Source organism: Zeugodacus cucurbitae, chromosome 5, assembly GCF_028554725.1.
Source record: "Zeugodacus cucurbitae isolate PBARC_wt_2022May chromosome 5, idZeuCucr1.2, whole genome shotgun sequence".
In the NCBI taxonomy this organism is placed as follows: Eukaryota; Metazoa; Arthropoda; class Insecta; order Diptera; family Tephritidae; genus Zeugodacus; species Zeugodacus cucurbitae.
The window spans coordinates 20,836,673-20,900,738 of NC_071670.1; the positions used below are offsets into that span (position 1 = coordinate 20,836,673).

At 33.5% G+C, this 64,066-nt stretch overlaps 3 protein-coding genes across 8 annotated transcripts; 2 read left to right on the forward strand and 1 right to left on the reverse strand.

Annotated features, from left to right (window-relative positions):
- The first annotated feature begins 10,630 nt into the window (after positions 1-10,630).
- On the forward strand, positions 10,631-40,478 carry Socs7_1 (Suppressor of cytokine signaling 7). Of its 6 annotated transcripts, none has more exons than XM_054230515.1 (10): positions 10,631-10,734; positions 10,810-10,859; positions 19,164-19,463; positions 19,541-20,297; positions 31,225-32,304; positions 35,512-35,606; positions 35,673-35,841; positions 36,241-36,331; positions 36,395-36,502; positions 36,570-36,883. In XM_054230515.1, exons 3-10 carry the CDS (start codon positions 19,173-19,175, stop codon positions 36,712-36,714), a joined length of 2,736 nt encoding a protein of 911 aa, XP_054086490.1. In that variant the 5' UTR covers positions 10,631-10,734; positions 10,810-10,859; positions 19,164-19,172; the 3' UTR covers positions 36,715-36,883. The 6 variants fall into 6 exon arrangements, with proteins under 6 accessions (XP_054086490.1, XP_054086492.1, XP_054086491.1 ...); XM_054230513.1 differs by adding an exon at positions 37,009-40,478 and having other exon boundaries at positions 10,641-10,859; positions 36,570-36,702; XM_054230514.1 differs by lacking the exons at positions 10,631-10,734; positions 10,810-10,859 and adding an exon at positions 17,350-17,971.
- Positions 39,951-43,741, reverse strand: LOC105215038 (HEAT repeat-containing protein 6). The gene has a single exon (XM_011188780.3). It carries the CDS (start codon positions 43,587-43,589, stop codon positions 40,464-40,466), a length of 3,126 nt encoding a protein of 1,041 aa, XP_011187082.1. The 5' UTR covers positions 43,590-43,741; the 3' UTR covers positions 39,951-40,463.
- Positions 43,742-53,670: 9,929 nt separating this feature from the next.
- On the forward strand, positions 53,671-60,319 carry LOC105215039 (casein kinase I). Its single transcript, XM_011188781.3, has 4 exons — positions 53,671-53,865; positions 57,826-57,936; positions 58,710-59,484; positions 59,960-60,319. The coding sequence occupies exons 2-4, from the start codon at positions 57,858-57,860 to the stop codon at positions 60,135-60,137; spliced, it is 1,032 nt and encodes a 343-aa protein (XP_011187083.1). The 5' UTR covers positions 53,671-53,865; positions 57,826-57,857; the 3' UTR covers positions 60,138-60,319.
- The last annotated feature ends 3,747 nt before the right edge of the window (positions 60,320-64,066 follow it).

Genomic DNA, 64,066 nt, shown 5'->3' on the forward strand with positions numbered 1-64,066 from the left:
GAAGAAGTTATACTTCTTAGTGATATTCCAAGAAATGCATATCATTTTGTATGAAAGAAAACTAGCGAGTGACACTTTCTTAAATTCACATTTTATAAATTTATTATGCACATTTTATAAACCAAAGTCCAAATCAATTATCATTTCTGGGTTCTGACCAGAGAGCAGCTTCGGGTATGTTCGAGTGTGTTCAATCACACTAGCTTAAATTCGGTACGAGTGTGTCGTAACACTCTTCAAACACGTGTTCGACCGAGTTTAGAACCCGAAGCGAAAATAACGCAAACGAACAATCAAGACGGTCCTATCTTCGAGTGCAAGCAGCAAACTCGGATTTTATGTATATTATATTTTCGGGTGTGTCGTGCACGTGTTGATTGTGATCGACACACTCGAGTGGCACTCGAAGACCAAAAAATAATAGATAAACATACGTACAACCATATGTATGTATGTTGGCGTCGGGATGAAGCGTTCTGTCTTAGCTTTTTTGGTTTGGTTTTTTGAATATTAGACGTACATAGTACATATTATAAAAGAATAATTCAATTTAAGAATAGAATTCACTCAAAACTTATTTTATTTATTAATTCATAAATCATAAATAAAAAACATTTCATTGCACTTAAATATTTTAATTTTTTTTAAATCACAAATTTCAGGTGTAGACCAGATAAGTTGTTTGTGCCATTGGAAATGTTCTCACAACCCGAATTTTCTATCATTGTCATTATGAATTATAAAAAGTAAACAAAACAAACAAAACCAATAATCGTTGACAATCACTACGCAATAATAGCATGACTGCCAATTACATACATACATATTCTGAAATTTTGTGCACACTCGTGTGTGACTCGATCACATTCAATACGATCGGGTTAGAGTGCCAGCTCGTTCACACACGAGTGTCAACTCGGCACTCTGTTAAAACAAGCATATGTGATTTTTTAAGAGCTTGATAACTTTTTTAAAAAAAAAAACGCATAAAATTTGCAAAATCTCATCGGTTCTTTATTTGAAACGTTAGATTGGTTCATGACATTTACTTTTTGAAGATAATTTCATTTAAATGTTGACCGCGGCTGCGTCTTAGGTGGTCCATTCGGAAAGTCCAATTTTGGGCAACTTTTTCGAGCATTTCGGCCGGAATAGCCCGAATTTCTTCGGAAATGTTGTCTTCCAAAGCTGGAATAGTTGCTGGCTTATTTCTGTAGACTTTAGACTTGACGTAGCCCCACAAAAAATAGTCTAAAGGCGTTAAATCGCATGATCTTGGTGGCCAACTTACGGGTCCATTTCTTGAGATGAATTGTTCTCCGAAGTTTTCCCTCAAAATGGCCATAGAATCGCGAGCTGTGTGGCATGTAGCGCCATCTTGTTGAAACCACATGTCAACCAAGTTCAGTTCTTCCATTTTTGGCAACAAAAAGTTTGTTAGCATCGAACGATAGCGACCGCCATTCACCGTAACGTTGCGTCCAACAGCATCTTTGAAAAAATACGGTCCAATGATTCCACCAGCGTACAAACCACACCAAACAGTGCATTTTTCGGGATGCATGGGCAGTTCTTGAACGGCTTCTGGTTGCTCTTCACCCCAAATGCGGCAATTTTGCTTATTTACGTAGCCATTCAACCAGAAATGAGCCTCATCGCTGAACAAAATTTGTCGATAAACACATTTCGAACCGAACACTGATTTTGGTAATAAAATTCAATGATTTGCAAGCGTTGCTCGTTAGTAAGTCTATTCATGATGAAATGTCAAAGCATACTGAGCATCTTTCTCTTTGACACCATGTCTGAAATCCCACGTGATCTGTCAAATACTAATGCATGAAAATCCTAACCTCAAAAAAATCACCCGTTATATGCTTGTGTTTCGAGTGTCGCGAAAGGCTCGTTCGTTTTGAAGATGTCTCCAAGCGATCAATACGTGTATTCATAAAGAAAAGTTTGATCAAACAAAATCAGAGTGGACATTCGAGTGTGCACGAAAATGATATATCCGTTGAAGCTCTCTGGTTCTGACGGATTGATATCTATAATATTTACAATTGGATTATGATAACTAAAATATGATATGAAATGTCTTACATCTATTTTATCTATATTTCTCGCGAATACCGTATCAATAGTCGTACCTCCTTTGGTCGTAGGATCATTTCTTCCATTGATCATTTGAAATACAATCATACATATGCGTACACATTTTTCTGAAGTCGTATAAGAAGTATAACTTCAAAAAAATTTAATTTTATTGAAATAAAAAATAAAAAATTTACTGCCCCGAGTGAGGCTCAAACCCACAACCTTAAGATTAAGATTATTATGTAGTACATACACACAGACGTTTACAATTAGCTTTTTTGGGTTTTGAGTTCCTGTTGAGTGACAACTTTCACGACCCCGAACACGCGAGCAAAACAAAATTGTACGGTGGTACAAAACAATAAAACCAAAACAAAGAGCTGAATTCAAGGCTAGTGCTTAATTATTTTTTAAAATTCTGAGTGAAAAATGTATTAACTTGAAAAAGAAGTCCGCAATGGCGGAATTAAACAACAATAGTACAAAAAAGTCGTCTATAAAAATTTTTTTTCAATTTCCCAACCAACAAAAAAGTTGGCAAAATGGCGAACTTTTTGTAACAAAACATATAATTTTAATTATAAATATGCATGATTATATTGGATCATTTTATAAATGAAGATTTTAAGAATTACGTTCATTGTGATATTTTATCTGCACATTATTCAATTTGGTTCACTATGTTTCACATTTCCGTTTTCCATTTGACATTTCTTCTGTTGCCTATTCCCATTCGTGGGTCGTGAACGCTTCAGCCTGTCGTAATCTTGTCTTCTATCATTCTTGAATATCGCGTTTTCGCAGGCAAAGAGGTCCATGTCCCCAACTCATATTATTATGGATTGTTTTATGTCTTGATTCTTACTAAAATCAATTGTAGCACATTAATATTTGGCATCATATATTAGTAGAATATTTGAATACATTTAATTATTTATATTTGCTAATAGTAAGTCAATACTATCCAATACTTACACGCATTTACAAATGTAAGTTTGTGTGTTTGTTCAATGACATATAAACATGTACATATGTATGTTTATGCATACAGAGCAATGTGTTGCGCAACAATTATCGCAGCCTTTTCCGAACTCGTATAAGAAGTATAACTTCAAAAACAGAGTGATTAGTAAAAATCAACTAATTTTGCCGTACACATCATTCCGAGGATTTTGAGTCCTTGGTTCAAAATTTCTCACTCAATTCAACTCACTGAACAAAAGTCAGCGTTCAATAAAATGAGCATGAAACAATTTCTGTGCAGTTTGTTGTTGTAGCTTGTCTTGTTCTTCTTCACACATTTCATCTGTGCAGAAAAAGTGCCGCTTGCTGCGCGCATGAGTAAAATCATACGCGTTGAGTGGAGTGAAACAAAAAATCGCACTCACCCGAGTGAATTTAAAATCAATAACGAAAATGTGAGCGCATGCAAGTTTGATCGGCTGATCCGAACAGTGTGATTATTCGGCTGTTGAGCGCGTACGAATTCCCCATATAATATTCTTAATACGACAAGGTTGTACCCATATATGCACAGTAGCAAAATTCGTATTCATGGAAATACAAATTTTCAAACCAATTTTTAAATAAAAAACTAGATTTGGATGAAAAATGAAAAACTGAAAGTATAGTATTAACACACGCAAAATTCGTATTCGTACACCCCTATAATCAACAGCGTCAATTATAATTAGTATTTGGTGGAATACCCTTTTTATACTCTCGCAACAAAGTTGCTAAGAGAGTATAATAGTTTTGTTAATCTAACGGTTGTTTGTAACACCTAAAACAAATCGAGTTAGGTAACTTGAGTAAATATTGAGATATCTTGATGATACTTAGTACACATATTCCTTTGCACCATAAGAAGATTGCTTTAGCCACACAATGCCCACAAAATGACGAAAACCGAAAACCAATAAAGTGCCATAACTAAAGCTATAAAAGCATTTGGCACAAAGGATCGCACTAGGAAGGGGCGATGGATGTAAGTTTTTCGGGAAAGTGAGCGTGGCACCGCCTTCTATTAAGAATTTTGTATCTCATAAACTACTAAGGAAATTCTCTAGAATCGTTTCTTTCAGGTACTAAAAGAAAAACACCAGTAACCTTAAATTTCATTATATAGAAGGTACAGAAAAAGTTTTGCGGAAGATTTACGGTCCCTTAAACATTGGCAACGGCGAATACCGCAGAAGATGGAATGATGAGCTGTATGTGTTGTTCGACGACATAGACATAGTCCAGCGAATAAAAAGACAGCGGCTACGCTGGCTGGGTCATGTTGTTCGAATGGATGAAAGTGCCCCAGCTCTGAAAGTTTTCGATGGAAGGACCAGGTGGAGAAGGACCTGTCTTCACTTGGTATTACCAATTGGCGCCAAACCGCCAAAAGGAGAGATGCGTGGCGCACTGTTGTGGACTCGGCTATAACCGCGTAAGCGGTTTCTACGCCAGTCTCAAATCGGTACACAAAGTTTTAAATGGGTGTGGCTCCGCCCACTTACCCCTCATTTGCACTGATGGGTCCAGCCAGAACTTTTTTGAACTTTAAATCACTATTTTATATACTAGTACACACGTTGATGTTTCAATACTTCATGATATCCTAGATGATATATTTTAGTATGATTTTGTTCATATATATATTTATTAAAATTGATAAATAGTTTTTAAATTATAGTGTTCAACCGAAAAGTCATATTGAGTACTAATGGGTCTGGCACAAATTCTGGTATTGTAGCTGACAACTTTTTTCCACTTTAAAATTATGTAAGCGGCTAATAAGCTTGAGGCTGTCCTTCGTTGGAACCCTTCGAAGCAATAAAGCATGTATCCCACCTGAAATGAAGAAAAACAAGAATAGGGCAGTTCTTTCATCTGAGTTTGGATTTCATCAAGACAATGTAGTCATTTGTTGCTTTAAGTGCATAGAGGAAAATTAATTCTATTTTCAATCTTTTACTTGGTTTTCGTGAATACTTTATTTGAGTTTTTAAAATGTTATTTGAAATAAAAAAAATTAAAGTTTCTCCAAAATGATGTTAGGTTTGCAAAAAAATGGGTCCAGCCAGGCCCATTGGTACTCTATATGACAATCCAAGTATCCGTCAAAATTAGGGTTAAGGGTCAAAAACCATATCTCCGAAACTGCTCGACCAATTTCAATGAAATTCGGTTTGTAATATTTTCCTGACATTCCAATGACATGTTGTGAAAATAGGTCAAATCGGTTCACATCCACGCCTATTTCCTATATAGCAGAACTTTGTAGTCCATCTGAATCGTTTACTATAGAATGTATGCAGTAAGCACTAGTGAAGACCTTTTGAAGAAATTCAGATGGAATATTATTCTTCTAATAATATGTCTCCGTGCTAAATGAAATCGGGTCGAAACCTACCCTAATACCCATATACCTAATATTAGGGTTTCCAACTTTCAATGGACTTTATACCGCATATATGACGTATATATGGGTCAAATTTTGTGTTATATTAATAAAATTATATATTTCAATGGTTGAGGGGGAGATTGGCAGTTGCAAGGATGTAACATTTCGTTTTTTGTCAGTTGCTTTTTTTCTCAAATATAAATTTTTTCGTTTTTCAGTTTTTAAGTTTTTTAACATGATATATTTCTTTTTTTTTCAGTTGCTTTTTTTTATTCAATCGATGTTGTGACTGATACTTTTTTCGTTTTTCAATTTTGTTTTCATATTTATTAAAAGGAAGCCTACTCAGATGTTTTGAACAATAAATTTGTGTTTTATATGGAATGTCAATTGCGTTTTTTATTCCACAGTTTATTCACGTTCTCGTTACGAAAAATGTATAAAATGTATCCTATGTCCTGCCCCCGGTGCTAAGCTACCTCCAAACCAAATTTTGGGAAAGTGGTCGAGGCCACGCCCCCTACTAGGTATTTTGTACATATCCCGTAAACTACTGAAGCTATGTCAACGAAACTTTCAGGAACCGATTTTTTTCAAGCATTTCCTTATATAGTCTAAAAATCGGATTATAACCACGCCCACCTCCCTTACAATTGTTACGTTGGAAACTACTAAAAATGCTTTAATTCAGTAAGGAAAACAAACAGAAACCTTAAATTTCATTATAAAGAAGGTACAGAAGAGCTGTACTCAAAATGGTATACAAAATTTTAAATGGGCGTGGTTCCGCCCACTTATGGGTCAAAAACCAATTTCAATAAAATTCGGTTTGTAATATTTCCCTTGCATCCCAACTATTTATTGTGGAAATAGGCCAAATCGGTTCACAACCATGCCTACTTCCTATATGCCAGAACTTTGAAGACGATTTAAACCGTTTACTTTACAATATATAAAGTAAACACTAGTGAAGATACATTGAACATTGAACAAATACTATGTTAATAGTGTGGCAGCCCCATTCTAAAAATCGCCAAAATCGGACCATAGGTTTTTAAGGCCCCATATATCGAACACGAGGACCTCGGTGCTTCTAACCTAAAGTTAAATAAATAAATTGCGAGAATATAAAATGTTCGGTTACACCCGAACTTAGCCCTTCCTTACTTGTTATTCTTTTAATTTGTTTTCAAAATACAGTAGTTTTCCGAAATAACGAATATTCGTTTTAACGAAAACCGCTTATAACGAACAAGCAAATTTGTTACATTGAGTACCGTAATTAACGAATATCGAGAATTTGTAAGTACTCAGTTTAACGAACAACATGAAGAAGATATATGAAGAAAGAAGAAAAAATCAAATAACATCGAACCAGAATTAAAAATAAAACTGGAAAAAGTTCAAAATAAATTTGCAAATTGAAAAAATGTTGAATTTTATAAAAAAGCTTAAAATTATTGATCAGCACCAGCATTGATGAGTGTCAGAATTGGTCCATTTTGGAAGAATTTATTGGATTTGAATTGATTTGTTATTTTTCATCAATTAATAAAACAATTTATTAAACTGCAATTTACGGATATATAACCAATTTTTATTGATAAAAATACCTCTAAGTGAGTACATAATACTCTCGAAAAGTAATTTCTCAGAAAGTGAATATTCGCGGAAAAGTTAATCACCTTTAAGATTACACAGGCACCTCGAAAAAGTAAATTTTTTAATTTACTTTTCAGAGAGTGTGATAAAAAATTCGAAACGTAGCAAACAGCGTTTTTTACGATGTTGCAAAAACACTTACTCTCTTGATATCGCGTCTTTTTAGTGAATAAACTTTCCTACTTGATCCATTGGTTTAAATTGTCGTACATAGATGGTCAGAAAATATATTGCAAAAGAAAAAAACAAAAGAATATTCAAGATTTTTTCTCTTCATAGTAAAAATGAATGAATTTTTTAAGTTTAAAAATTCGTTTAATATTATAAAAACAGATAATTTATGTATATATTTGGAAAAGTAAATTATTCGAAAAAGTAAATTACCCAAAATACAAATCGATTTACTTTTCGAGAGTATACTGTACTCGAATTAACGAAAAATATTTATTAAATTGTTAATGTAAAATAAATATGTAGAAAGGCACGATTCCGATTACTTTGGCGGTCGGGGTTTGACAACTCCGAGAAGGAAGAGGAGGCTCTCCAGAGCAGGAATATATATAAATATTATTGATTGGACTTATAGTTTTTAAAATATTCATGTTTAAAAGTCCAATTTTTTCTATAATTAACACATGGAATTTCACACACTGTAACACTACTTTTTCACATTTTTCACTTCACATATTGAAAATTACACTATTAACATTCAATTTAATTCAAAATATAGATTTATTTAAGATTTTTTAAGCAAAAATTACTTATTTTAAAAATCACTTAGCACACTAATAGCTGAAAAGGTTTCTGTGTTTACAATTATGTGGAAAACGAGCGTTGCCACATGTTAGAAACCATAGATGATAGATTTTTGAATGACTGTGTTTTATTTATTAGCATATCATAGTTTTTTGTCATAGAACTCTCTTCTGCATCAAGGATGTATATAAAAAATCTTTCGAGGGATGTCCGAAGTTTTTTTTTCGTGTAGAACTCCTTTCTGCAGGAGCAATTTATGGATGAATTTATATATGGTATCTACAATGTGGCAACGCCTTTTCCGCATAATTGTAAACACATAAATTTGAGAGTGAAAAGTGATTTTTGAAACATATAATTCTGACTTTAAAATTATATAATAAAAGCAAAATGTACATTTAATGCAACGCCTACAGTTTTATTTAATATATTTGAGGTGAAAAAAGTGCGTAAAATGTATTAAATTGTGTGAAATAGCTAGTTGAAAATTTTGATTTTTTTATCTTTAAAGCGGGATATCTCGAAAACTAGGCGTCTGCGGTACCTATTACCCTATATATTTTTGAATCGGGAGGACGTCCTCTTTCCAACGGTGTAATCAGATCGCGGCGCCATTGTAATCGGAATTGTGCCTATAGAAACAATATAGGGAAGGGGTCGGTTTTAGTATACTATCCCAGGCTTTCGGTAATAAAATGGGTATCGTTGGAAAGAGGAGGTTCTCCAGATTAAGAATATATATATATATATATATAGCTGTAGCTGACTTATAGTTTTCGAGATATTCGCACTTAAAGATGAAAAAAGTACAACTTTTTTCTCGAATTTTCACAATATATACAGAATATTTTATTAATACTATGCACTTATTTTACACATACACTTCATCACATTGTTTCTGCATATTTATTTTATAAAAATTATGACGAAAATAGCTGTAAATAAATATTAAAATTTTAAACAAATCTTCGTCTAAAAAATTGTAAAATGGTTGCAGGTTGACAAGTAATGAGTGTTGGTATATCAAATATTTTGCAAAAATTAAAAGAATAAAAATAAACAGAAAAAAGAAGGATTATACACCAAATATATAAACCATAATGGTGTTATGACTAATGCAAAATCTCGGTATTACCTTTTCTTTGATAACCCCCGGTGATGGCCCGACCAGGGTTATTTTTTTGAAGCGCGGCCGAAGGCCGCCAATGCGGAAAGTAGTTCTTTGCGAAATAACTTTTCATTTCCCCCTCTTTGATAACTCCCGGTGTTGGCTCGACCAGGGTTGTTTTTTTGAAGCGCGGCCAAAGGCCGCCAATGCGGAAAGTATTTCAAACGAAAGACCTTTGCATTTCCCTTCCTTATAGTACATAGAGTGGATATCATAAACTTTCCTTATATTATCTTTATATAATCTTTTTATAGGGCATTTGTTTTCTGCATTTGGGGTATTTATTTAATTTTGTTCTTCTCATTCGTTTGCAAAATATCTGATATGGCAACACTTATTACTTGTCAAGCTGCAACCCTTTTTGTTATTGTTGAAATTAAGAGATTTGTGTAAAATGTTAAATAATTATTTACAACTATTTTCGTGATAAATTTTATAAAATAAATATGCAGAAACAATGTGGTGAAGTGTAAGTGTAAAATAAATGCATAATATTAATAAAATATTCAATATATATTGTGAAAATTCAAGATACAAGTAGAACTTTTTTCAAATTTAAGTGCGAATATCTCGAAAACTGTAAGTCAACTGCAGCTATATGTATATATATTCTTAATCTGGAGAACCTCCTCTTTCCAACGATACCTATTTTATTACCGAAAGCCTGGGATAGTATACTAAAGCTTCCCCTAGTGAAGTGTAAATGTGTAATAAGTGCAAAATATAAATTAAAAATACGATATATATCGAGAAAACAGGCGTAAAAATTCACCAATTTCTAAACATTAATCTCCTTCGGCTTTAATTATATATATTGTTAATCTGGCGGATCTCCTCTATCAACGAGGGTTTTTCTTCGGTTGGCTTGTTTTGCTCGCATGCTTCTGACGATAGTGACACTCACAGCACCAAAAAGCGAACAGTAAACCAATTTTCAATATCAATCCAATTATCCCGATAAATATTGAACGTGTAGCAGGCGCCATAGCCTATTCGTGTGTTCTTTCATTCTTAATACGTATATCCAAAGGCGAGTTATATAGCTTTAAGCGGCCCAGTCACGACAAATTTGTTTGACAAATCTGTTTGAAGACGGTTGAGCACTCACGACAAACCGATTTGACAAACTTTATTTCCATTGTGTGCTTGGCGGAGTGAACATGTCTGACTATAACGCGGATGATGTAATTGCGCTGCTAGTAATACACCAGTGAGAATGGATGAAAGAGTGGTTATGTGAGAGATATAACCAGATTCCAAAACGTATATGGATCTCCTTACTGCAGTCACTCCTGTAATAAAAAGGAAGACACCAAATGTTTGCAAACCACGCCACTCACGACAAACGAATCCACAAATCGGTTGTTTTTGAAATTTGTCGCAAACCTTCAATCCGTTTGACAACATGCCCACTTACGTCAAAAACCACCTCGAACTCAAACAGATTTGTCAACCAAATTTGTCGTTAGTGGGCCGTTTTAATGGTGCATAGCCTTAGCAGAAATGTGACGAAATGATATCGGGAGAAGGTTGAGATGAAGGAATAGTATCGATTGTATACACATATCGTTTTTTCTCTAGTGTAAACTTAAAGCGTACAAATATGTCTTGTTTACTGGTGTTGATATTTTTACCATGATTGAAATACTTTTATTTACCGGTTTGTGTTGCTGGAAATCTGCGCAAAACGTATAGGGTGTTGATAGTAGCGAAAACTGTTAATTTTTTTTTGCAGTGAAGCTGTAAGCTCTGTGTACTCCGGCGAAAAATTTAATATAAATGCATGTATGTATAATGTATTGATGTACAACAAAGATTTTTATTTAGGTATGAATATTAGTTTGTACCATTGATTAGTTTTCAGATGTCATTACTTTTTTTTAATATTTATCACAGTAATATTTAGTAGCTTTAATCTTTGATCTCAGAATCTACATTTAAACGTAATTTCAGACCAGAGTCCTGATTGGACAGTTTATATAAACTAATATGTCTATGAATATATGTACATGTATATATCTAAATTAACCGCATTTTATTTGGATTTAATTCGTACACAAAATTTGGTTGAGCTTAAGTATATTATTCAGCGATTTCGGGATCCGGGACGGCTTTAGTATAATATCCCCCGATTTCAGTGTTGAAATGGATACGGTTGGAAAGAGAAGGATCTCTAGACTACGTATATATATAGTTATTATAATGCGTTTATTATACACTAATTTATTGTTTCCACATATTTATTTTATATCAATTAGTTTAATATATTCTTTAAATAAGCATTTTAATTTTTACACAATTTAGTTTATATGTACAATAACCATGTTGACAGATATCAAGTGTTGCCAAATCTAATACATATTTTACTAACGAATGAAAGCAAATAGAAAAGTACATAAATTGTAATAATTTTATTCCTTTCTCTTGAAAAACCATGATATTGGGATATTTTTCAAAAGCGCGGCCGAAGATCATCCTCTTTCCAACCATACCTATTTCAACCCTGAAATCGGGGGATGTTATACTAAAGCCAAGTCAAAAGGTATTCATATTTATGTAAAAAGTTAGATATTTCCATGATCTAATCTGAATTGTCTATTTTGTGAACTTTTTGCAATATTTTAATTTTTTTTCCTTTAAAATCATAAATTTTGTCAAAAAGCTGTCAGCCCTAAAGCCCTGGTTTGTTGCTGATAGTTAAAGCGATAAAATTGGTTTCCATGACACCTAAAACCAATAAGATTTCCGATTCGAACATAAAACTAATAATATCAGAATTCATGACACGAACCCGACAACAATCCGATTCCACAACAGGAGTTGACGCGTGTAAAGGCGCACATACAGAGACAAGGAAGAACGAATGGCGCACTGTTGTTAACTCACCTGTAACAGCGTGTCTACGGCAGTAAAGAATAAGATGATCTGCAGTTGAATTGCCTTAAATTCAATTACACTGAGAACTGTTGTAAACCGTAATAGGGCATTAATCCTCTATCCAATCATACTCAGATAGCGGCGCCTAAGAAGTCTTATTTGCGCCTTATGTTACTTTAACTAACTATATTCTATATACAGTGGAACTTCTCTAACTCCATAATCCACAAATAAACTATTTTAATTATTTATTCGCATAAAGCAATTGCAATTCACTGCTCACTGAAGATAGGTATTGTTAACCGGATAAAATCCGGTCCGATTCCAATAAATGATTTCTCTGTGGCAATATTGCTTTAAAGTAGCCAATAATATGTAAAAAATAAAAACCTTTAAAAATTATTGGAAGTAGGAAGTATCTTTCATTTTATTACTGAATTCCAATGCAATGCAAAAATGCAAGAGAACAAATAGTTCCGCAGAGAAAGATTGTGGCACTATCGGACAAAATAAAGTGCAAACATGCTTATTTTATAGCTTGACATTTGGTTTTAAGTTTAAAGAAATGAACAGCAACACTGGTATGCTTATTTATATTATCTTAAAAGTGATTTTGTGAGATGAATCGAAATTGGACTTGAAGAATTCAAAAAGGCGTAAACGGGTGTGCCGAGTGCTTGGTTCTGCAACCAAAAATATTTCACACACAAATACATAAGTCTGGATTTAGGCCTATTATAGCCAAGGAGCTTCGCTAGATATAAAGTGAAATAATGAAAATAAAAATATTTTAACATCAAATTCATTTATTCAAACAATAAAAATATTCTATTATAATTGAAGACCCCGCGATCGATCTTACTAAACCATATACTAAATAGTTCAAACGAATCCTAAACATTTGGAATGAAAGGAGATCCCGTTCTTAAGTTGTAAAATTACAACGAAAAGTGGCATTAATTTTTATATACAGAGGTAGTCAAAATTATTTACACATCGGACGTTTTTTTTGCAAGTTTCACAGAAAAAGCTTTTGCTTGTTGTTGTTATTTCAGGGTAACAAAATGCTATGTTGTTATAAACCTTGATCTATTCCTGAGAGAATTAAGTCAGTTTGGCAAGAATAACTAGAAATATGGCGGAAAAGCAAATGAACTACAGACTCGCAGTAGTCAAAAGTATTTACACAAATTTTTTCTGCGTCAAAAGTATTTACACACAACTTGAAATGGATTATCCTGTTATTTTTAAATGATAATTTTTTTAATGTTTAATGTTTAATGTGTTTTATGTTTATCCTAAGTTAGTATTCTAAATTCAAAATTGGTTACATCGCCTTTGGCATCAATAACATCCTATTTTATGGTCCGAATTGATTCAACACAATTCTACATAACTGTTAATTTAGACCAAATCTCGGTTATTTCGGCTTTTTCGGTTATTATATCAATTATATATATCAATTGTCCTCTGATATTTAACGCAGAAATATTCAATAAAATTTAGATCGGGGCACTGCGCAGGACAACTTGCTTCACTTAAAAGTTTTGTAGGTAACGATCCTTTATGTAATGACAATAAATGTAGTCAATAGTTGGAAAAGGCCGACTAACCACTACAATGGCATGGATAATTTAGGGTCCCTAAATTAGTACCATATTTCCAAAACTTAAGTAAGGAAAACTTCCCCAAAAAATCGTGTCACCCCCGACTCTATTTAGCGCCTAAACTGTATTATCCTTCTTCTCACATGGTAAATGGATAAAGGGTTCACTAAAGAAGTTCTGGAACTAATACTAATAATTTATTTGCCCACTACAGGCATTAGGATGCAATTTAAGGCAAATGAGAGAAACATCGCTTTTTTGGTTTCGGAAATATTGACCACTTTATGCACAACGTAGGCATTTGTGTTAACTTTTTTTAAGGTCCTGAGGAGTGTAACATCATTGACTGTTCATGCAATATGCTGATTCGATGGTTCTGCAATATTAAGAGGACTAATTGTGGGGTTTTGTATGACAATTCCTACTAATCTTCTTCTACATTATCTTGGAGTTATCAGAGGTTTCTGCCAAGTTCTCTTTAAAGTATCCTGGCAATTGTTCGTCTCCTTCCTTTTAATAACATTATAAACAGTATTCCTTTAAATTCTATAAATTTTTACTAACTCCGAAGCCGAAACACCAGTTTTAAACTTATGCCGGTATTCTGCGAGCAGTCTCAAGTCTCTAATAGAGATGAATCTGTGGTGTAATCTCTATAGTGACTTTTCGGTATTCTGGCGAGTTTGTCTCATCTCTATTTGAGCAATATCAGTCTCTAATTTGTGATATGCTTTAAACCAGGTCACAAAAAAACAAGAGCACAATAATGGTTGATGCAATTGGCCTAATATATATTATAATGAAAAGAAAACGAGAAGAAGAGAGATAATGTATTAATATTTGTAATTTTGCAATAATGGATATCAAAGTACCTATGTTTAGCTACACTCGTAGGCGCAATCTGGCTATTTTGCGCAACAAGGAAGATCACTTTTTATATGAAGAAAATACGTTTAGAAAATTCTTTCGATTTCCAAAACACAAATATGTATGTATATATATATATCCAAAATCCAAAATATATAATAATCATAAAATAATGAATTTGTATTTTTTACAATTATTTACCTTCGATTGCCATTATGCTCAAATGTAAGGATGAGAACATGTGTTAGTCGATTGTTAGGTTGTTAACATTTTTCATATTTACTTAACAGCTGATTCAGATAAAATGCATATATTACGCATTTATTATAAACTATTTCAGTATTATTTTCAATAATAGTATTATCCAATTATTTACAAGAAATTTTTCTGCTGAAATTTGGTTAAAAAAAAACTAATTGCGTGCAATCATTTCATTATTGTGAACATGCACTCATCTCTAATCAACTAAAATGAACAGCTGATAGTTTGCTTTTCTTTTCACCACACTATTTGGTGAACTTTTTTGGGACTGTATCAGTCAAAATACCAAAATGATACTTCCTGACTAACAGGGTCGCCAGTTCGCAATTGTGACAAATAGTGAGACAAACGTGACAAGCTGAATACCGGCATTAGTAACAGTCTCCGATCTAGTTATAATCCATAATTCCTTTGGTTTCGGCTTTTTATTTACCAAGTTTTATGTTTTAATGTATTGATAGTTGGTTATGAATGCAATAGATGCCAATTACTACTCTTGCTTAAACCAAATCGCAATCAATCATCAACAACAACAAGCAAAAGCTTTTTCTGTGAAACTTGTAAAAAAACGTCCAATGTGTAAATAATTTTGACTACCTCTGTATATAAATTAATGGACAACATTTCGAAAAGAGCTGATATCTTCCCATGGGGATAACGATCCCAAGATCAGGATAGCACAGCTATTTTTTTAATGAAATAGCAATTAATTAATTAGACTGGCCCACTCATACTCCCAATTCAAATGTAATACCCCTGACAGACGGCGGCGTTATTTCGGAATAACTGCTTTAATCGGGGTTAATTCGAAAGTTATCTCAGTTAACTCCGTTTGCTAACTCCCATTTAATCCTCAAAATTTTAGAGAGTTAGTGGGAGTTCGTGGCATTTTCGTTGGCAACATTGTTAAACCCTGCCCCTTTTTATCTATTGTGAATGAAAACATGCAATACTGACAATTGTTTTTCAATTAAATGTAAACAAAAACATACGTATGCTAATTTTTTCTAAAATGGAAGTAATAATAATAACGTATTTACAAATATCTATTTTTTTAATAATTAGTGATTTTGTACTATTTGTACGGCTAACAACCGCAATAATTGCTTTCTATCCAATTTTATTTCACAAAAATGGAAATATTATTGCCAATCAGCTATTATGGGAGTTTATAACTCGCTTTGCTGCCGTCTGTCACCCACAAAATTGGACCCTTCCTCGACACCCTTCCTCGATAAATGGACTATCCAACACAAAAAGAATTATTCAATTCGAACCAGTAGTTTCGGAGATTAGCGCGTTCAAACAAACAAACAAACAAACTCTTCAGCTTTATAATATTAGTATAGATTTTCATGTTCACAAGCACATAAATTTAGTGTTTACACTTTGCATTTTATTTTAGTATATAGTGAAATCAAGAAGAATTTCTATATTTTGCACTTTATTTTGTCCAATGTAAGAAGTAAGGACGGCCAATTATTAAATTCCTGTGTACAGTTTAAGACATTTTTAATTGCCATTATTATTTATTTTAAATTCTTTCGTAATGAAGTAAAAGCGCATAACTCGAGAACACCTGGACCGATTTCACTAATTCTTTTTTTAGAATATTCCTTGAAGTACAAGAATGGTTCTTACGAATTAAAGAAATTGCCTGAAAAAGTCTAAAACTACACTTTTCTAATCTCCCATACAAACAATTTGTAATCAATAGATATAAAAATGAATTGCTGTTCGCTAGTCTTGCAAAAAGTCGAGAACTGCCAAACCGATCTGGCTAATTTTTTTCTTCTTCTAGACTGGCGTGACAACGCTTACGCGGTTATAGCCGAGTCCACAACAGCGCGCCATGCATCTCTCCTTTTGGCAGTTTTACCGCCAATTGGTAACACCAAGTGAAGACAGGTCCTTCTCCACCTGGTCCTTCCATCGGAGTGGCTCCACCAGCGGGTACTGCATCGAAAACTTTCAGAGCTGGGGCACTTTCGTCCATTCGAACAACATGACCTAGCCAGCGTAGCTGCTGTTTTTTTATTCGCTGTACTATGTCTGTGTCTTCGAATAACACATACAGCTCATCATTCCATCGTTTGCGGTATTCGCCGTTGCCAATATTTAAGGGACCATAAATCTTCCGCAAAACCTTTCTCTTGAAAACTCCTAGTGCAGTCTCATCGGATGTTGGCACCGTCCACGCTTCTGCACCATAAAGTAGGACGGGAATGATGAGGGACTTTATTTTTTATTCGTCGAAAGAGGACTTAACTTTTCAATTGCCTACTCAGTCCATAGTAGCACCTGTTGGTAAGAGTGATTCTGCGTTGGATTTCAAGGCTGCCATTATTATCGGTATTGATGCTGGTGCTTAGGTATACGAAATTATCGACAACTTCAAAGTTATGACTGTCAACAGTGACGTGGGAGTCAAGACGCGAATGCGCTGGCTGTTTGTTTGATGACAGGAGATATTTCGTCTTGTCCTCGTTCACCACCAGACCTATTCGCTTCGCTCCCTTATCCAGGCGGGAAAAGGCAGAACTAACGGCGCGAGTGTTGTTTCCAATGATATCGATATCATCGGCGTACGCCAGTAGCTGTACACTCTTATAAAAAATTGTACCTTCTCTGTTTATCTCTGCGGTTCGAACTATTTTTTCCAGCATCAGGTTAAAGAAGTCACACGATAGCGAGTAAACCTTGTCTGAAACCTCGATTGGTATCGAACGGCTCGGAGAGGTCCTTCCCGATCCTGACGGAGCTTTTGGTGTTGCTCAACGTCAGCTTACAGAGCCGTATTAGTTTTGCGGGGATACCAAATTCAGACATTGGGGCATAAAGGCAGCACCTCTTCGTGCTGTCGAAAGCAGCTTTAAAGTCGACAAATATATGGTGTGTGTCGATCCTCTTTTCACGAGTCTTCTCCAAGATTTGGCGCATGGTGAATATCTGGTCAGTTGTTGATTTTCCAGATCTAAAGCCACACTGATAAGATCCAATCAGTTTGTAGACGGTGGGCTTTAGTCTTTCACACAGTACGCTCGATAGAACCTTATAAGCGATGTTAAGAAAGCTTATCCCACGGTAGTTGGCGCAGATTGTGGGGTCCTCTTTTTATGGATTGGGCAGAGTACACTGAGATTCCAATCGTCGAGTAATGCTTTCTTTCGACCATATTCCGCAAAGAAGCTGATGCATGCACCTTATCAGCTCTTCGCCGCCATATTTGAATAGCTCGGTCGGCAATCCATAGGCCCCAGAAGGCCAGGAAAGGATTAGAAGTAAGTAAGTAAATATGGCATAATTGCCAGGAAGATAATAATAATAGAATTTTATTTAAGTTGACAACAAAAATATAAAAAAAGAAAACCAAAAATAATAATATTTTGAAGGTTGTCATTGTTGTTGTGTTAAAATATTTTTGTCATTGTTCAATTGTATAAGATTTTGTCGATAGCTCAAAACAATTTGTAACAAGTAAGGAAAAAATAAGTTCGGTTGCAACCGAACATATTATACTATCGCAATTTATTGATGTAATTTTATCAAGATTACACAGAATTTGACCCATATATTTGGCATAAAGTCCACTAGAATAAGGAAATCGTAGTATATGAGGGCAAAGCACACGAACTAATCGCATGCCTAAAATCATCTAATTTGTGGCGACACATAAAGAATCGATGATTGTATTACCTATTTTTGTGGTAAAAAATAAAGATGTCAATGATCTCAATGTGACAATGTAGAATTTCATTCCAAGAGAGTTGACACAGCTACAAACCAGGATGCCGCAGTTCATTATCCCATGGACTATTTAAATAAAGGTAATCAATATCGTCACCGGAACGAAAATTGAGCCAACTATGAAATTTGCTCATTTGTTACATACTTCAATATGCGATTAAAACAATTCAAAGCTATTGTATAATGTTTTCGTCTTTATGCGTAGGTTTTTCTACTATATTGAAAAATTTACTAATTTAATGTATACCTAATACCCCTGACAGACGGTGGCGTTAATTCGGATTAACTGCTCTAATCGGAGCTAATTCGAGAGTTATCTCAGTTAACTCCGTTTATTAAATCCCATTTAATCCTCAAAATTTTAGAATGTTTTTGTTTGTTGAAAAAGTGGAAAACAATTATTTCACAGAATAATCTTTTATTGTATGTTTAGTGGTTGCAAAATTTTTATTTGATAAACAACAATTTTTTCAAATCTAAATAATGTTAAATGCTCTTCCTTATATTGACCGTCACCTAATCATCGCTTAAAAGCTAAGAATTAGCGCTTATTATTAATATTTCCCTAATAGATTAAGCTGATTCTAATGCTAGTAGTTGATTATCATTAACGTAAAAGACATTTTTAGCATAATGTCGTCGATGTTAGTTGTTAAAAAAATTACACAATTTTTATTTTTTGTATTCAAAATTGAGCAAATTTATATCGGTATGTTTACGTACTTTTTAGTGACAAAAGATGTTGGAAATGGATACCGTAATTAGAGATGAGGATTCGAATTACAATATGGCAACATCAGCATCCAATAACAGTTCAGCGGTGTCCACAATTTTACAGATGTGTCAATCAACCTGCACTGATTACGTAGGGGTTCTGCCCCCACCTCACATCGACATGGTAAGCGTGAATAGTGTTGAACTAAATGCTCAAACATCGTTAAGTGATGACTCTGGCGTTCCACTTACGACCAACAGTTCAATATCAAGTGGAGATTCATATCGAATGGGATTATGTAAACATGAAATTGATGTACGTTATATTTGAAAAGAATTATTTCTGTGTACTTATATATTATAATTATTATTTTTGTACGTTAATTATTTCAGATTGTGGAAAGTGATGGCGAAGTCTCACAGTTTGATTCTCTAGATAATTGTTCAGAGGCGGGCATGAGCGCGGAAAATTTTAATACATTAAAAAAAGGACCTTTAGCACCAATAGATCCTCCACTAGAGTTTCAGGACTCACCAAATATAACGATTGGCCGATGTATTATGCAAAAACTACGACGTTTATCTTCTTCACACTCTTCTTTGGAACATTCAAAAGACTCTGAACATAATGAAAATAGTATTAATGGGGACAGAATTTTTTGTAAGGACTCGGATGAAGATGTCTCGTCCCAATATTTAGCTAAATCACATAAAGAAGTTTACCTCATAAAGAAACCCATATACTCAAGTGATTCCATTCTAAGTAATAAAGCAGAAAATGTGTACGACGAGCCTAGTAACCTGATATGTAATTACGCTTTTAATAATGCTGAAACATTTGAGTCAAATACGTCTTCAAATGTTCTATTATTACCACAAGCTTCACATCCCCCAGATAAAGTAAAGAGAGATATGTGTCCATATTATCAAGAGCACTCTATGTATTTCAAGGCAATACCGTCAGATCAAGACAGTGTCATAAGTGCTGTAAAGAAGTTCAATACATTTGGACTTTCTGAAATTCATGATTATGATCTCTATTATGGAATAAAGCGAAACACTTTTCAAGGTGAAAACAGTTTACAAAAAAAGGTCCTATACAGTCCTCGTAAAGTAACAAATTATTGCCATAGTCATCATATATATACAGGTAAGTAAACAAAAACTTTAAAGATACATATCATGTGCTTAGTCTTGCCAAAATTTTCTTTTACAAAGTTTACAATCTATACAGTGAATAAATTCGAAGAAAAATTAATCGTTATTATACTCTCGGAACATATTCACATAACGATTGTTTGTGATAGCTAAAACTAAACTAGTTATATATAGGGCTGTATACCAAAGTGTTAAGAGTGATGAATAGATTTGAAATCTGCATTTTTGTCTGTCTGACGTGCAAGTTATAACTTTAGTAAGAATGAAACTTAGATCCATAATAAGGTTGGTATTGTAGAAGATCTAAGCCTTAAATTAAGTTATAAAAGAAAAGTTTGATATAGAAGATAACACTAGGGTACATTTGGATAAGAATTTTGTGGGTAAATGGGCGTGGCCCGTCCCCTAATAAATAAATTAATTTTGTGGAGTCGTTTTCCTAATTCGCCTCATTACGTAGCATGAAAAATCGGTTTATAACCTCACTCACCTCCCATACAAATATTATGCTGAAAATTACTAAAAGTGCGGACAATCGACTTGTGACAATGCTTGTGCAAATCCGGAAATTTAGGTAAATCTCTTAGATACGAAAGAAACTCAGATTAGGTTTTAATTATTATAGTGTGCCTTTTTGCCAAAATACTATACTTCCTCTGATATAATCATGTTCAAACATCCGGTGGACTTTATACAGAACTTAGCCCTTCCTTGTAATTTATCATTGAAGCCACAGCGAATTCGATTTCGATACAGATTTTCGATCGAAAATGTTCATGCAATCATTGATTTCGTTGATAAACTGCTTTACCACAAAGTGAGAACGTAAAACTGTTTTATTGACCTTTATTGACAAATGCGAAAAATTTGATAAAGTGTCTGTGCTTTTGCTTTGTTCAAAACAATTAAATATGATCTTTAACTATTGTGAAATTTCGAGAGGTCAACTTTATATCGCTTTTAAACATCTTTAATTTATTTTTATACTATCGCAACAAAGTTGCTAAAGAGAGTATTAAGTTTTGCTCACATAACGGTTGTTTGTGTCACCAAGAAATAAAATAGTTAGATATGGGGTTATATAAATGATCAGCATGACGAGTGGAGTTGAAATCTCGATGTCTGTCCGTCCATCTGTCCGTGCAAGAGATAACTTGAGTAAAAATTGAGATATCTTAATGAATCTTGGAACACATATTCCTTAGCACTCTGTGGAGGTTGGTATTGAAAATGGGCGAAATCGCCCATAAAATGGCGATAACTGAAAACATATAAAGTGCCATAACCAAGTCATAAATAAAGTTATAAAAGTAAAATTTCGTGCAAAGGTTCGCTATATCAACCAAACTCCCTTCAGTCGTTTCTTTTAGGTAGTAGTACCTATAAAGTCCAAAAATGGAAGAAATCGGATTATAATCACGGCCACCTCCCATACCAAAATTATGTTGAAAACCACTGAAAATGTTTTAATTCAACAGGGAAAAACACCAGAAAACTTAAATTTCATCATAAAGAAGGTACAGAAGGGCTGCATTCATTCGATCTGAATCATTTACTTCACAATATATAAAGTAAGCACTAGTGAATATATCGGAACAGACCTTTGTATAAATACTGCATATTTAGTGTGGCACTTCCTTTCTAAAAATCACCGAAATCGGACCATAAGTTTTCAAGGCCACATATATATCGAAACTGAAGACCTCAGTGCTTCAAATCTTTTTTTTTACCGGAAATATAGGTCAGGACTCAGATATTTTGAAGAAATTCAGAGGGAAAATTTTCCTCAAATAATATGTCTCCGTGCCAAAAATGGGTGAAATCGGGCCATAACTTCATCTAAATATATAACGAATATGTGGGTCAAATTGTGTATTATATTAATAAAATTAAATAAATAAATTGCGAGAGTATAAAATGTTCGGTCACAACCGAACTTAGCTCTTCCTTACTTGTTGTTAGTCTGTTTTTGTCTATTGGCTCTAAAATACCCATTTAAAACATAATTTAGTCCGTCATCAGTAATTATTTACATAAAAGCTTCAAAATGGTTTATTTCTTTTACATTTCCGCAACTCATTCACCAACGGATAGATTCCGACCAAAATTTTCGATTTTGCGGATTCAATGGTTTTGTAATTAGCCGCTATTAGCCGTGGAATGAATTTTTTCGAGTCGATAAGTGAGTTCAATGTGATCGTAAATTTTATTTTCGATATGGTATCAATCATTCCGACGTAAAATTTTTCGATCGAATCGAACCATTTCTCGATCGAAACAGATTCAATAATTAGGCCCATTATAATTTGTCTGCTGCCCAAATTGCTGGGTAATTTATTTATAACATTTCTTTTTTTAAACATAAGTATAATTACACTTGAAAAGTGTATTTTATCCAGATTTTATAACAACGTCTTATATTTTAGCTATTATTTTAAATCAGTTCTACGAAAAAATGAATCAGCAAAAGTCTCCGTGGAATGTAAGATAGTCCAATTACCATTATATTGTTTTGGCATTGATCTTGTCCACAATGTCTAAATCAAAATTATCTAGAGAAATTTGTGGTGTAGTTGGAAGAGCCCACTACACTATCCAAAAAGTAATAAGAATTACAATTCAACGGGCAGTATCTTGCCAAAGGCTTGAGCTCGCCGCACGTCGATGCTAACAGATCGCGAACAGAAGACAATTATTAAGCCAAACCAGGTTAATCCTGTGGTTTATGAATTAAGGGAAAAGTTGGTATGGAGGATAATCGAAGAAGCATTTAAAAAGGAAAATCTAGTTGGCACGATAAAACATGAAGGAAGCGCCATAATGGTGTGGGGGTGTATGGCAGAAAATGGCTTAGGAAAACTCATGTTTCTAAAGATAAGAGTAGAACCATTAAAATTAAAAAAAAATAGCTTATAGTGCAGAGACATTGGGGCTTAATGATGCATTTTGGTCCAGCATGACAATGATCTAAACTACAGTGAATCAATTAAGTTTAGGTACAAAGAAATTTTCCCTAATAAATATCTCATTTATTCATTTAAATTTATAAAAAAACACTTTTTTTTTTGGGAATGCAAGAAGCTCACTTTTTTTTATATATTTATTTAAAGAAACAGTAGTTTTTTTTATAAACACTACAAAAAATAATAACAAAAACATCAAATCCATTGATTTCACATCAAAAAAGTTTTGGTACAAAAACGAAAGCGAATTAAAAATAATTTGATACAGATAATATATCATAATTTTAATACTTTGTGGGTCCACCTTTAGCTTTAGTTATTGCTTGCAAACGTCGATGCATACTTTTTACTAGCACATTAGTGTCAATCTTTGTAATTTTGGCCCATTCAATCTCTATAGCCGCTTTTAAAGTGCCCTTGGACGAAATATCATGTTTTCGAATCCTTTTTTTTAACAAATCCCATATGTGCACTATGGGATTAATGTCCGGTGATTGTGGTGGCGTTTGAAGTTGCTTGCAGTTATATAGAAGCCATTCGCGGATTAGATACGACGTGTGTTTTGGGTCGTTATCTTGTTGAAAAAGAAATCGGCTGCTGTCGAGACCCAGTTTTTGTACGCTTGCACGCAGATTTTTCTTCAGAATGTTCAGATACATATATTTGTCCATTTTATCTGTAATAAACTCCAAATTACCCACACCAGATGCAGCCATACACCCCCAAACCATGATATTTCCACCACCATGTTTAACTGTAGGTGTTAAGTTATTTTCTTGCATCTCTGCATTGGCACGTCTCCACACTTTTATTACTCCGTCTGAACCAAAAATGTTAAATTTTGATTCGTCGATGAATACAACATTCGTTTTGGAATCCGGTTTATTTAAATATTCTTTAGCAAATTTTAATCTTTTTTTCTTATTTGCTATTGAAATGAATGGTTTACGTCGCGCAGTTCGTCCGTAATAACCAGCTTTGTCCAGCACATTTCTCACAGTTTGGGGATTTATATTTTTTTTGAATTCTTCATTTATATTATTCGTTATCTTTACAGCCGAAATACGCGGGTTACGCTTGACGGCACCTATGGCATTGCGTTCTTCGTAGGGAGTCAAAGCTTTAGGTCTGCCCGACCTGTGTTTTATATTTAGATCACCATTATTTGTATAAGATTTTATAATGTTATAAACACTAGAATGACGTTTCCCTACCTCCTTGCCAATTTCCCGCAAAGTTTTATTTTCCAAATATAATTTTAATATTAATTTTCTTATTTCGAGCGAAATTTGTACACCACGGCCCATTTTTTAAATTTATTTAAACAACTAATTACACTAAACTCTTGCTTTTCCGCTTGATTATGTAGTTCTCTGTTCGGCATAACGAAATAACTAAAAAAAATTTGATCAAACGCAACAAAAACCAAAATTACACGACACACTGAATGAAGTGTACTTAAAGTTGACGACTTTTTGGCTGCTTTCTGAATTCTCAACCACAAGAAAAATAACGGCACAGCAATCACTGAATAACGATGAGCATAATGCTGTTCTTAAAATATGCATAACGGATTTTTTTAAATTTCTATTGAAATTTGTTGTTTGAACGATTTTTTGCGTAAATTTTTACTGTACCTAAACTTAATTGATTCACTGTATGTTAAGAATCAGCTACGAATGCTTCCGCAGAGTCCTGATCTTAACTCTAAAGAGCACATTTGAGATCTCTTCGATCGAAAAATAAGAATATACACCATTACAACAAAAAAGGCTCAATGATGTAATTGTGGAAGAGTGGGGCAAGATTACAATGAAAGAAACAAAAAAAACGGTTGATTTCATGCCAACGCCTTACTTAAATTTTTATACTCTCGCAATATGTTTAACTAAAATTAAATAGCTAGGTCTTGAGTTATATCCAGTGGAACTTCCATAACTTGAAGGTCTCCGTAAGTTGAGAATTGGCTAAATAAGTCAAACTTCATACAAATTTCCTTCCATAAATCGAACTTTTCGACCAGGGCAAAATTTAAAATTTTACTGTCGAGGCAGAATTTTAAATGTTAAAATGGATATGGGCGGATAGAGGAGGATCTGCAGATTACGAATATATATAATTATAGCAAACTTAAAGTTTCTGAGATATTTTTAATTAAAGATTTAAAATTAACAATATTTAACATTTTATTTCTCACTGCATATTGAATTTTTTACATAAATTTTGCATTTTAAATATATTTACACTTCACTAATTTGTTTCTACATATTTATTTTTAACAAATTATATTAAAATTTTCTTTAAATAAATATTTAACTTTTTGCACAATTCTGTTTATTTGTACAATAACTAAAGCGTTGCAAGATGACAGAACATAAGTGTTGCCACATGCAATCTAATAAAAAGAATCATAATGAATAAAATTCCCAAAATGAAGAAAACATAAAAAGTTATTAAGTAAACATCCTAACTACAAAATAAGACCACGGTATCAACCTTTAAAAGTATATTTTATCGTTTGCAGCAACTTTACAAAAGGATGCTCATGATGTTAGCAATACTTTTCTCCATGTATATTCCATAATAAAGTCCGAAAAGTTTTCTCGGTTCTTATAATTATCCCTAACAAAAAAATCGCTTGACAACGCGCCACTGGGATTCTATCCTCTGAGTGTGGGTTCCATCCCTTGCCACAAAGGATTGACCGGGTCAGCATTGTTAACGCGTCGGTGCTCATACCCGTGACCAGATAGGCAGTCGTACGCCTTCCAACAATCTGTGTATATGATTGTACCCTGGGCAACATGTTTCTGTATTAACGGTATGAGCACCTCCGCGTATCTCACATTGTCGGAACAAACTTCCAAATGGAGATCACTTCCGTTTTCCACCATACCCAACACACAGTGACCTACTCTCCTACCTAAAATGAAGGGAAAATATAATAGGTATTAATATAAATATATATATATATATATATCAAGAATGATAGAAGACAAGATTACGACAGGCTGAAGCGTTCACGACCCACGAATGGGAATAGGCAACAGAAGAATTGTCAAATGAAAAACGGAAATGTGAAACATAGTGAACCAAATTGAATAATGTGCAGATAAAATATCACAATGAACGTAATTCTTAAAATCTTCATTTATAAACTTATCCAATATAATAATGCATATTTATAATTAAAATTATATGTTTTGTTACAAAAAGTTCGCCATTTTGCCAACTTTTTTGTTGGTTGGAAAAGTGAAAAAAAAATCTTTATAGACGACTTAATAGTACAAAATTGTTGTTTAATTCCGCCATTGCGGATTTCTTTTTCAAGTAAATACATTTTTCACTTAGAATTTTAAATAATAATTAAGCACTAGCCTTGACTTCAGCTCTTTGTTTTGGTTTTATAGTTTTGTACCACCGTGCAATTTTGTTTTGCTCGCGTGTTCGGGGTCGTGAAAGTTGTCACTCAATAGGAACTCAAAACCCAAAAAAGCTAACTGTAAACGCCTGTCGTATTCTTGTCTTCTATCATTCTTGTATATATATATATATTGTAATTACCAAATACAAAATTAATAGCAAAACGGAAAAAAAGGAAACGGTGTTTTTTTCAAAGTAACTGTAACCATTATCCGTTAAAGAAAAAGAATTAATGAAGAGAGAGACAATATTATGACAATATTACTTTCTTGGTTAAAACTCATTTCTGCATTGGCGGCCTTTGGCCGCGCTTCTAAAAAATAACCTTGATCGAGCCAACACCGGGGAAACAGAGGTGGAAATGACAACTTCTTCCGCGTAGAACTACTTTCTGCATTGGGGGCCTTCGGCCGCGCTTCAAAAAAATAACCCTGGTCGAACCAACACCGAATATTATATGAGAAATAATAAAATCGTTTACATTACACGATTATGTATTGTATTTGGGGTATAATCTTTCTTTTTCATTATTGTGATTCTTATAATTCGTTTACAAAATATGTGATATGGTAACACTTATTTTGTGACGGAATGCAACCCTTTTTTATTGTACAAAAAAAGAGAATTGTGCAAAAAGTTAAATGTTTCTTTACAGCAAATTTTAATATAATTTGTTAAAAATAAATATGTAGAAACAAATTAGTGAAGTGTAAATATATTTAAAGTGCAAATATATGTGAAAAATTCAATATACAGAGAGAAATAACGTATTAAAAATTGTTAATTTTAAATCTTTAATTACAAATATCTCATAAAATAAAATATAAGTTTTCGGCGGCTATCCCGCCCGTATCTATTTTAACACCGAAGTCGTGGGACGGTATACTAAAGCAGACCTGAGTCCATCTCTATCATATGGTAATCGGAATATTGTCATGTTCCCAAAATGCCGCTTGGTGAAAAACTATAAATAGCAATAACTAACACCCCAATGGCTACTAGAGAATAGTCGCAATTTGTCTCAGTATCCTAGAATACGCAGATAACAACCCTGATACGTGAATAAAATAATTTAGGGTCGGCCAAATCTATATATTTTACAAACGAATAAAAGTGAATAAAAAAGTAGATGAATTATAATAATTTTATTATTATACTCTCGCAACAAATGTTACTAAAGAGAGTATTATAGTTTTGTTCACATAACGGTTGTTTGTAACACCCAAAACTAAACGAGTTAGATATAGGGTTATATATACCAAAGTGATCAGGATGAAGAGTGGAGTTCAAATCCGAATGCCTGTCTGTCCGTCCGTCTGTGCAAGCTGTAACTTGAGTAAAAATTAAGATATCTTGATGAAACTTGGCACACTTATTTCTTGGCACCATAGGAAGGTTGCTTTCGAAAATGAGCAAAATCGAAAACACATAAAGTGCCATAAATAAAGCTATGGAAATAAAATTTGGTATGAAGGATCTCACTATGAAGGGGCATATTTGGATGTAATTTTTTTGGGGAAGTGGGCGTGGCCCCGCCCCCTACTATGTTTTTTGTACATATCTCGCAAACCAATAGAGCTATATAAACCAAACTTTCCGCAGTCGTTTTTTTAGCCACTTCCTAATACATTCCAAAAATGAAAGAAATCGGATCATAACCACGCCCACCTCCCATCCAAAAGTTAGGTTGAAAATTACTTATTACTCACTAACGAAAAACGTCAGAAACACTAAATTTCACATAAGAAATGGCAGATGGAAGCTGCACTCAGATTTTTTTACGAAATGGAAAATGGGCGTGGCGTCGCCCACTTATGGGTCAAAAACCATATCTCAGGAACTACTCGACCGATTTCAATGAAACTTGGTTTGTAATAGTTTCCTTACATCCCAATGATATGTTGTGAAACATCACCGTCTACCTCCTATATACCAGAACTTTGAAGACGATCTGAATCGTTTACTTTACAATATATAAAGTAAGCACTAGTTAAGATATCGGTGCAGAACTTTGCACAAATACTATGTTTATAGTGTATAAGGAAGCCTACTCAGATGTTTTGAACAATAAATTTGTGTTTTATATGGAATGTCAATTGCGTTTTTTATTCCACAGTTTATTCACGTTCTCGTTACGAAAAATGTATAAAATGTATCCTATGTCCTGCCCCCGGTGCTAAGCTACCTCCAAACCAAATTTTGGGAAAGTGGTCGAGGCCACGCCCCCTACTAGGTATTTTGTACATATCCCGTAAACTACTGAAGCTATGTCAACGAAACTTTCAGGAACCGATTTTTTTCAAGCATTTCCTTATATAGTCTAAAAATCGGATTATAACCACGCCCACCTCCCTTACAATTGTTACGTTGGAAACTACTAAAAATGCTTTAATTCAGTAAGGAAAACAAACAGAAACCTTAAATTTCATTATAAAGAAGGTACAGAAGAGCTGTACTCAAAATGGTATACAAAATTTAAAATGGGCGTGGTTCCGCCCACTTATGGGTCAAAAACCATATCTCCGAAACTACTCTACCAATTTCAATAAAATTCGGTTTGTAATAGTTTCCTTACATCCCAATGATATGTTGTGAAAATAGGCTAAATCGCTTCACAACCACGCTTACTTCACATATACCAGAACTTTGAAGACAATCTGAATCGTTTACTTTACGATATATAAAGTAAGCACTAGTGAAGATATCGGTGCAGAACTTTGCGCAAATACTATGTTAATATTGTGGCAGCCCCATTCTAAAAATCGCCAAAATCGGACCATAGGTTTTTAAGGCTCCATATATCGAACACGAGTACCTCGGTGCTTCTATCCTAATATTATGGTTTCCATCTTTCAATGGACTTTTTATAATATATGTGACGAATATGTGGGTCAAATTGTGTATTATATAATATAAATAAAATTAAATAAATAAATTGCGAGAGTATAAAATGTTCGGTTACACCCGAACTTAACCCTTCCTTACTTGTTTCAAATAAATTTGAAAGATTTTTAATAAATTTTGCGCAGCGCTACTTTTCTTTGCTGAAGGTAGCTATCAGAAAAGCCAAGGTCATGACATTCCATTGTACCACCAAGGTTGCTAACTTTGTCCGAATGTCTGAGATTCTCGTGAAATTTCAGAATGGTTTTGCCTTACATGGGTTTTGTGGGGTAAAAAAACCTATTCTCAATATTTTTTTCTATGTAAAAAATTATTTATTTAATTCAAACTTTTTTCTGTCTTATAGATACATTTTTAAATAATAATTTCTGACATTTTCAAAAAAATAAAATAAAACTCCTCCATTGTGACGTCATTTCCGGTGACCCCTCGGAAAAAGGTGCGTCCGCATTGTCAGCATATCTTCTGACGGGCTCATCTAAAATGAAAAAACTAAAATAAGTATTTTTTGTTAAGACCATAAACTTGTGCTTGAACGAAGGAAAGACAAAAAAAGTAAAAATTGGAATTTTTGCAGAAATTTTTCCAAAAAAATAAGAATTTCGGTAAAATTTGCTTGACATTTTGATTTTTTTTAAATATGTACTAGTTGTAATTGAAAAAAAGAATCCTTCGTTCACCTTTGCAAAATTCCATCAAGATCGGTTTAGTTGTTTTCGAGAACATTTGACAACCGGCTTTTAAAACACGGTTCCGAGAAAAACGCGTTTAAAGTTTAGAGTAACAATAATAATTGACGTACACACCTTCCAAAGGCTGTATCTCTAAAATTATTATTCGGATCGGCTTGAAAATTTAGGATAATATTCCTGAGATGTTGTAGAAATTAATAAGCCAAAATAATTTTTAACCCACGTAACCCCTTAAATACAACAACGTAAATTCATTTTTTATTTGTACCTTCTATTTTTCTGTGTTCTCAATATATGTACTGCTTTACTCAAAACCACAAAGTATAATGAAAAAACTGGTTTTGAACAGTAGCCTGATTTTTGCATTTTGGGATACTATACTGAATGATGATAGTAATAGATAATATGCAAAAAAAAGGGTAAATGGCGATCAGTAGAATGTCATATTCACCAGTAACCTTTCTTAAAGTATTTTTTGGTCTACGGTAGTCTGGAGGTGACTATAATCAGGCTATTATAGATGCACAATATGGGTGCAAGCCTCAATTTAAACTATAAAAGACAAATCGCTACAAAGGAAGGGCATCTATGGATAGCAGATAGTACTCGGAGAAGAGCTTTATCTACTCCCATACACCTATTATAAAAAAAATTCACCATTTTATCGTTTGCCCCTATGATTTTTGAGGAGGATATTTTACTTTGATTAAGTGAGGATATCTCATTTGAGCCTTGCAAATTGTGAGAGTATAAAAAGATAGAATATAAGTTTTCATTCACACGAAAGTCATGATATGAATTTTTCTTCCATATGAAAGTAAAATCACATGGGAATGATTTATTGACATGAAGTCTCCAATAAGGTAATCTAGTGTTAATATGTCAATAAAAAAACTGTTTTACATTTAAAATAATTAGTTTAAAATTTCTATTTAAGGTCCAAATGGATGTACCAATCGACCGAATTCTCGTAATTCTTTGAACAGTCGTCTTTCTAGTTCACATAATTCATTAAGCACTTCATCTGCAAATAAACCGGACGATTCGATATTCATTACTCAAGCAATGTCCCACGATGCATTACTTACTCGTGAAATATCTGATTTTTATAACGTGCCTATAGATTCAGATATATACGCTCTACCAATAGATATGATAAAAACAGATAAAAGTAGCTTAGTTGAGTACAAAGACGATAAGCTTACGGATTATAGGAAAATAAATCATTTAATTTTAACCGAGGAAAACTATTGTAAACATTCTAAATTAAGTCGTAAAAATAATAGAAATAAACGAAAAAAACGCAACAGTGACACTTACGAAAATGATATAAAATATGATAATTACAAGTTCACTTCAAATGCATTCAAATTGAAAAATAAGAAGACAACTATTTTGAACGAAACCGAGGATTATGGCTCTCACATAACTTCTAATACTCAATTAGATTTGAATGAACCTCAAGAACGACTCCACATGACTTTGAGTGAAGTAAAAAAATATTATCAAACAATTTATACTAAAACAAAAAACCGAACGAATATAAATAATGAATCTGATAAAACGGCTTTCAAAAAACAATCTGAATACACGAAAGGTAATGATTCATCACCACGTTCCCGAACTAATCTTTGCTCTATCGGAGAAAACGTTTCTACAGAATGTAAAGTAACCACCAGAACTTTCAAAAGCTATAACGAAAATAATGACAAAATAAACAACAATAACATAAATAACATCGTGCTAGCCAATAATTATAGTATTACCGAAAACCAAATGATAAAAGTTGATGATGCGGATTTATCTCCTCAAGTCATAAGAAGCGAGAAGAAAACACAATTTTCACTAAATTTGAAACAAAAGTTTTGTAATATATTTCGTATTCGACGGACACAACCACAATGTCAAACAAACCTGCCCGGCACAGAACAAAATAACAGTAATCGGGAACGTAAGAGCACTGTAGAGAAGCACAAAAAAGTTCAATCAAGAGCATTGCCTCCATTACCCAAGAAGAGTGAGTATATATTATATTTTGTAATATCACCTTTAAAAAATTATCATGTTCTTTTTATAAAAAAGCTATTTCTTATTAAATAAATGTCTTTGGACATTCTCAAATTGTCATTATGCTAATTTTAATACCAAGCTCTTTGATATTATAAAGTAAATAGTTTATATACAACAAGATCAGAAACTAGTTTTTCATATTGTGTGAGTTATATATCATTATCTCATTATCTGGGAAGTTTTCGGTGTATTTTTCTGGCGCCATATATATAGAATGATGAGAAGAGAATGCCATGCGTGTAAGTTCATTTTATTATTCATTTGGCCAAAGATCTCCCTTGGAATATTTCAAAATTGAAATTAAAATTTTAATTTTAGTCATGGTTTCAGTGATCTGAGAGATCCTTTTGATAAATGTGCCATACTACCTACCTGATATTGGTTCTTTCAGACTTTCAAAATAATACATAGGAAAAGTGTAACGATATACGTGAATCCATATAAAACAGAAAGGTTAGGTTCACAGGCTGACCTTTTGACAAGTGTAATAAAGCATCCCACTTGGGCAGCTAAAGAAGCCGGTCTATTGTGATGCCTAAACGGCTCCTAAGTATACATCACAAAGATGATCCTTATATACTTCAGAAGCGCTTTGGCCTATCACAAAACTCATTTTTTTTTTACAAATTGAACATGGAAAAGGTCGTTATGGATAGAGACAAAAAATTAGTGCGGATACGTTTATTTCTTCACAACTATTTCCCAACTATCATTATCTAATAGCACATGTATTTTATTTTGCGGCTACAATTTTTCTCACTCATAATAAGCACGGCATTGATTTCACCCTTTATTTTGAGTTAATCAGCTCTGGAGTTCTCAGTGGTTTCGTTGTGGCTCTACCCAAACAAGTCTGACATTTCAATTCAACGCTATCGATAATGATCTAAGGCACTCTAAATAGCTTTGATACCACACATTCAGTGAACACAGGCCATAATTGACGCAGTACTATCGGAGTGGATAGACTTCGAAACAGTTCATTTCGTGCTTGAATGACACTACAGTGGTCTGATAATCTGAAATTAAGTTTGATGAAAAGCTTCTTACAGAAACTTAGCCAGAGTCTCATGCCTTGTCTCCTTCCAAACTTTTCCCAGCAGGGACACTGCAGTCTTATATAGGAATGCCATCCGTTCGTCGTCACATTTAACCAATATATAAAAGCTATTGTGATAACCTAAGCTCCCGTATCTTGGGTAGAAAATAAAACAAAATCTTCACAGTGTTTTTACGTCGAAAGAATGTTTGCCATATGGCAAAATCGACTTTTTCTGGACCAAATATTTTTTTTTCGAGAGATTAAATCCTAAGCAGAAAAAGTATATTTTGTGTTTTTCAAAGTTAGCCTCCAAAATTTAAATATTCACCTTCTTATTTCGAAATTTAGCTTACCGAAAACGCCATTATTAATTAATAGACCACTCCGGTTTCGCACGGGTTTAAACAAACATTTCAAAAGTTAAAAAAATTATACACACTCTCCCATACATATGTATGTACTTTGCCGTTTCTTGCGTGGGGTCATTTAAAAAAAAAAAAGTAAAATGAGGAAAATTAGCTAAGACTTGATTACGACCTCTATTCTTTTGTGTCCGTTGCCTTTCTCTCTGATTATGAAGGCGTTGGGAACGCTCAGAGTTCGACGGCCTAGTGCGAGCTTGTATATTTCTAATATTTTGTTCTTCAAGCCGTTGCATACGCTCCGTACTCGACTCTCAAGCGCGTACTTGGCAGGTTTTGAAATTTTGTTCAGCAAGCAGCTGCGAGCGTTCGTTACTCGACTCTCTAGCACGCGATAGCGATGCGAAGAGAATGACTTGCAAGACGATTTTCAATTTCAGATTATGATTCTCCATCACGAAGTCTTTTTGATACCCTCACCTGGTATGGTATTATCAATAAAATATTTATTTGTTAGTCGGGGTGAAATAATTTTTGAAATCGGCACAGTAGTTTTCGAGTTTATTCATTACAAACATACATACAAATCTTTCCTCTTTATAATAGTAGTATAGATAGTATATAAGTTGCTGTATTCTAACCCAAGTACTATGGAAAATATTTGATATTAACCAAGCATGCTTGGGGGGCGCTATCCTGATGACGGGCAGTGAATGTATATTTCTTATCATTCAAAAATAAATATTTTTATTTAAGTGTGAAATTATATATACACGCATACGAGAAGAATAGTAGCTTAACCATTTTTAAAAATTGGTCCAATATTTTAGGACGAACATTGACTCCATTCTTTATTAACAGCATTCTCTAACTAAAAAATAATACATTTCAATAAGTCTATTCTCGAAATTCGAGTGGAAAAAACTTCGAAAAAGGAATATACTTTATTTTCATATGATTCTATCTACCGGATTAGTTGGTCCAATACCCAACTGAGTATTGTACAGTGAGAGGGTTTGAACTGTATATAATTCAAAACATCTAAAAAACCGGATTTTTTAAGAACGTACGATATTAACATTTACTATTTTTTCCCACGATCTCTATCTATACTACTATTATAAAGAGGAAAGATCTGTATGTATCTTTGTAATGAATAAACACAAAAACAACTCAAAAATTGACGATTTTAAAAATCCTTTCACCATTGCAAAGCTACATTCAGCCTGACTATATTTAGTGCTAGATTCTCAACTTACTGGAAATAGTTCCCAGGTGAAGGTATCAAAAAGACTCCGTGATGGAGAATCTTAATCTGGAACTGAAAATCGATATCACGTACTGCTTGCTGAACAAAATTGGCAAGTACGCGCTTGAAAGTCGAGTACGGACGGAAAAAACGCAAAAAAAATGTGTGTAAATACTTTTAACTACTGCGAGACTTCAGTTCATTTGCTTATTTCTCCGCCATATTTCTAGCTATTCTTGTCAAACCGACTTCATTCGCCGAGGAAAAGATCAATGTTTACAACAACAAACCATTTTGTGGCACTGCCACAACAACAACAACAAGCAAAAACTTTTTCTGTAAAATTTGTAAAAAACGTTCGATGTGTATATAATTTTGTCTACCTCTGTATATGTTATCAGTACTAGTAAGAACTTGCAATGATTTTTAATTATTTGCGGAAATGTCCGTTTTACTAAGACTTGTATATTTCTGTTTTTTTCTTTTTATTACATTTTATAGCTGAGTCTTATATAGAGCAATGCAAAGGAAATTCTACAAAGAAGGAGGAAGCAAGGTCTCTTCAATTTACTTCTAGCATTGAAAAAGTTAAGGATGTAAGATGTAAACATATTTTATAGTTTTTGAGTACATATATTATTTTCGTTATTTTTTACCAAAAGTATGGATGGTATTGGGGTCCATTGTCAAGTGAGGCAGCTGAGAAAGTCCTCTCAACTGAATCAGATGGAAGTTTCATTGTACGCGACAGTTCTGACGATCACTACATCTTTTCTCTTAGTTTTAAACTAAATAATAGTGTTCGTCATGTTCGAATAGAACAGGATCAAGGTAATTTATTTCACTTTCGCCAATATTAGTTTTCCTTTTTGATACATTTTACTTATGTAGGTGTGAAAATATCGAATGTTGAATTAAGTCCACTACTGAAATAACCAAATTCTTTAAAGAAATTGTGTATAGTTATTGTTTCGAGCCTTAAATTCTATTATTTACTTATATAAATTACGGCGCTGAAAAATTACCCAATTCATAAGTGTTTTTTCTCCATGGAGATGAGTATTAAACATATTTTTTAAACTTCTTTCTAATAATTTTTACTATAATTATTATTTTTCAAAAAAAATTTATCTAAATTTATGCGAAAAAATTTTGATTCGTGGTGTATATCATACACCAATTTTTCAACTAATTTCAATGTAATACTTCGTTTCTACCATATTTTTTCAGGGACGTTTTCATTTGGTTCATATGCAAAATTCAAATCGCAGACGATCACAGAATTCATCGAAAAAGCAGTTGATCATTCAAGAAGTGGAAGGTTGGAAGACTTATTTATCAAAAGGAAAATAATGCTAATAATTTAACAAATATTCTGTGCTAGGTATCTATTTTTCCTTCATAGACGACCAGAGCATGGCCCAATGAGAGTGCAGCTAACAAACCCAGTTTCAAGATTTAAGCACGTCCAAAGTTTACAGCATATGTGCAGGTAAACTACTTAATTTGTAATTACATTCTTAAGAAAAATCATTTTCTTATTTAATTTTAAATTCCAGATTTGTGATCTTAAAAACAGTTATACGTAAAGACTTGATACAAACGCTGCCGTTACCGCGAAGGCTTTTAGACTATCTTAATTATAGGCATTGCTTCTCTGAACAAATTGAACTGGATAGTTCACACGCTCAGGTAAATATTTAGTCACAGGCACTGAAGATCCAAATGGCTCGAACCCTAGCAGGAATATTAGGAAGACCGCGAAACAAGTAATGAAAACTCTTCAAACAAACTTCGACAGAGTTTATTGATATTTTTGAAAAGAAAAAATAAGTAAAATAAAATAAAAAAAATAATAATATTTTAAACGTCAGCTACCTTTTGTTAAATTGCTTTGGTCAAGTATAGGCTCAACAAATTAAAATAAGATAGTTATACAAAGGCATAAACGTAAATATTTTGTTATTTTTAATAAAATATTATTTAAATTTTTAACAGATACATGGATGATCGAAAATGGAATAGACCTATCACAAATACAAAAATAAAAAGCATTAACAATTTTATGCACCAGAAAAAGAGTAAAACGTTAAAAGAAGTTCGTCGTTATATATATTTTATTTATTGTTTGTTGTTGTGTAAGGGTATATTTTATATTAAATTTGCTAATATGGGTTAGTTCACACGCTCAGGTAAATATTTAGTCGCAGGCACTGAAGATCCAAATGGCTCAAACCCTAGCAGGAATATTAGGAAGACCGCGAAACAAGTAATGAAAACTCTTCAAACAAACTTCGACAGAGTTTATTGATATTTTTGAAAAGAAAAAATAAGTAAAATAAAATAAAAAAAAATAATAATATTTTAAACATCAGCTACATTTTGTTAAATTGCTTTGGTCAAGTATAGGCTCAACAAATTAAAATAAGATAGTTATACAAAGGCATAAACGTAAATATTTTGTTATTTTTAATAAAATATTATTTAAATTTTTAACAGATACATGGATGATCGAAAATGGAATAGACCTATCACAAATACAAAAATAAAAAGCATTAACAATTTTATGCACCAGAAAAAGAGTAAAAAGTTAAAAGAAGTTCGTCGTTATATATATTTTATTTATTGTTTGTTGTTGTGTAAGGGTATATTTTATATTAAATTTGTTAATATGGGTTAACGAATCTTAGTCTGTATCTGAAGTAATTTGTTTCTCTTGAATTTCGATATGTATCTGTATACACTTATTTATTGCAGAAGACTTGAAATACAATATAAAAACAATTTTTGTTAATTATTTTTAATAAGGTGTTATACAATAATTGGTTAATTACTGTCCATTATTCACCCTTGTAAAATAATATTTTTGGAGTCCGACCGATTAATCGCACTTGGCATCGGCATCGGTCATATCTGGTCGATTCTTTCTACTTCTTTTGAATTACAATTACATGATTTTTTTTTCTTAAAAGCCTAAAATATTATATCTTCTGTTCACCTTATAAAACACAGTTTGATTCATATTTGCCTAAATGAGGATGATTATATTAAGTCTAGTATAAAGAACTTCATTATTTTTGTTTTAAATTTATTATTACATTGTTGAGATTTTGAAGATAATTGCATAATGTCACTCGCTATAGACAGGTAATAATCATTTGGTGCTGGTCTGGACTATGAGGTGATGTATAAGATCCTCCAAAAAAATTTGTTTCTGTCCTTAAAGGAAATAAATATTGTCTAAAAACTAAAAAGCATGATTTTAAACCACATTTGATCACTAAAACGAAAAATAATTCTTAATATATGCTGACAAAATAATTATGGAAACATATTAGTATTTTATGTTAAAAATCGTGAGTTGCTCAATATGAGAAAAATATAATACAAAGCATGGCTCTCATACGAATTTATATAAAACATCATCGACCGAATTTCCATCTGCGAATCGCAACAAAACCAATCATACAGAGAATAATTAATTTTGAGCTACCCCGGCCAACCTTAAATCGAACCGATAATGTCAACAATGGGACCGTCTGAATGAAGAAATTTCCCAGCAGCGGTCAGCCAATAGGATAAGAGTTGTTCCATCATGACAACGACATGCCTGAGGACATTAGGAAATTCTTCAACTTTTGATTTTTAACATCATCGTAAGAAATAATTGGTGAGCGGCTCAAATATGCGAGGAACGCATGGAGATAGGATGGATTTTCAATGTAAAATTGAAATTTTGTCATCCTCCCAAGAAAATTCGCTATATCATCATACTGGCGCGCAGAAAAAAGAGTGCGACGCTGAATTGCGAATATACGCATTTGCCGTCAGTAGTCGGTTGTATAGGAAATATTTGGATTTCAAACCAGTAGAAACGTTCACGCGTATATTCATATACGTAAGGTATACATTTAATTATATTAAAAAAGTGTTAGTTTACTCATCCGCGAGAGTAATGCTATGAATCACCGGCAAAGTCTGTCGGAAATCACCATGGAGTAACAAAACCGCACCACCGAAAATTCAAAACTTACACAATTCGATAAATTTCCTACACTATAATTATTACACTTTTTTATATGATATGCAAAATCTGAGTGTAGCTCTTTTATGCCATTTCAAATTTAATGTTTCTGAAGTAACCTTTGTATGGGGGTGGATGTTGTTATAATCCAATCTCACCCATTTTCATGCTGCATAATGAAGATGTCGCAAGTATATGAAAATTGTGTCATGACGACAAGTAACTCTCTGAAGAAGAACGAGAAAACGCGGAAGGAATCTTTCTGAATATAATTTGATAGCTCCTTATCGAATGATAATCTGGGTCCGTTTGGATTCCGCTTATCAAATACGTTACCCTTAAAGCAATTTTAATATTCCTGATGAAATTCTCATTCGATTTTTTCCGATAATTTGTTTTAAAAATGAGGATTAACAAAACGTAAGACCAATCCTTATGTGATTGTGATTTTCATTTACAATATATTAATCGGGCACCAATAACCAAGATATTGTAAACAACTTTGTAGAAACAGTGTTGCAGGCGGTCCACCGCTCATCTGAAAATATTGAAATCGACTACAACATTTCTAGGCCTCAGATACAGAACATAAGGACCTCAGACCACCTGCATTACATTAGCTTCAATAAAGCTAACTGGGCCGGCTACACAGAATTCACTCAATGCCTTTACCGCACGCACCATTCCTACGGACATAATCGTTGGCGAGTGTAAATTTAGCAAGGTGATCACCGCAGCTACCTCTTTGTGAATATTCCAATTTCCAGGACGAATTTGCAGTTTTTATGTATGCAATAGCGAACTTTTTTCTTGGTAGATGCATGTCTCTTAGCAAACACTAGAACCCTAAATTGTGATCCGTATTTTCTTCCAAATAATGGGACGAAGTTAACAAAAAATGAATTAAGATTAAATATTTAAATGTTTACTATATACAATCGCTTTATTCAGTTTATACATAGTGGATTCAACATATTATTGTTTATTATTATTGCTGATATTCGCAAAGTAGATAGATAAAAAACTGGATCATCACGCTTACGTTGTTTATGTAAAAGAAGTATGTAGCAACGCCAACAATGCATCTTTTCAGTTCATACTGCCAGGTAAACTTCCAAAACCACCACAGTAGCCGAATTTGTTAACCCGAACACGACTGCATTGAGATTATATTCTTTCATTAAGTGGACCAAGGTCCTCAAATAGCAGAATACATCGTCTCGTATTATCTTTTTTTTTGTGGTTTCCGCAATCTACTAAAGAATCTTCTTCATCGGATCGGTTACATATGATGTACATTGACAAAATTGTATTTATGTATTCGAATAGTTACACACAATATTTATATCCTTAATTCCTTAATAAATTTCTCTGTAGAATGTAACATCAACTCTATGAATAAGTAGAAACCATATATTTAATAGAAAAATTAATAGCTTGTCGGTATTGCATCCACTATAAGTAAAATTGCATTTTTCTGTTCCGAACTCAGTTCTGAAGAAGACTTTAATAAATCATTTAGATGTGTCGAACAAGATAGTAAAGGTGCAGCTTTTCCCGGAATCAAGCGTCTTAACACTCTTATCCAAGTATTTTTTAAGACTTCTAATTTTTCCAATAGTATACGCGAAAGTATTGTAATGTCTTGTAAAGTTGCTAGTTTTATAACGTGACAAATTAAGAAGCACATCTGCTCTTGCAATTGATCTCTATGATTATATTCGTAAAAATTTATTAAATTATTAGATTGTTCAATAGCATCTAAAACAGCGCTCCAAATATTTGAATAGTGCTCTCCAAAATGTTCTCGTTTCCTAATATGTATTAAAGCAGTTGTTGCATTTATTTTTACTTTATAATTTGGGTGATTATAAATGACATGACAAAGGGCGGAAAAAAGCGGTGCATGCCAAGTCAAGTCTTTGTGTCTACTCGAATACAGAAATATCCGCTCGTTTTGCAACACATTTCCGACAGCATAGCATGAATTCCATTTGACTTTTGCTGTCCCAGAAGAACGAATTCCGTCAATTAGTTTAGTAATAGCACTTTTTATCACAGTTCTTTCGGAAATATGTTGAAAATGCTTCTCCGTTAATAAACGAAGTAAATTACCCAAAGTTCGAACTGCATTACATCGAACCTTATCACAGTCATTGCAGGCTTGATTTGAGTATTGAATTAATTTCCATAATATTTCGTCCGAAATTCTTTCATTTGCGTTATCGGTGATATTTTCTAACAAAGCATCACTAACATTTCCCATAGACCAAATTACTTTGATACGGACAATCATATTTCCTTCTCCTGCTAATCGTAAAATCAATTCTGCAGTGTTCTCAATAAAAACGAGATTTACGCGCATTGACGGAAAAGTTACGAAAACAGACAAAGCTCGAACTACTGTTGCTCGAACTAAAACATCCTCCGTAGAATCACAACTTAACCCTGATAAAAAACTTAATATAGTAATTCGAATAGACTCTGGCAAATTTTCAAATATAACAGGGCCAATATTTGATATTGCGTCGCATAAGGCAATCTTTACTGCAGTGGATTCCTTTTCTCTACTCATTTGATTTGTAATGATCGATAATATGCGAATCCAGAAGCACTTAAAAGAGCATATATTATCGTTGTTACAATTATTTTGTAAAAACAAATTCATTTGATAAACACAAGCGTCCAAAAATTTTGATCCACATAAACGAACTTCTACCTGTCCATCATGTATAGTATCCTCCATGACAGCCGTTATTTTTTCCAAATTATCTTTTAAAAATAACTCGAAATGAATAGCCATTGCTGTCAGTATATGAAGGCTTTTAATTCGTAAAGAGCAAGGGGTTTTTATTTTTCTACATAGCGAACTGTCTTGAATAGGGTTATTTTCTAAATTGGAAATAATTTTTAAAATTAACCATGATGATTCAAAATTATATTTGTAAGATACATTTTTTGCTCTGTTAAATAAAAATTCCATATTGAATTTTTTAGCGGAACCAATATTGACAATGTTTTCATTTGTTGCTGATCTTTTGATACATTCATTAGATGTACCCAAGGCTTCAGCAATTTCAGAAGGCATTTCCGTATCCATTAACAAAACTTCCAACACTGATATTGCAGAAATTTGAATTGTGAAATCGCTGTGGTTAACGAGGTTTTTAACAGTATTAAGGAATTTGAACACTATATCACTTTCAAGTTTAGCGAAGGGTGTTACCTCTGCTAACGCTGCTAAGCATTTTAAAGCTTGTATTAGAACAGGTAATGACTTTTCGTTGTCTATAATTTCTAATAACGATTTATATGTTGTTATAATTGATAAACCGAGCATATGCGAAAAAGGTAAGAATGCTGCCGACCTATCTTTAAACTCCGCTTGGCTATATAGAGACTTCAGTTTCAAAAGAACATCAGAACAAACATTTAGAATTGCACTACGACACTTAGAACTGTCATCGTTTTGGCAAACAAAGAGAATATCTCCACGAATATATACATTGTCTACACCGTCATATGGAAATATTGATTGCCAATATGTATAAAGGATACACCTTTTAACAGATAGTGTTATTTCGCCAAAAAGTGTTATAGAGGCTAAACGAATTTTTGAACTAATTTCATTTTTAAATGCCTCGTATTGTGTTTTTTCCATATTGTTTATATTTGTCATTTCCAAATCAAGTTCTCCGAGCTTATTGTTCGTAGTCTCAAATACCGTATTAACAATATCCTTGGTTTTTAGTCCTCGATGTCGTTTTTGTTTTGCTAGTTTGCCTCCAACTTTTTGATGAATGTTAGGCTCATCAGTTTCATGTTCATCTGACAAGTTATTAACGTAATAGGACGGCGTAATTAATTTTGGACAAACGACCGATATATCTTTTGTATTGAGACCAAATTGCATGAATCCTAAAGATATTCCCATTAGTTCGGATATATGATTTTCTATATCCTTTTTACATGTTGATATATATTTATTCAGCAAAATTAAAGAATAAAGTATTATTTTTGGGTTTTCCAGCGAATTTAAATTTGATGAATACTGCATACGAATTAAAAGAGTGAATACAGATCTAATAGACTGTTTTTGTTCATCAGTCATAGCGTCCATCTTTAAATCATCAAATATAAGATCTATGCACTCTAATATAGATAGCAGATATACATCAGTTTTATCTTCTAGAATCCGTTCATAAATAGGAGATTGTGAGCAAAATACATTATCCAAAGTCCAAATATAATATTTGGAATTGTATTTGATAAGCTTTGAAATTACTCTGATGGCAAGTACTTCAGCAAATTCATTTTTCCATAATATTTGGCACAACCAGCTTAGAAATTTTTTTATACGTGGATCATTTTCAGCATTGCTTTTAGGAAATTCAATATTTAAAAGCTCTCCAATGCATTCCACAACCATCTTATCCTCAATATCGACGCTTGTCATCATATCTAAGATACTTAGGATTCGATCATCAAATTCTGCTCGTTCTATTTGAGATGTACTCAGCATTTTCATATTTTTCAAAACCGTATTGGACTGCATTGTCGACAATTTATGACTTTCTATTATTATAACACAAGTATATGTAGATTTATCAAAAATTTCTACAATTTTCAAAGCTTATTCCTTTATTTACTCATTGAACGAAACTAGGCATGGACATGACAGTGATTATTCTGAAGTCAATATTTTATGATTAAAAATACTAATAGCATGTTTACATATGAACATTATCTCGTTCTAAGCTCGTCCAATAATCTAACCGTTTACATATAGCCAAATAAGTTTATGAATTGTCAAATATGTTGTATTTGTTGTTGTATTACACATCTTTCTCTCGCTGTCGCTCCTTTTTGTTTACATTTTCTTTGGACATTTCACCTCTTCTTCGCAAAATTATCGACAAAACTAAGAATAATACCGAAAATATAGTGGTATAAAACGGAGTATTTCATAATATCGGACAAGAATGATAGAGTACAAGATTTCGACATAGTGATGCACTCAGGAACCTCGAATGGGAATAGGCAACAGAAGAATAGTCAAATAGAAAACCGAAATGTAAAACATAAGGAACCAAATTAAATAATGTGCAGATTAAATATCACAATTTACGTAATTCTTAAAATCGTCATCTATAAAACGATCCAATATAATAATGCATATCTATAATTAAAATTATATGTTTTGTTACAAAACTTTTTTGTTGGTTGGAAAAGTGAAAAAAAACTCTTTATATACGACTTTTTTGTACTATTGTTATTAAATTCCGCCATTGAGCTCTTTTTTCCCACGTTAATATATTTTTCACATAGAATTTTAAATAATACTTAAGCACTAGCCTTGACTTCAACTCTTTATTTTGGTTCTATTGTTTTGTACTACCGTGCAATTTGTAAGTTTTTCTATCGTTTTTTGTTTTGCTGGCGTATTTGGGGGTCTTTATAGCGTCACTCAAAAGGAAATTAAACCCCAAGAAAGTTAACTGTAAACGAATGGCGTAATCTTGTATTCTAGCATTCTTGATATCGGATTATCAAGAAAAGAACTCGTTTATTAATTACAGATTATCGCGTTATGCTCGTAAATGGAGATAACGGTAAATCTGTCGTTTACGTTGAAAATCTACCCTGAGTTCCATCACTGGATTTTATAGACGATTGTTAGCGATATATCGCCATTCGTACATTTTGGCAACTACGAGTATCGATGTCTAGATACATCTGGCAAGTTATCGATTTCGAATGTCAATTCTAGTTTGTTCTTGTGCCATTTTCGTTACAATAGTCTACTTTACAACTCTAACTTATAACTTGTATACACTTTACTCGACAACTCTCTCTTTAGAATTGTCCTTACTCGACAACTCTCTTATTAGAACTATGTCGTACTGCCAGTCCGGCAGCCCTTATATAGCCGACCTAACCCCTGCAAAACAGGTTCCGGCGAATTCTTCGGTGACTTGCCAGGGAGCGGTACCAGCAGTTTCAATGAAAGTTTCTATGCCATTCTTAAGGGCGAATTGACAAAAGTACACGAAACTATTGTGTACGTGATATCGTTCATCCCTTTCATGCACATTCATCATTTAACAATTTATATATACCTCTTGCACAATTCGGGCAATGATCTTGGTACAATCACGGATGAAAGACCCAAAACTGCGAACCAAAACTACATGTGCGCTTTCAGTAGTGTTCTTGGTACTATTACGGGTGAAAGACCCAAAACTGCAAACGAAAACTTCTCGTGCACTTTCAGTACTGCGACCCACAAAAGCCCAGAAACTATATCCGCTAATTTCGGTTAGTTCTACCAAAATTACAAATGAGAATTTAATAACAAAATCATTAATTATATTTCATATTTATTGAAAAAAACACCATTTAAGTGTTTATTATTATATTTACTTTATACATGTATTATCGTACTACACTATATACATATGTAAAACGTATTAAAAAAGCAAAATTTGAATTTTAACAACATAAAAGTTGGTAATAATTACCTTATGTTTCAGGAATTCTAAATCTAGCACGGGCAACGTTCGTCTTAACATCCATACTCTTGCTGTTGTGTTTCCACTGAACTAATTTCGTCAAATTCATGTCCTTGTAAAGAGATACAACGTTATGATTCCTCAATACATGGTGGAAATGGATCAAAATAGTCCTCCTAATTAAACATACAAGAAGTTTTTAAATTTCTATGATCACAAACACTCACTTAAATTTACCCTTTAATTTGTGTGTTTTAGCTGCTTTTGACACAGCCAACTGAGATGCCGTGTAATCGGTCGAGTAGTTCCTAAGATATGGTTTTTGACCCATAAGTGAGCGACGCCACGCCCATTTTCCATTTTGTAAAAAAATCTGAGTGCAGCTTTCATCTGCCATTTCTTATGTGAAATTTAGTGTTTCTGACGTCTTTCTTTCGTGAGTTGACCCACTTTTAGTAATTTTCAACCTAACCTTTGTATGGGAGGTGGGCGTGGTTATTATCCGATTTCCTTAATTTTTGGACTGTATTGGTTTGCGAGATATATAAAAAAAACTTATTTGGGAGCGGGGCCACTCCCACTTCCCCAAAAAAATTTCATCCAAATATGCCCCTTCATAGTGCGATCCTTCATACCAAATTTTATTTCCATAGCTTTTGCTCAGCAACCTTCCTATGGTGCCAAGAAATAAGTGTGCCAAGTTTCATCAAGTTATCTTAATTTTTACTCAAGTTACATCTTGCACAGACGGACGGACACACAGACATTCGGATTTGAACTCCACTCTTCACCTTGATCACTTTGGTATATATATCTCTATATCTAATTCGTTTAGTTCTGGGCGTTACAAACAACCGTTATGTGAACAAAACTATGATACTCTCTTTAGCAACTTTGTTGCGAGAGTATAAAAATTAAATATCTTGCGGAAAACGTAAGATATGGACGGTGGTAGAAACCAAGGGGTCGCAACGCATGTGTTGGAGGACAAACTGGCACGAGGCTTCACCGTAAGTTAAAAGTTTATATATATATTTTTGAAAATACTTTATGGAATTCTTTTCATTAGAACTCTTCCACTACGGTAATAGCATTGGAAAATAAAATGAACACTTTTCTATCGGTGTATAAAACCGCAAAAGACAATGCCAGCAGAACGGGTGCGTCTCCGTGTATTGCTCCATATATGGAAGATATAGATATGCAATTTTCGGAGACAGTGTACTGGCTGGATACAGCCATACGCTCTTTGTTGGCCTTATGATCAGCCAATTACTTCCCGCTACATTTCCCGTCTCTACTACATCTACAGTTCAGACTACATATCCCGTTCGGACTACATATTCCGTCCCGACTACATCAACACCTCCGCTTCAACCAACACAACTAAACCGGAGCTGAAAAACTGCCAAAGAGCGTTATTACGCTAATAGAATGAAGATCAAGGAGCAGAAGCTGAAAAAAAAGATTAAACAACTCTGTGCTCCAAACCATAACGGAACAGGTAAGGAAAGGCTAAGTTCGGGTGCAACCGAACATTTTATACTCTCGCAATTTATTGATAAAGTCCACTGGAATAATGAAAATCATCATTAGTGAGTTAACTTACTTTTAGTAATTTTCAACATAACCTTTGTATAACAGGTGGGCGTGGTTAGTAGTCGATCATTAATGGTGAGTGACGTAAGGGAAACGACTGCAGAAAGTTTCGTTCATATAGCTTTATTGGTTTCTGAGAGCTATGCCCGCTTTCCAAAAAAAATTACATCCCTTCCTAGTGTAATCCTTTGTACCAAATTTTAGTTTGTATTTTATTTATTGATTAGTTATGACACTTTATAGGTTTTCGGTTTTCGCCATTTTGTGGGATTGGCAGTGATCCGACTTCGCCCGTTTTCAATACCAACCTCCACAGGATGCCAAGGAATATGTATAACAATTACTTCATTAAGATATCTCAATTTTTACTCAAGTTATCGCTTGCACGAACAGATGGAAAGGCAAAGAACCGCAACTTTGTTGCGAGAGTATAAATATATACAATAGGTTTTAGTTATTTAATCTTGTGTATACATAATATAGTGGGAAGATGGGATCATGTGTAGAGGTTCACGTAAGTGAGGAAAGTTTTTGATTGTCATTCACTTGGGAGTGGCCAGAAACTATTATTTTCCACAGATTCAATAAGATCACGATTTTAGAAAAAGTACCCTCTGGGTAGCTAACAAACATCCGTTCGAAAGCGAGTTAAAGTGAGAAGGCGAACTCGCTTCTGCGGTTGTGCGTATGGTTTGGGATCCACCACATAAAAACGAAGTACCAATGAAAAATCGAAGAAAGCCTCGGATGAGAAACCCCCCTTTTGATGACAACCCCGGCAAACGTTTTAAGGATAATGATTTAAGGGCATGCACCTGGAATGTCCCGACCCTTAATTGGGAAGGTGCCTCTGCCCAGCTGGTTGATGTCCTCATACGACTAAAGGCTGATATCACCTTTAAGGCTGATATGACGGAAAAAGGTGGATCCTTGTGACATCTACTACAGCGGCCACATAAAGGAGCGCAAATTTGGTGTTGTATTTGTGGTGGGAGAGAGACTCCGTCGCTTAGTCCTGGCATTCACCCCGGTGGATGAACGTCTTGCCACAATCCGCATAAAAGCGAGGTTCTTCATTATATCGCTGATTTGCGCCCACGCCCCAACGGAAGAGATGGATGATGTGACCTTCTATGAGCGCTTAAAACGCACCTATGAGCGCTGCCCCCGCCACGATGTCAAGATCGTGCTTGGCGATTTTAACGCCTGGGTGGGTAAAGAAGGAGTCTTTGGCACAACAGTCGGAAAATTCAGCCTCCATGACGAAACATCGCCAAACGGCATGAGGCTGATCGACTTCGCTGGGGCCCGAAATATGGTCGTCTGTAGTACCCGATTCCAGCATAACAAAATACATCAAGCTACTTGGCTGTCTCCTGATCGTAACACGCGTAACCAAATCGATCATGTTGTGATAAACGGAAGACATGTCTCCTGTGTTTTAGACGCGCGTACGAAGATCAAATATAGACTCGGACCATTATCTGGTTGCATCGAAGATACGCACTCGCCTCTGTACAGCAAAGAACGCCCGTCAACAAACACAAGGAAGGTTCGACGTCGAAAAACTGCAATCGCAACAGACAGCCACGAAATACTCTACTCGACTTGCACTCCTGATCTCTGAGAGCACTCATCAGAATCTCGGCATAAGGGAACTGTGGAACGGCACCTCAAACTCACTGCGTACCGCTGCAGCCGAAACAATTGGATTTCAGCAACGACAAAAAACAAGCTGGTACGATGAGGATTGCCGTCTCGCAGCGGAGAGAAAACAGACTGCCTACCTCGCAATGTTGCAAACGACCACAATATGTGCGAAATGGGATAGATACCGAGAGCTGAAGAGGGAAGCGAGACGCATCTGCAGACAAAAAAAGAAAGAGGCCGAAATGAAAAAATTTAAACTTGACGAAGGTTTCAAGACCGGAGCATCCTCATGTAGAGACCAATGTGGTAATCTGGTAACCGATGTCCAGGGCATACTAGGATTATGGAGGGAACACTTCTCCGACCTGCTGAATGGCAGTGAAAGTAAAATACCAGAAGATAGCGAACCCGGTTCCCAAATCGATGACGATGGAACAGATGTTCCATTACCCGACCATGAAGAAATTCGAATAGTAATCACCCGCCTGAAGAACAACAAAGATTACCGGCCGAGCTATTCAACTACGGCGGCGAAGAACTGATAAGGTGCATGCATCAGCTTCTTTGAAAAATATGGTCGGAAGAAAGCATGCCTGACGATAGGAATCTCAGTGTGCCCTGCCCAAACCATAAAAAGGGAGATCCCACAATCTGTGCCAATTGCCGTGGGATAAGCCTCCTAAATATTGCCTATAAGGTTCTATCGAGCGTACTGTGTGAAAGTCTAAAGCCCACCGGCAACAAACTGATTGGACCTTATCAGTGTGGCTTTAGACCTCGAAAATCCACAACTGACCAGATATTCACCATGCGCCAAATCGTGGAGAAGACCCGTGAAAAGAGGATCGACACGCACCACCTTTTTGTCGATTTTAAAGCTGCTTTCGACAGCACGAAAAAGAAAATGCCTTTACGCCGCGATGTCTGAATTTGGTATCCCCGCAACACCAAAAGCTCCATCATGCTTGGGAAGGACCTCTCCGAGCCATTCGATACCAAACGAGGTTTCAGACAAGGTGACTCACTATCGTGTGACTTCTTTAACTTGATGCTGGAAAAAATTATAAGAGCTGCAGAGCTATATAGAGAAGGTACAATCTTCTATAAGAGTGTACAGCTGCTTACGTACGCCGATAATATTGATATCACCGCGCCGTTTGTTCTGCCTTTTCCCGCATGGATAAGGAGGCGAAGCGATTGGGTTTGGAGGGGAATGAGGACAAGACGAAATATCTCCTGTCATCAAGCAAACAGTCGGCGCTCTCGCGTTTTGGCTCCCACGTCATTGTTGACAGTCCTAGCTTCGAAGGCGCAGATAATTTCATATACCTAGGAACCAGCATCAACAACACGAACAATGTCAGCCTCGAAATCCAGCGCAGAATCACTCTTGCCAACAGGTGCTACTTTGGACTGAGTAGGCAATTGAACAGTAAAGTCCTCTCTCGATGAACCAAAATCAAACTCTACAAGTCGCTTATCATTCCCGTCCTGCTTTATGGTGCAGAAGCTTGGACGATGTCAACATCAGATGAGGCGACACTAGGAGTTTTCGAGAGGAAAATTTTGCGAAGGATTTATGGTCCTTAGAACATTGGCAACGGCGAATACCGCAGACGATGGAACGATGAGCTGTATGAATTATACGACGACATTGACATAGTTCAGCGAATAAAAACGCAGCGGCTACGGAGGCTATGTCATGTTGTCCGAATGGACGAAAACACTCCAGCTCTGAAAGTGTTCGATGCAGTACCCGCCGGAGGAAACCGAGGAAGGGGAAGGCCTCCGCTCCGTTGGAGGGACCAGGTGGAGAGCGACCTCGTTACACTTGGAATCTCCAACTGGCGCCGAACTGCGAAGGAAAGAGAGGAGTGGCGCGCTCTCATCGATTCGGCTATAACCGGCTAAACGTACTATGTATGTAATGTGAAATGTTCCTGGCTTATCGGCCTGCTGTCCAGGAATCAACGGAGTAGACGACTGCGAGTATAATTTTTGGTTACGGAATGATTTAAGGTTTAGGATTAATGTCAATGGAGAAAGGAATGTTAAGGAGGACGACAGTGTCCTAGAAGACGATATTAGGGGAAGAAATGCTAAGCGTTTAATTCTGGAAGTACGTCTAATCGGGACGATTAAACTTAAGTGGAGGGCAGTGTAACGAAAATGGCACCAGAACAAACTAGAATTGACTATCGGAATCGATAACTTGCCAGATGTATCTAGACATCGATACTCGTAGTTGTCAGAATGTTCGAGTGGCGATGTGTCGCTCACAATCGACTATATAAGGGCTGTCGGACTGGCAGCAATACACAGTTCTGATAAGAGAGTTGTCGAGTGAGGACAATTCTAAGGAGAGAGTTGTCGAGAAAAGTGTAAACAAGCTATAAGTTAGAGTTGAAAAGTAGAGTAATAAGTAATAAAGTGTTAAGTGCTGAACACATAGAAGACGACAAGCGACGAGCGACATCTGTCAAATATTAAAATACACGCGTTCTTATGGGCACAGATTTTTTGACAACAGCACGACTACGCGACAACAGGCTTGTAGTTGTCGTCGTCGCCAAATTAAAAATGTTTCTAATTTGCCGACGACAATCGCCGCTGTAGAGCTGCCACTAACTGCCACTAGTATGACGTTATATTGCCAGCAGAAACGTAAAATAAGTTTGATATAGCATTTATAATAACAATCGATTATTTAAAACAAATAAATCGCCAATTTTTTACGTAAATAATTTCACTTTAAACTAAATATGTAAATTTTATTGAAGTGACAGATGTTAGTACGGCAACAATGAAATTGCTGTTTGATATGTCGCTGCCGTCTTCAAAATGTTCAAGACGCTGGCTTCAAAGCGACATTTGTGATCAGCCGTCGCTCCGTCGTGTCGTGTCGTCGTCTTTGTGTTTAGCACTTTACTCACATATCAATCCATGTTCGCGAAAATTTTTGATTTTTTAGCGCTAAACCACATAGCTCTCGAATGCGAATGCGAACGTTTGACAGTTGAGTTGAATACACATGTTCTAATGAGATGAACTACATAGCTTTCGCGCTCCGAAATTCGAACTCGGACTCGAAGACGCACAGAAGTTGAAAAGTTTCAACTTTCACGCGCTAACACAGCAACCTTCACATTCTTGAGAATAGCAACCAATATTATGTTACTTACTATCTTGCGTGTTTTAATTATTTAAGGCCGTTAATTGAAGGTATTCTATGAACACTGCTAATAAAAATCACTAAAAATTGAATATCCTTGTCCATGTTAAATAGTTCGTTTTCAAACTCGCAAATAAAAATTGAGTATGTGTATCACCTTGTAGACAGCTGTCAACGCATTCAAAAGCGCATTTATGTAGTTGCTCGAAATAAACGCAGTCGAGCGCATTCTTTCGCTTTCGCATTCGCATTCGCGAGCTATGTCGTTTGAGCTTAACGATCGGTGTGCACACATGTTTGTCGTGTATGGCGCTGTATGCACACAAATGGTGACTTGGAGAAGAAAAAAATGACGAAATAACGTAAATTTAAAAAAATATGATTCAAATAATGTATTGTCTAAATATAGACAAATACATAAAATTGCCAATGTAACAAATTTATAGCATAATTCTAAGAAGCGTTGTTACATTATCCGCTTATTCTCTTCCATGTCTATTCATTGAAGAACGAGCGTAAAATGAATTTGTATAACGTGTATGGCGAAACGATTTCATGCAGATCGAACACACATGTGTTATCGTGTATATACTATACCACTATAAAGCGACATCTGTCAAATATTAAAATACACGCATTCTTATGGGCACAGATTTTTTGACAACAGCACGACTACGCGACAACAGGCTTGTAGTTGTCGTTGTCCCCAAATTAGAAATGTTTCTAATTTTGCCGACGACAATGGCCGCTGTAGAGCTGCCACTAACATGTGAAATGTAAATTTATTCAAAGTTCTCACAAGTATGACGTTATTTTGCCAGCAGAAACGTAAAATAGCTTTGATATATCATTTATAATAACAATCGATTATTTAAAACAAATAAATCGACAATTTTTACATTTTGTGCGTAAATAATTTTACTTTAAACTAAATATGTAAATTTTATTGAAGTGAAAGATGTTAGTACGGCAACAATGAAATTGCTGTTTGATATGTCGCAAAGCGACATTTGTGATTAGCCGTCGCTACGTCGTGTCGTGTCGTCGTCTTTGTGTTCAGCACTCAACTTGTAATTTCATAGTTCTTTTTTACATATTGAAAAAAAGTTTAGTTATGAATTAAAAGTGGGTCAATGATTTCGCTGGTTTCATTTATCTTTTATATTTTACAACACCTGTAATTGTTAAACAATTTTTAATTGGTATTTTCCAAAGTGTATTCAACAAAGTGAACTAAGTATATGGCATTTAATTTTTTTTACCCGAATTTGACATGTTTTTTGCCATTGATTTAACCCTTATATTCATTCAAAAATTCAAATTTTGAAATTCAAAAGTAAACAAATTTCAAACCAAAACAAAATATTTTTTAAATGAATAAAAGAAAATGCCGAAAACTTTCTATTTATGCAAAACAACTCATGGAAGCAATTTACTAATGTTTTGTGCTCCAACTGGCAAATTGCAAATAATTAATATATTTATTAATATATGTTATATTGTTCAGGATAAAAAAGACGGCTTAATGTAAACAAATACATGAATTGTTTACTATTTTATTGTCAAAAACGGGTATGTCAAATACTTAGTTCTCTTTGTTGAATACACTTTGGTATTTTCATAATTTGTTGTAGTATGTATATGTAGCCTTATGAAGATTTCAGTTCATTGATTACCACCTTTTTGACCATTTTTATTTATAGTGTGTAAGCTTGGCAACCCTGTAAGCAATGAACAATTTTCATTTATGTGCGGTTATAGGAAATTTCTTACCCTAAAATCTTTATACTGCATATATGTACATATCTTCGAAGTGTTGAAATTTAATCTTTAAAGAGTGTAATATTTTTTCTAAAACGTTTGGATTTAGTGATTCGGGACGAAACACGTTTTGTGTGGTAAGAAATTTATGTTTAAAATTCAAGAGACGGAGAAAAATATGAAGTTTGGCTTCTCATCATTTAATGTATTGTTTTTTCCAAAATTGTGTTGAATGAGTAATTAGTAGCTACTACTTAGTAGGTACTTAGTAATTAGTTTAATAAAATATTCTGAAACTACTAGTTACCTGCTGGAGCAAATATCTAATATATATATTGATATTGATTCCATAAAATTTTGTATATATACGCTGCAGTACAGAAAGTGAATCGACAAACATGCATATGGTTGGTAAATATGCACACATTAGCCTACTTTCAATGGAATGAAGTGCTTGATTTACTCAAAATTTATTCTTCGAATTTATGTAATATTTTCTTCAATATCAATTGTATAGCAATCATATTTCGCATAAAATATTATGTGAATGAACATATAAATATTATGGTTATTGGTTGTATATGTATGTATATCTAATAACCCTATTCAATGTATATATTATGATAGCTTAGTAAGATGCAACGCGTTATAAAAGAAATAACAACCTTTTGAAAAAATTGGTTGTTGAGAAAGCTAATAGGCTTGACTATACACAACGGATTTTTTACAAATGCAGTGGAACTTCTCTAACTCGAATCATCACAATCCACAAAAAATCTGAGTTAGAGAGACTTCCAGTTATATAGATTTACCCACATTACATTAAAACATGTATACTTTAATTTTGTTTGTTGCACTTTGCTATTGTCTGACTATCGACGTTTGTATCCAATGCTTTTGTTACATGATTTATGAAATATATTATAGTATTATCATATTTTTTTGTCTATTTTCAAATTGTGCCTCGGTAGTAAAATTATAAATTTTGTATTATACCCTGTCTGAAAAGTTCGATTTATAGAAGGAGATTTGTATGAAATTTGATTTCTAAACGCTATTGCCAATTCAAGAGTTCGAGCTATGGAAGTTCCACTGTACTTCCTTAATAAACTGCAATTAGGCAGTAAAAAAGTGTGCTTTAATTTATATTTAAATAATTTATATATAAATAAATGGCAGGAAAGAAGAAGTCCCTCCACAGCAGTAATATATTTATTTATTTGCATGTCATAGTTTTTTGTCTTCAAGTATGTATATAAAAAATATTTCCAGGGACGTTTGAATTTTTTTCGCGTAGAGCTCCTTTTATCATTGGCAGCCATCGGCCTCGATTTAAAAAAATAACCCTGGTCGAGCTAAAACCGGGGTTTCCAATTTTCTTTCGCGTAGAACTCCTTTCTGCACTGGCGGTGCAGGCAGAGTGAAAAGTGATTTATGAAATAAGTAATTTTTGCTTAAAAACTTTATATAAATGTAAAATTTGAATTTCATTGAATGTTAGTAATGTAATTTCAAATATTTGAAGTGAAAAAAGTGTGTGAAATTGCTTGTTGAAATTTTTGATTTTTTTATCTTTAAAGCCGAATATCTCGAAAACCAGGCGTCTGCGGTACCTAGAACCCTATATATTTTTTAATCGGGAGGACGTCCAATTTCCAACGGACCTCAGATCTCGGCGCCATAGAAATCGAAATTGTACCAAATAAATGAATGTTTATTAAAAACATTTATTAAAAATATTCAATAGAAGGGAGTTTTGTTTGTTTAACTCCATTTTCAGACATATTTTTAGCGTATACGAGCGGGTATAGAGCGGGTTTAAAAAAGTATCATAGTATCCAACGTTTTCCTTATCACACTTTTATTTCTTTATTTTTATAAATGCACACTCTTATTATATGTGCTATTTCATTGAAAATATATTACTACCGATGCCACTATTCCTGTTAGGGACTTTGGTGCTTGCAACAATACATATTGAATACGTCATAATATCTTAATACATTTGATATAATTGTGTCAGCTAATTACATTTGCTAATGGTATCAATGACACTTCTTCAACATGTATTTCAATTTTTTTTTGTGATATAGTATATAATTTAACTTGAATTTTACATCTAAATATTGAAATAGAGTTAAAAAAATATTTGGAATGTAATTTTTATTTTATTGGTAGCTTCAGAAAAGTTGTTTGGGGCCTACGTAAATCTAAACTTTGTCATTCATTGAAATTTAAAAATGGAAAACAAAGTTTTCACCACTATGCCCCAACAAATGTTATATTTGTAAAGTGCATTTAGATTTTAAAGCTTTTTATATTTACAATGATAGTCCTCTATTTTCTTAGTGACTCTGTTATTGCGAGTATAAATCTAATTTATTCTGATTTATAAATGTAAATACGTATAATTAAACAATTGATTGAATTAAAGGGTCAAATGCAATACAGTAAAAGCATGGGATTATAGGGGATATGTTCCTAGGTGACAAAAAAAAAAACAAATAGGTATATATAAACATGACTTAATTGAAGTTTTTTAACATTTTAACTAATTATCTTAAGGCTTAGGCAATGGTTTAAAGAAGTTTGTAATTTTTTCTTGCTTAGCAGTTTTCAGAAGCTTCTTCAATTCAGACTGATACACAAAATCGCATTAGCAATTTGTTTCTTAAAAATTAGACTTCGTTCCATAGACGGATCAATGTTCATAAAGAAATCGTAGAGCTCATTTGCCATTTTTAAACCTTCACTAAGATTTTTAAAATTGAATTCACGTTTCCAGTGCTTGTTGAAGTCTCTTTTTCAATAGGTTGTGTTCAGTTCCATGTGAGCCCCTTCTATATGGAAATATTACCAAAAGTTCAAAAATATTGCGAAAATAGTGGAATATTTAACATTTTCTTGTAATAAGATCTATTTTACTTTTTTATTAGTCCCATCGGACAAGAATATTGGGTTGGATACCTATTGGAATAATTTTATTATTATGTATGTGCTTATTAGATCCGCGAATAAAAAAATTTTTAGTCGCGAATATAGAAATTGCGTCTCATTTTTTTAATCCGCGAATAGTGAAAACACGAATAAAGGAAGCGCGAATACGGAGCTTTTACTGTATTTCAATAATATATAAATAAAACTTTAGCGGTGAATAATATTGTTATTATTATAGATGTATAATAAATAAGCTACACCAATTCTTTTCTAGTATCGTTTATGTTCTGAGCCAATAGGTCAATAAGAGGTCTTTCCTATTAACTTGTATTACGTACGAGAAACTATTTTCCATAATAATAATAGTACATAATTATTGACTGTTGAATTGAATAAAAAAACTTTTGCGACAAATTATGATAATAAAGAACTTCTTGATTCCCCCGACTTTATGACCATCGGTTTCGTCATAACTTGTTATTATAAATTACACCTCGGTGTAGATCATGCGATCTATATCTTTAATATCTAAATCTTTTTTTTTATTATTTGTTTTTTTTTATTATTTGTTATTTTTTTTATTTGTGTATGGTTTCAAAGATGTCTGTATGACGTTCGTAAGGCTTTTGAATTGTGATGAAAATGCAGACACTTACGAACACACTAACATTTCATGTCAACGTTCAGTTAGGTTCAAAATATATTTGACCAACGATTTGGTTTCAACAATACCAAATCTTTGATTAAATTGCTATAAACCTACAAATATTTAAATCTACAGTCACGTCACCTAATAAAATAAGGAGTGTCCCCATTACGGTTTACAACCAAAATGCATAGCAGTTGAAGTTCCTAAATTCGGTTTTGCCGATCACAACTCAATTAAAAAAAAAAAAAATCAGTTGATGTTTTATCGAACTTCAACTTTTTTGTGGTATTACTGTTTACAACACATCGCCAGTGCGGTTTACGTTTTTACTGTCAGTAAAAAATCAGAGAGTGGTGTATAATTTTAATATATGAAGTAAAAAATAATTCTTCATTATTTAAACGAAAATAACATATGAATCTGCCATAAGTATTATTAAAAATACTTTTCGGATATTTAAGATATTAATTTTGTTTAAATATCATTCAATCATGTATTATTTTTCTTTTAGGATTTGATACTGGCCAAATATAATTTATCACCATGGAGAAGTTACGTCTCATGAAGGACAATCGTTCTGAAATAATTGTTGGCGGGAAGTACAGAATTATTCGGAAAATAGGTAAGCATTAAATAATTTCTAATTGAGTTTATATGATAATTATATTAAATAATAATTATAATTAATGTAATTCACTTCCGAGAAATTCAAGCAAATTCACTTTCAATTCTACTGAATTTCGATTTTGCTTTTCAAATTTCACATTTTTTTTATTTTCACTTTCACTCGGATTTCAGAACCTGCCTGATGATTTGTTCTATAGAAATTAAACAACATATATAGTCATCGCAATTACGTGCGATAGGAAGTAAAAACTAATAGCGCCCGCTCTAGGTGCAATATTGACATTTTAATTCAAAATGGCTGATAAGGGTCATTCATCACTATCCTCAATAGGGTCTTTACGAAGCCGTAATACTTGAAACTAGGGATACTTAAAACAAGATAAAAAACAAAAGAGATTCCCACAACACTCGGTTCTACGTAACCGAATGGTCTATCAACTTCGCAATAATCACCAAAAATATTTGTGCATTTTTTTATTTTTCAAAACCAAATACACAAGACAACATCATTATATAATTAAATGTTTAGTTAAAATAATACAAGAATATCAATTGATTTTTTTTTAGTTACTTCATTCCGAATAGTTACGGTCTTTATAGAAATCAACTTTGAACTGTCCCCACTGTTTTTCTATCTTGATTTTTTCTACTATAATAATATATTAAGTAGTTATGCATTAAAGTTTTTATAATTTTGTATTGTATTTTAATTACTATTATATACACTGTAAATGCTAATTGCTATTATTGAATATTATTTTATTTTAGGCAGTGGATCATTTGGAGATATTTATCTGGGAATGAGTATACAAAGCGGCGAAGAAGTAGCCGTGAAAATGGAAAGTGCAAATGCACGACATCCACAACTCTTATATGAAGCAAAATTATATCGAATCCTTAGCGGTGGGGTTGGGATTCCCAGGATCCGATATCACGGCAAAGAAAAAAATTTTAATACTTTAGTAATGGATCTTCTAGGACCATCCCTAGAAGACTTGTTCAATTTTTGCACACGCCATTTTACTATTAAAACGGTGCTAATGCTGGTGGATCAAATGATTGGACGCCTTGAATATATTCACTTAAAGTGCTTTATTCACAGGGATATTAAACCTGATAACTTTCTCATGGGAATCGGGCGTCATTGCAATAAATTGTTTTTGATTGATTTTGGCTTAGCTAAAAAATATCGAGATCCTGTTTCCCGCACTCATATACAATATCGTGAAGATAAAAATTTAACGGGAACAGCACGTTATGCTTCAATAAACGCCCACTTGGGCATTGAACAGTCAAGAAGAGATGATATGGAATCATTAGGATACGTTATGATGTATTTTAATCGTGGAGTTCTACCATGGCAGGGAATGAAAGCCAATAACAAACAACAAAAATACGAAAAAATTTCTGAGAAAAAAATGTCTACTCCTATTGAAACTCTATGCAAAGGGTTTCCAGCTGAATTTGCAATGTATATAAATTATTGTCGCAGTTTGCGGTTTGAGGAACAGCCCGATTACATGTATCTCCGGCAACTTTTTAGGTAAGCAAAAAAACCTCAAACACTCAACTAATTTTATGTCAAGATAAACTATTTTTCCATTTGTCTTTAAATCATGATTATTGCCCGTTTTTCTTGCAATTTTTAATAGTTTAATACTTAAAACCTCATCCGGATGCCTTTAGGATATGTTTCTATTAAGTGTCGCAATACGTTTTCAAATATTTGTTGTCATTGATTAAACATTTAATTAGCTAACACCAAAAGATACTTATGTGTGCCTTAGTTTTGTCCTATGTTTTTCCGACTAATACGTTCAGTGAAATTTTTGGAATCATGAGAAAGTAATAACAATTAAATTATATTATTATAAGTGAATATATAACCTAATAATACATGCAAAAAGTTTTCGATTTAATAAAACTAACAATTTAAAAGAAAACGTAACATAGGCACATAACCCCCTATTTTGCCCCTTTACACTCATTTTTTGATACATAATTCCCTTTCTTTTCAGAATCCTTTTCAGAACATTGAATCACCACTATGATTATGTATATGATTGGACCATGTTGAAACAAAAAACACATCAGGGTCAACCTAATCCAGCTATTTTGCTAGGACAAGCAGAGTCACGCAACGAACGTGATAAGGAGAAAGAGAAACAAGGTTTAAAGCCGATGATATCTGATTGAAAGCAATTCGAAAAATAATTTGCGAAATAACAAGTGTATTTCCTAGGATTAGAACTGGAATTTGATCGTAATAAATAATGCAAATGCATTTTGCACATCGTGTGGATATTGATATATAATTTACATTAATTACTGTACACATTTTGAATTATGTCAATAAAGACTAATTGTTTTAAACCTGATTTTTTGTACTCTTTTTTTTCACTGAAACTGGCTCACCCAGAAATAATAATATATTAATAAGCATATTAGATCAGATATTGCAAAAGTGCGGTTTGTTTTTGTATAAAATACAGCTCTGATACAAGGATTTCTCGGTAGTGTGTTATTCTTGACCGCACTTGTCACATTTGACAGCCGTAAAATTAAAAAATTTTGTTAGTTTTTCTTAAATTACTTGCAACTAATTATATTTGAAAAGCTTTATCGTTTCCTCACCACCCCTGAAGTATGCAATTAGGCGCATCAACGGTTTTTTAGGTGCACTGGTCCTATTTTCTCCTTTTCAATTTAAATTAAAAAGGAAAAAAAATATATAAATTTGAGTAAACACAACATATCATATATGTACATATAAATGACAGCTATTAAATAAATGTAAAAATTCAATGATGCAGAATAAAGTGAATACATTTCTCAAAGCTATAAAAAAATACAAAATTCACTAACTCGAATCACCATAATCCACAAAAAAACTTCGAGTTATAGAATTTTAACTAAAACATACAAAATTTAAAAAAAGCTTTAAAATATTATATACAGTTTTATTAATTTACGTCGCATGTACATGCATTAAATTAGGTATTCTGTAATTTTGTTTGTTGCAGTTTGCTGTTGGTTGGTTCTTGACGAATGTATCCCATGTTTGTTACATGATTTATGCAATCCATAAACGTAATATCATAGTTTTTTTGTCTCCATACGATTTAGATAGACTCTTTTAAAATCCTGCCTAGATAGAAATTTTGTTTTTTGTTTTATGCCCTGGTCGAAAAGTTCGATTTATGGAAGAAAATTTTTATGAAATTTTACTTATATTGCCAAATTAAGAGTTCGAGTTATGGAAAGAAATTAGTATGAAATTTGATTTCTAAACGCTATTGCGAGTTCACAAGTTCGAGTTATGGAGATCTTTGAGTTATAGAAGTTCGAGTTATGAAAGTTCCACTGTATTACATAAAATAATGCATAGGTACAAAAAATGTTACATAAGAGCACCCACAGATGATTCATTCAAAAAAACGTATAAACTATATAACGAAAATATTTAGGGGTTTCAACTTTCTTGAAAAGTGGTAAAGGCAGCAAACAACTGCATTTTGAAATATTCATATTAAATACATATGTATGTATAACCACAAGACTGCAAAAAACTATCTTGTACCAAAAGGTCATCATATACCTTTCTAAGGTATAATTCTAAATCTTAAATAGTAATATTGTTTTTTTTTTAAATTAGCAACTCAGGGATGTATTTATTTGAATAAAATTTTTAAGAAATAATTGAATCGTATTATACACTTGTACTTAACTCAACAATAAAAAACAAATACTACCACAATAACATTGAATACACAGACGAAGCAATAATGAACGCATAATCTAATATTTATTTAAGTGCTATTCAACCGGCTTCATTTTTTTTCTTAAGAAATTCTTAAAAAAAACAAAGTTTTTGTTTATAAATTATTATAATTGGCATAAACTTAAAGTTATTAAACATTTAATTTTTAAATACTCTCCAGCATAAAACTTTTCAATCCGAATTTTAATAAATAAAATTAATATATGAATATAAAAACAAAATAATTAAATATATTTCAGAATTTAAAAAGTGAAGTAAGTAATAAAATACTATAATGACAGTGTCGCAAATTGCTACTTGCTGCTAACTTCAGCACTTTGCCTTGCCAAAATGATGGTTCGGATCACAAGCTGCGACCAATATTCGGTGAAGATCACTTTTGGTTGAATGGGTACGTTAATAAACAAAACTGTCGGTCATAATTTTATAGTCAATGGAGAATGCTATAGAGCCATGTTTAATGACTTATTCGTATCTTAATTAGCTAATTTTGATATGGACGATCTTATTTTATTCGCGGCTAGTTTCTTGACTTTTTGGACTATGTCAATGTCGCCGTATAGCTCGTACAGCTCATCATTCCATCGCACTGCGGTATTCGCAAAGGAACACACATCTTCCGCAAAACGTTTTCAGTTTATTTGATGACAGGAGATAGTTCGTTTTGTCCTCGTTCACTACAAGCCCCATTCGATTGCTATAACGGGGCAGTTGTTGAGGCCCAAGAATGATAGAATACAAGATTACGCCATTCGTTTACAGTTAGCTTTTTTTGGTTTTAATTTCCTGTTAAGTGACGCAATAAAGACCTCTAAACACGCAAGCAAAACAAATAACAAAAGAAAAACTGACAAATTGCACGGTAGTACAAAGCAATAAAACAAAAAACAAAGAGTTGAAGTCAAGGTTAGTGTTTAATTAATGTTAATGTACAATAAAAGCAATAATCTTTTTCGAAATAAAAAAACTTTTGATGAAAATATCGTAAACATACATTTTTTTAATCATTCACTAAATTTTTTTTTATTTTTAGGTTGACGTAAAGTGAAAAACATTTATTTAAATATGATACAAATGTGTTTTCATAAGAGTATTCCGTAAATATCACTTTAGTTAAAAATATGATTTACTTAAATATTGTTAACTAATGTAATCTATTTCATATTCAATTTGTTTCACTGTTCATAGCATTTCCGTTTTCATTTGACAGTACTTCATGTTGCCTATTCCCATTCAGGGAGTATAGTAAAAATAATCGGCCCTATTCCCGTTGTCGTCATCGTTATAATCGTCGTTTCGTTCCTAAATTCGTTTTCTTGAAGTATATCGTAACGCCTAAGAAAAGATATCGAAATTTTTATACATATTTTATATAGTATACTTTAAGGCGCTCTTTTTTCAATAAAAACTACTTTCCTATGTAACGAGACACATCTTTAAAGCAGTCCTTAATGGATTTTATGCTATACTCTATTGACTCCAAACAACGGTATCACATGAAGTTGTTGCATTTACATTTATCTGCCCAACAATTTCTGGCGTGTATACCACAAGAAGTAGTGGTGACATCTGCGTCCTCCAAACTTTCTTCTAATGCTCCTCGCTTCCGGCTAATCCGCCTATTCTACAGCTAATTACTGAAAAGCATAAAATTCTGCTTTAGAAGCCGAAAAAAAACGTTTTTTTTAGCAATTTTTTTTGAAAGGGAAGGAAATGACTACGGTAAACGGAATTTTAAGACGTTAAAGGCTTAAAAAACAACATTTATTGAAATTATTTCAAAGTTGTAAGTATTTTTCTGGAGCGCCTGGAGTCTGCACTTGTAAATCGGTGCCGGTGATGGAGGCGATGTATCTGAAACAGTCGAACCACATTTTTTTTTAATTTTTATAAGTTTCTTTTCTTTATGAACTAAACAAATACCGAAGAAATTATAAAATTCCAAATTTTTTCGAAGTTTGAAAAAAAAAATCACTTTTTTAAGAAAAAAATTGACTTTAAGTTGCAAAACAAGTAGTAGTAGTAGTCCAACTTCAACTACTTTGGTCTACTTCAAATAGAAGATAATTTAATAGTGAAGCTAGATCACTTTGGTTTTTTTCGATCGGACATGTATTCTTTTTGCTATCCCCGCACCGTTTTCTAACACTTGTGAAAATGAAAACTCGAGAAAACGCCCTTTAAAGTTTTCAGTATCCATTCGCACCTGCTCGACGCTCGGCCACTAAAACTGCTCTAGCTTCGAAAATGTTTCGAATTGTCCGCAGGAATTTGAAAGACATTGGATAGTTTTGGAAGAGATTTTAAACAAAACAAATAATCGATTTTTTGAAGCCTGTAAGGC

Bases quoted from the DNA above. Each gene is read 5' to 3' on its own strand.
- LOC105215038 (XM_011188780.3), bottom strand. From the start codon at position 43,589: ATGCAGTCCAATACGGTTTTGAAAAATATGAAAATGCTGAGTACATCT.
- LOC105215039 (XM_011188781.3), top strand. From the start codon at position 57,858: ATGGAGAAGTTACGTCTCATGAAGGACAATCGTTCTGAAATAATTGTT. The intron at 57,937-58,709 runs GTAAGCATTAAA...ATTTTATTTTAG, and splicing joins CAGAATTATTCGGAAAATAG to GCAGTGGATCATTTGGAGAT. The intron at 59,485-59,959 runs GTAAGCAAAAAA...CTTTCTTTTCAG, and splicing joins TATCTCCGGCAACTTTTTAG to AATCCTTTTCAGAACATTGA.
- Socs7_1 (XM_054230515.1), top strand. From the start codon at position 19,173: ATGTTGGAAATGGATACCGTAATTAGAGATGAGGATTCGAATTACAAT. The intron at 20,298-31,224 runs GTAAGTAAACAA...TTTCTATTTAAG, and splicing joins TAGTCATCATATATATACAG to GTCCAAATGGATGTACCAAT. The intron at 35,842-36,240 runs GTAATTTATTTC...ATATTTTTTCAG, and splicing joins TCGAATAGAACAGGATCAAG to GGACGTTTTCATTTGGTTCA.